Source organism: Pleurodeles waltl, chromosome 2_1 (assembly GCF_031143425.1).
Source record: "Pleurodeles waltl isolate 20211129_DDA chromosome 2_1, aPleWal1.hap1.20221129, whole genome shotgun sequence".
Taxonomy (NCBI): Eukaryota; Metazoa; Chordata; class Amphibia; order Caudata; family Salamandridae; genus Pleurodeles; species Pleurodeles waltl.
In genome coordinates, this window is record NC_090438.1 from 16,854,880 (window position 1) to 16,926,968 (window position 72,089).

General features: G+C 45.5%; 1 protein-coding gene across 1 annotated transcript; it reads right to left on the reverse strand.

Moving 5' to 3' along the window:
* Positions 1 to 19,957: 19,957 nt before the first annotated feature.
* LOC138258011 (diacylglycerol O-acyltransferase 1-like) lies at positions 19,958 to 38,820 on the reverse strand. Its single transcript, XM_069205911.1, has 2 exons — positions 38,499 to 38,820; positions 19,958 to 21,530 (listed from the first exon to the last, which is right to left on the reverse strand). The coding sequence occupies exons 1-2, from the start codon at positions 38,574 to 38,576 to the stop codon at positions 20,139 to 20,141; spliced, it is 1,470 nt and encodes a 489-aa protein (XP_069062012.1). The 5' UTR covers positions 38,577 to 38,820; the 3' UTR covers positions 19,958 to 20,138.
* Between the last annotated feature and the right edge of the window lie 33,269 nt (positions 38,821 to 72,089).

The window sequence follows — 72,089 nt, forward strand, 5'->3', positions numbered from 1 at the left end:
GGGCCGACCTCGAAGAGCAGGATGCTTGCACCACCAAGCTCTCTGGTGAAGGGTGTTTGGACAAAAACTCCGGGTCCCCAGGCGCAGATCGCCTGGCCACTGACCTACTAATAGCCGAAGAGGTGACTGGCTTCTTCCAAACCTCTTCGATCAGATCCATCAGGGCCTCATTAAATCCGCCATGGCTGTAGCAGGATGCAAAACCTCAGTCAAAAGGTTGGTCTTCACCTGTGCCGTCGGTAAGGGAAGATCCAGAAATGCTGCAGCCTTCCTAATTACAGAGTGGTAAGAGGCTGCCTCCTCTGTATATTCACCCGGGGAGGCCAGGTCATACTCTGGAGAGGTGTCAAGACCACTTGCTGTGTCCAACCCAGGGAAGTCACTCTGGGGATCAGTGATCTCCCCTTCTTCGAGGAACTGCTGCTGATATTCCCTCTCCTCTAAAAGTCTAAAGGCCTTTCGACGTGACCTCAACTTGGCCTCGAGGCCCGGCGTCGACATGGAGTGCAGCGACATCTGTGAATTGCGCCGGGAAGGCATCATGATAGGTTCTCCGGATCCACCCGACGCCGCAGATGGATCCATCGGCGCCATGGATAAGGCACCCGCATCTGACGCCGACATCCGACCTCTCGGCTCCATCACCTCCGACATCGGCGTCGAAGGTCTCTCCCTCGACATTGAGGGCTGCGCTATCAGCATAGGGGCCTGACCTGGGTCTCCAACTGAACAAAATGGCATAAACGGCATCGGCTTATATGGAGCTGAAACGCTGAGATTGAAAGCCAGGGGACCAGTGGGGCCAGCCGGCGCACCACCTCCCGGAGCCATATGGCATTAAGGAAAGTCGCCGGATAGGTACCCAGAGCCCGGAACGAAGGATAACTCTGTGGAGCCAGCGCCGGGCTGGACTCTTCAGGTCCTGGATGCACCGGCGAAGCCAGATGACTTTGAGGCTCCACGACTTCAAAGACTGACGGCGCCGGGGACGTCTGCGGTGTCGCAGGTTGAGGGGACACCGTCAGGCTCACTTCCCAAGACTTGCAGCGCCGAGACGATGGAGACCTCGACGCCGACCGACTTCTGGACTGACGTCGGGAGTCACGATGACGTCGCTTCTTATGGGACGATTTTCCATAAGAGGACCGATGGTGCCGCTTCCTCTCCTTCTTGGACCTCACCAAGAATAGCTTTGCCTCGTGTTCCTTCAATGCCTTCGGATTCATCTTCAGGCAGGATCCGCATTCTTGGACGTCGTGATCGGAACTGAGGCACCAAAGACAATCGTTGTGTGGATCAGTCACAGACATGCGACCTCCACATTCCCTGCAGGGCTTGAAACCCAACTTCTTTGGAGCTGACAACATGGAAATACACAAAGTATCCCTTCCGAAGAGCTAACGATACAGGTAACAGAAAAGTAACTGTTATCGAAGGCACGGAAAAAAGGGAACTGACGTCAGCACGGCGGCGAGGACCTCTTATTGCCATGATGACGTCACACAGAGCCACGTGGAGTCGGGCAATTGTGATGTCCTCGCCGACGTGCAGCGCTAGAGAGAGAAGTTTCCGTCGAATGCTACGCATGGGGGAGAATTCATTAGGGGAGGAATCCACAGGTAGTTGTATCCATCAGAAATGACAGTTCATCCTACTCTAAACAGATCAGGTGGACCACAGCCAGTGCTCTACAGGCTACTCCAACACATTTGTGCATGAACAGTCTGTCAACTGAAGTGAAGGACCGACCGCTAAATTCAGTAGTGTTGATTATCAACTTTGCACGAGGGGCAGCCCTGCTGTCTCCAAGGGTACAAGCCTAACATCCACATGCCAACAGATTTAGACCCATCAGTGTAAGAACATCAGGCCATCTACCCCATTGGAATGGACGGTCTGATGTATTTTTTAACTTTAAATGACTGTTGGAAAAAACAGCTGGTCAATTATAAGATAACATATATACATTAGTCCCATACCCAGGTTGAAAATTCTCAGGGAGTCAGGCTTATTAGATATTTGGAAAACAAATGCAGATGGCCATGTGCCAACCATCCATCCATCAGGGTGGTGGGGGACAATGTTATGTTTGGGAACCAAGCTAGTTCAGTCTGCAATTTCCTTATGCGTGAACCTGGGGTATGTGGAGAGTAAGTGAAGAGATCACAGCTGGATACCAATACTGATGGCACTTGGTCAAATGTGTCAGTTTTTTATCTGTTTGGTGTGGTGTCTTAGGCTCTACCAACCCCACTCTAATCGCAGCTATCCATATACATAAATGAGTCTAAATTTTCATGGGCCTTTAGCCTGCACTGGTAACAACAATTGGCATGGAGATAAAATGCTGACAGTAACTGCAGTAAGGGGATATATGCCAAATTCCCATTTATTATCAAGATCATCTCACTGGTGAACCTTGTGGATGTATCGATGTAAGGAGGAAGAAGGACAGTCATCTTAGGAGAGGTTGCTGCACAGTAACGCTTCCTCAGTGAACTACAATCCTCTACAGAGGGCAAAACAAAAACAAGCAAAGCAGGAATCAACTGTGAGACTACAGGTCTTATAAGTTAACAATCAGGATGGTGGAGGACAACTGGGCAGACAATGCTGGCTGCAACAGGACATCTTCGCTCAAGTTTATAATTTAACCTGTAGGTGATTAAGAGCACCAACGCTCATGTGGAAGATTCCAGGATCTTGTGAGCAGCTTTAGGTGTCTCATGGTATTAGCAGGAAGATGCCTAGAGGCTAAGTTTCAGACCTCCTTGCTAATGTCTTTGATAGTGACTATTGTCCTAAATTTCATGTGCATCATGAATGAAGATTTACTAGATTTACATGCAGCACACTGTGAAGCTTTCTTTTCTATTCGTTTTGTGTTGCTTGACTCTTCAAAGAGTCTTTGAAGGACTGTCAATAAGCCTATAAAGTTTTTCTCAGGGTCATCTCTGTCACTCTTCAGTTCAGCAGCATCTAGTCCATATTTTGCAAAAGCTGGTAACTTGGACATGCCACCACGAGACTGCTTTTGGATTGCGTTGGAACTGCATTTATGTGTCACGTGTGGGCCACTGCAATGAGCCACCGCCAAGTCACTTGAAAGACACTTTGGGGCAAGTGGATCATGATGAGGACATGTAGAAAACTGCACCAATATGATGGTGAGGTGACTTAACGCTGATTATCGATTGTTAATTCAGAGTACCAAGGATGCGTGCTGGAGGAAGCATTGATGTATTTGTCAAGGAATTAGAAGGATAGTGTTACCGGTTGGGCCACTCTGAAACAATATGATGTTGTTCTTTGCAGCTGATGTCAGCAGGACCAGTATGCTGCAAGACATGGTGATTTAGATGACATATGCTTAACATAAAGCTCTGTTAATGGGTGTAACTTCTATTTGCTTGTCAGTGGTTTGCTCTGGGTTTGTAAAGGTTGGCATACTGAGTATGAGGGTAACTGGATAGACTTCGTATGCCAGTAGTTCTATGAGTTACTGGTGCTCAATGTCTTGATTCTATGTAATTTATGCAAGGACCCTTCAGTATGGCTGCCATAGTTTGCACGGCAGCTGGTGTTAGTGTCTGGACAGTTGCATTGGGAAGCAAGTGGTTAAGATTTTGTCAATGGCCTGCCTGTTATGGTTCAATAGGTGTAATCACAGCAAGCAGTATGAATCAGTTGTGGTGGTCGCCTTTAGGTGTAATCCAACCTGATCAGAGGAAGTAGCTCGTACTTCTTTTCTTCTCTTGCGCAGAAGCAGTCTTCAGGTTCACCAGAGGGGATTTGGTAGCTCACTCCTTACTCTGTTTTTTTCTTGGCCCATGTGTGCGCACCTTGTTCTGAAATAGGACAACAGGACTATTGGGGTGGTCAAGTGTCTTAGTGGTTAGCCATCGGGTACTCAATGCATTAGACTCAGTCTTGGTAGCAAGCAGGGGTAACCTGGGGCATGCTTCATTCTTCTTCTCCTTCAGCTGTATGTAATTGTCCACAGCAATAGTGCCAAATGGGCTTTGGACTATAGTATCCTAAAGGCTTCAGTCCACATTTTTAAGCCTTTGCGTTGGTCTTGCATCAGGCAAAGTGTTGCAAGGGCTTCAGTAGTATTTACAAAGAGTATGTAATTGTTAGAAATGGGGTCTTTGGTTGACAGTCAGGTTACCCCCTGTTCAAGCAAGGACCCTCACTCTAGTCAGGGTAAAAGAGAATCACTCTCAGCTAACCCCTGCTTAGCCCCCTTGGTAGCTTGGCAGAGCAGTAGGCTTAACTTCAGAGCGCTAGGTGTAAAGTATTTGTACCAACACACAAAGTAACTTAATGGAAACACTACAAAATGCCACTACAGCGGTTTAGAAAAATAGGAAATATTTATCTAAACAAAACAAGACCAAAACGACAAAAATCTGACATACACAAGTCAAGTTATGAATTTTTAGAGATTAAACTCAAAAATAGCGCTTAGAAACAAAAATGCTTTGATGAGATGTTAACACGGCGTCGTGATGGAGTCGTTCCCAACAAGCCGACACCAGCGGTGCCGGACACGGTGTCGCGTAGACCCCCAAGTACAGTACCTTTGGTGAAGAGTGAAAACAAGCCGATGCACGAAGTCGGGAATCGCGGCGTCTGTGTGAAACGTTGAATCCGTGCACTTCGAGCGGCGTCGGTCATGACGTGGTGCAGCAACTTCCACGGAGTCGCGGACTTCAGCGGGGCTGCTGCGGCGTCGGGCCTGCGAAGAGCGTCGTGTTCCAGCGAAGGTCACGGCGTCAGGTGCAGGCGGCGTTACCGGATTCAGCAGCGGCGTCGGTCTGAAGTCGTCCGAAGTCGATTTCCTTGGATTCCACCAGCTTTCCTTTCAAGGGCCCAGGGACTGGATAGGGCACCACTTGTCAGAGCAGGAGTCTCTCCAGAGAATCCAGGTGCTGGCAGAGAGAAGTCTTTGCTGTCCCTGAGACTTCAAACAACAGGAGGCAAGCTCTAAATCAAGCCCTTGGAGATTTCTTCACAAGATGGAAGGCACACAAAGTCCAGTCTTTGCCCTCTTACTCTGGCAGAAGCAGCACTGCAGGAAAGCTCCACAAAGCACAGTCACAGGCAGGGCAGCACTTCTTCCTCAGCTATCAGCTCTTCTCCAGGCAGAGGTTCCTCTTGGTTCCAGAAGTGTTTCTAAAGTCTGTAGATTTGGGTGCCCTTCTTATACCCATTTTAGTCTTTGAAATCACCTTTCTTCAAAGGGGATTCACACCTACTTGTAAAATCCTGCCTTGCCCAGGCAAGGCATCAGACACACAGCAGGGGGTTAGAGCCGGCATTGTCAGAGGCAGGCACAGTCCTTTCAGATGAGAGTGACCACTCCACCCCTCCCTCCTAGCAGAGATGGCTAATCAGGAAATGCAGGTTACACCCCAGCCCCCTTTGTGTCACTGTCTAGTGTGAGGTGAAAAACAACCCAACTGTCAAACTGACACAGACAGGGAATCCACATACACGGCAGAGTCACAGAATGGTTTAAGCAAGAAAATGCTCACTTTCTAAAAGTGGCATTTTCAAACGCACAATCTTAAAATCAACTTTACGAAAAGATGTATTTTTGAATTGTGAGTTCAGGGACCCCAAACTCCACATGTCCATCTACTCTCTAGGGGAATCTACACTTTAATCATATTTAAAGGTAGCCCCCATATTATCCTATGAGAGAGACAGGCCTTGCAACAGTGAAAAACGAAGTTGGCAGTATTTCACTGTCAGAACATATAAATCACATTACTATGTGCCCTACCTTATCCATTAACTGCACTCTGCCCTTGGGCCTACCTAGGGCCTACCTTAGGAGTGCCTTACATGTAAGAAAAGGGAAGGTTTAGGCCTGGCAACTGGGTACACTTGCCAAGTCGAATTTACAGTGTAAAAGAACGAGTTACTTACCTTCGGTAACGACTTTTCTGGTGGATACATAAGCTACCTGTGGATTCCTCACCTAATGAATACTCCCATGGCGCCGGCATTCGACGGAAATCTTCTTCCTAGTCTCTGCACGTCGACGAGGACGTCACTCTAGCCCACGCGACGCCATCTGACGTCATACAGGCAATAAGAGGTCCTCGACGACGTGCCGACGTCAGTACCAACAATTTTTTACGTGCATGAGAACAACAACCCAATGCAATGAAAGAGCAAGGTAAAATACCATAACATTGTAAAATACACAACATTGCAATGAATAGCTGTAAATTTAATATAACTTATTATATAAAAAAAATTAAAACAACAAATATATGCAAATCATGTATATACACAAAGATATATACATATATATATATATATACAGATAAATATACACAAATATCCATATATACAACATTTACTGCAACCTTGAAGACCAAGAGGAGCGCACTCAAGGATTACTTGGTAAGACCAGAAAGGCAACGGGGAGGAGGGTGGGACTGTGAGGAATCCACAGGTAGCTTATGTATCCACCAGAAAAGTCGTTACCGAAGGTAAGTAACTCGTTCTTCTGATGGATACAACTACCTGTGGATTCCTCACCTAATGAATAGAGTCCCAAAGCAGTACCACGCCCGGTGGCGGGTGCCTAAATGGTCAAACCAAGAAATCCTGCAGCACTGACCGTGCAAAATGGCCGTCCCTTCTAACCTCAGAATCCAAACAGTAATGTTTCGCAAAAGTGTGAAGGGACGACCAAGTTGCGGCCTTGCAGATGTCGACCACAGGAACACCTCTGGCCAAGGCCGAAGTGGCCGACTTAGCTCTCGTGGAATGAGCTCTAATGCCCTCAGGAGGATCCTTCTTTGCCAAAGAGTAACAGATTTTAATGCAAAGAACAACCCACCTGGATAGTGTTCTCTTGTGGACTGCCTTTCCTCTCCTCTTGCCCACGTATCCAATGAACAGCTGATCCTCCAGCCTGAAATCCTTCGTTCTATCAATAAAGAAGCTAAACGCTCTCTTTGGGTCCAGCCGGTGTAGTCTTTCTTCCTCTTTAGAAGGATGAGGCGGAGGATAGAACGTGGACAAAGTAATTGTCTGTGCCAAATGGAAAGGTGAAACAACCTTCGGGAGGAAAGCAGCCTTGGTCCTCAACACCACCTTATCCCCATAAAAAGTTGTATAAGGGGGCTTTACCGATAAGGCCTGCAACTCACTCACTCTCCTTGCAGATGTTATAGCAACCAGGAAGACTGTTTTTATAACCAAATACCTTAAGGGGCAAGAATGCATAGGTTCAAAAGGGGACCCCATAAGGAAAGTCAAGACCAAGGACAAATCCTATTGCGGCATAACGAATGGTTTTGGAGGATATTTATTTAGAAGACCTTTCAAAAATCTGACAACAATAGGGGATTTAAATAACGATGGTTGGTCTGGAAGACATATGAAGGCTGACAAGGCCGATAAATAACCCTTAATGGTAGCCACTGCACAGCCTTTCTGCGCTAGATACAGAGCAAAAGACAAAACATCCGATAGATGAGCTTGTAAGGGATTAATCTGCCTCTCTCCACACCACGCCACAAATTTAGACCACCTATTAGCGTAAATAGATTTAGTGGAGTGTCGCCTGGCCGCTAATATAACATCCACTACATCAGGCGGGAGAGAGAAGGAACTCAGGTTGCCCTGTTCAATCTCCAGGCATGTAGGTGCAGACTCTGGAGGTTGGGGTGTAAAACCTGCCCCTGCGACTGCGAGAGGAGGTCTGCCCTGATAGGGAGACGGAGCGGAGGGCACATTGAGAGTTGGAGAAGGTCGGAGTACCACACCCTCCTTGGCCAATCCGGAGCTATTAAGATTACTAGAGCCCGGTCTTGGCGAATCTTCCTCAATACTCGAGGAATCAAGGGTATGGGAGGAAACGCATAAAGCAACTGGCCGCACCAGGTTATTTGAAACGCGTCCCCTAACGCTCCCTGCATCGGATACTGGAGGCTGCAGAATAACGGACAATGCGCGTTCTCCAGAGTGGCAAACAGATCTACCCGAGGAAACCCCCACCTTTGGAAGATTAAACGGACTTGATCTGGATGGAGACGCCACTCGTGGTCTGCCGAGAATTGGCGACTGAGACTGTCTGCACGTACATTCAAGACCCCGGCCAGATGATTTGCTACCAAGCAAATCTGATGGTCCTTTGCCCAGGACCATAGTCGAAGAGCTTCTTTGCAGAGAAGGTACGACCCTACTCCTCCCTGTTTGTTTATGTACCACATCGTGGTAGTATTGTCCGTTAGGACCTGTACCGACTGACCACGAAGGGAAGGGAGGAAGGCCTTGAGAGCCAGACGTACAGCCCGTAACTCCAACAGATTGATATTAAACATCTGTTCCTCTGGAGACCAAAGGCCTTTGATCTCCAGATCCCCCAGATGAGCTCCCCACCCTAGAGTGGAAGCATCCGTTATGACCGTGGCCACTGGTGGCGACTGTTCGAACGGCTTTCCTTGTGAAAGATTGTTGCTCGCAATCCACCACTTCAAGTCCACCGCAGCATCTCTGGAGATCTTGACAGCACCTTCTAGATCCCCTTTGTGTTGAGACCACTGCCTTCGGAGGCACCACTGAAGAGCCCTCATGTGCCAGCGAGCATGCGTGACCAACAGAATGCAGGAGGCAAACAGACCGAGCAGACGAAGGACCTTGAGGACTGGAACTACGCTCCATTTCGAAACATTGGAACCAATTCCTGAATATCTTGAATCCGCTGAGGCGGAGGAAAGGCTCGACCCAATGTTGTATCCAGTACTGCCCCTATGAACAGGAGGCGCTGAGAGGGCTCCAGGTGAGATTTGGGCTCGTTCACCGAAAAACCCAGGTCGAACAACAACTGAGTCGTTGACTGCAGATGATGCGACACAAGCTCCGGAGACTTGGCTTTGGTCAACCAGTCGTCCAAGTAAGGGAATACTGCTATCCCCTTCCTTCTGAGCTCTGCCGCAACCACCAACATCACCTTCGTGAAGACTCGAGGTGCTGAAGTAAGACCAAACGGAAGGACCGCAAACTGATAGTGCTGCGATCCCACCATAAACCGGAGATACTTCCTGTGTGACTTGAGTATCGGGATATGAAAGTAAGCATCCTGCAAGTCGACAGACACCATCCAATCTTCCTTGTTCAACGCCAAAAGCACCTGAGCAAGGGTCAGCATCTTGAACTTTTCCTGTTTGAGGAACCAATTCAAGATCCTCAGGTCCGGGATTGGTCTCAATCGACCATCCTTCTTGGGAATCAGGAAATACCTTGAGTAACAACCTCGACCCCTTTCCTGCTCTGGGACCAACTCTACCGCGCCCTTTGAAAGGAGGACTTGTACCTCCTGTTCTAGCAACAGGAGGTGTTCTTCTGAACAATAAGATGGGCGGGATGAGGGGCGGGAACTCCCGAAAGGGAAGGGTGTAGCCTTTTCCCACAATACTGAGAACCCAAGTGTCCGTTGTAATAGTCTTCCACTTGCGGAGAAAATGCTGTAATCTTCCCCCTAGAGGAGAGGAGTGAGTGGGAAATGGTGGAAGCCTAAGGCTGCTTTCCCTGCTGCACCCCTCCAGAGGACGAGGAAGAGGCAGAGTGCTGCTGAGAGGCTCCTCTGGTGCGGGCCCTCCCTCTCCCTCTAAAAGATCTATAGGGATGGGAAGAGGCAGGTTGCTGGAATCTCTCCCGAAAGGAGGAGGAGGAAGAGCCACGCCCAAATCCCCAAAACCTCCTGAAAATCCTGGAAGAGGCAGAGGAAGAAGGAGCTTGGAGTCCTAACGATTTGGCTGTGGCCCTGCTCTCCTTAAAACGTTCCACGGCCGAATCTGCCTTGGCGCCAAACAGCTTGTCCCCATCAAAAGGGAGATCCAATAGGGTTGACTGCACATCCGCAGAAAACCCCGAATTACGGAGCCAGGCCTGTCTCCTTGCCACCACAGTCGTGCCCATTGCTCTGGCCACCGAGTCGGTCGTGTCCAGCCCAGACTGAATAATCTGGGTCGCGGCAGCCTGGGCATCTGAAACAACATCCAAAAGACCCTGGGGAAGCTCCGTAAATGATGAGGAAATGTCATCCATAAGAGCATGAATATATCTCCCCAGGATACAAGTTGCGTTGGTGGCCTTCAACGCCAGACTGCAGGACGAAAAAAAATTCTTGGACTGCGCATCCAGTTTCTTCGAGTCCCTGTCCCCAGGCACCGTCGGGAAAGAACCAGGCGCTGATTTGGATGAACAGGAGGCCTGCACCATCAAGCTCTCCGGTGTAGGGTGCCTAGAAAGAAAGCCAGGGTCAGTTGGTGCAGCTCAATACCTCCTGGCTACGGCTCTATGAACCGCTGGGGAAGATACTGGCCTCTTCCACACCTCTAGCACCGGATCCAGCAAAGCGTCATTAAACGGCAATAGAGGATCTGCCGCAGCTGAGGCCGGATGTAGCACCTCTGTCAGAAGGTTCTGTTTTGTCTCTGCCACCGGCAAAGGCAGGTCCAGAAAACTAGCTGCCTTCCGTACCACTGCGTGAAAGGAAGCAGCCTCCTCTGTGTATTCCCCTGGAGACGAAAGATCCCACTCAGGGGAAGTGTCCAGCCCACTGGCTGTATCTAGACCATGCAGTCCATCACCCGAGTCCCCTAGTTCTCCTTCTTCCAGGACTCGTGGGTACTCCTGCTCCTCTAATAAACGGAGAGCACGTCTCCTCGAATGAAGCCTCTGCTCGATACGCGGAGTCGACAATGCCTCCGCCAAAGCTGAAGATCGGCGCCGATCTTCAGAAGCCACCGACGCCGCGTCCGGCGCCACAGGTAACTTCGGCGCCGATGAAAGAGCACTCGGAGCGGATGGACCCACCGGAGTCACAGGACGAAATCCCAACGACGGAACGGAAATCTCCGGGACCAATCCCTCCGAAGCCACCGGAGTGGCCACCGGCGCCGACACCGGCGCCGAGCCCACGTTCCCAAAAGGGAGAAAGGGCATAAAGGGTGCCGGCCGTAGAGGCGCAGGATCACCCAATGAAAAGGCCAAAGGGCCAGCCGGAGCACCCCCTGGAGCCATCTGTTGGAAGATGGTATACATCGCATTTAGGAATGCGGTACTATCGGCTCCAGGGGTGGGAAAAGCCGGATACTGGGGTGCCTGTATCGAAGGCGACCCCGATGCCGGCCTCGACGTCTGCGACGCCGGAGACAACACCAGAGGCTGCACCACTTCAATCACCGACGCCTGTCCAGGTGAAATCGGTGACGCCGGAGAGGGCAACGGCGTCGATGGATGCGGCGTGACCGTGGGACTGACCTCCCAAGTCCTCCGGCGCCGATCCGAAGACCTGGAACGAGTCTCCTTGCTTGAATGGCGCCGTGATTCTCTACGGCGCCGGGAGTCTCGATGACGGCGATGCCTTGGCGAAGAAGACTTCTTATGATGTTTTTCTTTCTTCGACTTCGCCATAAACAACTTCGCCTCACGTTCCTTGAGGGCCTTTGGATTCATGTGCTGGCATGAATCACAAGTCGAGACGTCGTGGTCGGAGCTCAAACACCAAAGGCAGTCGGAGTGAGGATCCGTAACTGACATCTTGCCCCCACACTCACGACAAGGCATAAAACCCGACTTTCTCTGCGACATTATTACTGCAGCGAAGGACTACGCAGCAAAAAATACACTGTAACCACGAAAGTAACAGTTGCTCCCTCGAAGATAACCGTTTCGAATGCACGGAAAAAAGGGAACTGACGTTGGCACGTCGTCGAGGACCTCTTATTGCCTGTCAGACGGCGTCGCGTGGGCTAGAGTGACGTCCTCGTGCAGACTAGGAAGAAGATTTCCGTCGAATGCTGGCGCCATGGGAGTATTCATTAGGTGAGGAATCCACAGGTAGTTGTATCCATCAGAAATACACACACAGACACTGCAGTGGCAGGTCTGAGACATGATTACAGAGCTACTTATGTGGGTGGCACAACCAGTGCTGCAGGCCCACTAGTAGCATTTGATTTACAGGCCCTGGCACCTCTAGTGCACCTTACTAGGGACTTACTAGTAAATCAAATAGGCCAATCATGGATAAACCAATTACATACAATTTACACGGAGAGCATATGCACTTTAGCACTGGTTAGCAGTGGGAAAGTGCTCAGAGTTCAAAAGCCAACAGCGACAGGTCAGAAAAAAATAGGAGGCAAAAAGATTCAGGATGACCCTGCATAAGCAAAAGTCCAACAGTAATGGTTCACAGCCAAAGTGCCAAAAGGGCTTTGGGCTACAGTACGTGCTAAAGGCTTTGGCCCACATTTACTAAGCATATGCGTTGGTCTTGTATCAGGCAAGACGATGTAAGGGATTCAGTAGTACTTACAAAGTCACACAAAGAGTGATTTTTTTCTTCTGAACTTTATTTTCAGTTTTTGCAAATTAACAATACAGCATCAGAAAATCACAAATACCTCATAGGTTAGATACATATAATGCATAGGTGTTGACATCAATAACTGGTGGGCATAAGGGGACCATCCGAAGAGTGTACCTGGAGGCCCAATTGAAAAGCAGTACATTTCCAATCACTATTGCCACTGAATATATTGAAATTTGAGTTTCTCCTTGAAATTAATCAGGTACAGCAAGCAAGCAGGCCAGCCCACGGCACCCACAACACACATTACCACACAGTCCCATATCCCCCACCCCCAACAGAAGCTTGCAACTGTCCCCCAGTATTATGGTGTCTATATATTGCCTTCCTCATCCTCAACACCTTGGTTCTTACCCAGCAAATATTCCTGGAATGGACCCCATATATTCTGGGGGCGTCTACTGGGCGGCATGAGGTCATGGTAGTTGTCTCATTAGGTGTTGCAATATGCCATGTCGGCATGCCAATCCGATTTTGTCGGTAATTGTCAGGAGATTACCCATTAAATCAAACTTCCACAGGAGCAGATGCCTTTTACCCAACACCCTCAAACAGATGTGTGCTCAAACTTCACTGATTATCTGAACCCTGCATCTGCTAGGGGAAAAGGGGAATGGGAATAGAAAAAGAGAGACCGCCTCCAGATCCAGTTCCAGCCTGTGTTTCCCACTTGAAGATAGGAAATTCAGTGTGTACTTCTGTAACCTGCACCTTTCTTCTTATTGGGATTTCTTTAAAGGAAGGGCCTGCAGTCAGGTGATAAGAGCATAGTTAAGTACATTCCTACTGCGCATTCAACTGTTCAGCCATTCACATTCACCTGATTCCATCGTTCTCCTAACCTGGATCTTTTGAGAGACTAGCCTTTCTCTAAGAGAACAATGTTAACTTAATATCTTCTTTTCTCCAGGCGTCAGAGGTATCCAAGGTTCTCTGGAGAACAGTTCAAAGGTTCACTAGTATACAATCTACTAATGTCTTTTACAGGAAACAAAAACTCCTTCTCAAGGTTCATTTTTCTCAATTTCAGTCTCTAGGAATTAATCTGAACACTGAGGTGTCTCTAAGACTGGCATGTCTGCAAGGCGAAGAGTTTTTGAATATATATGTACATATATATATTGGCAACTATGGAAATCATACAAAAGGATTCCTTACTGCAGATGCCTGAAGTTCTGTTAAGCCAAAACAAATTCTCCTCAGAAAGCCGATAGCCAGTTGTTGGAAAAAGGAAGAAATTCAGCTTCTCCAGAAGGGAAAAAGTAGCTGGTGTGCACACCGTAACAAGAAAAAGAATTACTCAAAACTGGAAAAATTCTTAATGAAACGAGGTGCCTCAGGAACACTGCTCATTCTCCTCAGGATGACAGCTGAAGTGCAGGGCTCCCAGAAAGAAACAACTGGAGGGAAGCTTCAGCACAAGACTAAGGTAGAAACACTAGAGTGCTGACCTCACAAAGATTTGCGGCCACCATCTTGAGTGGCAGTTAAACCTGAAGAAGCTAGTTCTAAGAACAGCCTCCGCAAGAGCCACCGGAGTGAGGACGCCGCTGCAACCAACGTGGGTACAAGGAAAAGGGAAATCGTTTTTGCTGAGGGAAGAACTTTACAACACTGGCAATAGTTTTCCTGACAGTAATGGTCCCTTCATCCAACACATTGGGACCATACATTTAGCGAACACATGATCCACATCTATGAGCTGCGGTCACCCATCTGGTATGTCTCGGTCATGACCCAGTTGTGCCAAAAAAGGAGCAGAAGACAGTGCCTCTTCCATGATTTATTCCAAGGCGCAGAACACTGACAGCCAAAAGTTGTATACATCTGGGCAGGACCATGCTGTATGTACAAAACCAGAGTCCTCTGCACCACAGCGGGAGCAGCAAGAACTCTCCCTCAAACCATATCTAAAGAGGTGTATAATATACCCTATTAAGATATTTTAAATATACCAGCCGGTGGCAGCCATTCAGAGATAGAGGACCTGATTATGACTTTGGTGGAGGGGATTACTCTGTCTCAAAAGTGACAGACAACCCGTCCACCATTTTACACGTTCCATAGAATACAATGGAACTTGTAATACAGCGTAATCCCCTCTGCCAAGGTCACTGAACAGCAATAGGCCCACTGCCTGTCAGTGATATCAAGGCCTAGGTCTACTGCCTCTCCTGGTGTGCCTTAGAGATATCGTGCTTACTGACATTGTGTGCATAAGAGTATAAAACTGATACTGCCCACTGGGAGATGCCATTTGCAACAAATATGTAAGAAAAGTAACCTCTGAGGGTTCAGACAGATCGGCGTCCAACAAGGCCGTCCATGTGTGACGTGCCATATAGTATTGAAATTGTACCAGTACATTAGGATCGGTTGCCTGCGGCTTAACCTGCGCCCAACCTTTTCTTCGCAAAAGTCACCCATGTGCTGCATGCCTAGTCGATTTAGTGACTTCACACAAAAGGGTGATTTATGCCATCTTTCATGGTTTTGTATAGAAATCTAATGCTATGCAGCGGGTTGGGATGTGTTACGTTACATTTCAAGCTGAGGCACTGTATGGGTGGAACATGAGTGCTTCTGTGCATCCACCAATGGATCTGACGCAATCCTAAATTTACAAAGGTTTGTAAACCAGGGATTGTGTCAAATCGGTACGTCTCCCAGAAGATGGAATAACAAGGGGTAAAATCTTTTTTTCTTCTCGTTATTTCCGTTTTGGATTGTTTTTGTGCAGGAAGGTGTGCCTTCCTGTGCAAAAGGAATCTTGCCTGAATTGCAAGCCCCCTTGCACTATGGTGCATGGGTGCCTAAGTTGACGCAAGGCAGCACACAGTGGCCCTCATTCTGACCTTGGCGGGCGGCGGTGGCCGCCCGCCAAAGTCCCGCCGTCAGGTTACCGTTCCGCGGTCGAAAGACCGCGGCGGTAATTCTGACTTTCCCGCTGGGCTGGCGGGCGGTCGCCTTCAGGCCGCCCGCCAGCCCAGCGGGAAAGAGGCTTCCACGATGAAGCCGGCTCGGAATCGAGCCGGCGGAGTGGAAGCTGTGCGACGGGTGCAGTTGCACCCGTCGCGTATTTCACTGTATGCCAAGCAGACAGTGAAATACTTGTAGGGGCCCTCTTACGGGGGCCCCTGCAATGCCCATGCCAGTGGCATGGGCACTGCAGGGGCCCCCAGGGGCCCCGCGACCCCCCCCTACCGCCATCCGGTTCCCGGCGGTCGGACCGCCGGGATCTGGATGGCGGTAGGGGGGGTCGGAATCCCCTCGGCGGCGCAGCAAGCTGCGCCGCCTTGGAGGATTCAATGGGGCGGCGGGACACTGGCGGGAGACCGCCAGTGCTGCCGGTCCGACCGCGGCTTTACCGCCGCGGTCGGAATCCCCATTGGAGCACCGCCGGCCTGTCGGCGGTGCTCCCGCGGTCCTACGCCCTGGCGGTCTTTGACCGCCAGGGTCAGAATGACCGCCAGTGTGTCAGGAGAGAGTCGAAATGCTTCATATCTTTGTAAATATGGAGCATTTCGCTCTCTATGTTTCCCGCAATGCATCAAAGCAAGGTCACTTGCTGAGCCACGTTGCACAAAATAATAGTAAATGCCCCTTTAGCTCCTTCTCTTAAGCCTCTTTTTACATTAGGGGTCAGAGTGAGACTCTAGTGTACTTTGATGGATGGAGTGTATTTAGGTGGGTTCAATGCTAATGTCAGCCTCTAAGCAGGGCCTCCTATGGCTTGCCTTGCACAGGGTGATGCTTCTACTTCTGATCAGATTTCTGGCATGCATCAAGTCTGGGAAGAAAACAGCATGTTGATGGGGGGGCAGAAAAGGAGCAATGCCTATTGTCAGCCTCTGACCATCTCAATGTTCTTTTGTTTGTCTGGGTTCCACCTGCACTTCATGCAAAGGGAAAACAGAGGCAGTATGGTGTGTTACCATGCTGAGATTGGGCCTTTAAGCAATAAATTACCTGCAGTGGTCCCCTTTCTCCTCTTTTTTTCTTTTGGGGACACCTATTTTAGTTGCCAGTACCTCAGCATCGTGAAGCTGTTCCTCAGAACCGGCTGAGTGGGGGCTGAGAGTCAGCATCCCCAAGGTGCTTATACAAAAAGCCAGTTCTTCAGCTTCTTGTGGAACTCAAAAAGTGAAGAGGCAGCTCTGATCTGTTGAGGGAGGTTGTTCTATGTCTTGGGGGTGATGTAGGAGAATGAGCAACAGCCAATTCTGCTTTTTTGGATGCGAGTGAGAGTGAGGCAGAGCATAGGTGCCTGGTGGGTTGGTCAATGTGGCTGTTCAGGTATTTTGGTCCTGTGTTATGTAGGGCTTTCTATTTGTGCATGAGAAGTTTGAATTGAATGTGCTTATGAATGGGGAGCCAGTGAAGCTTCTTGAGGTGCAGTGTGATGTAGTTGCAGGTCAAGTATGATTCTTGCAGCGGTGTTCTGGCTGGTCTGGAATCTGTGTAGGAGCTGTTTGAAAATTCCAGTGTATAGTGTAGCCGTAGTTCAGCCTGCTGATAATGAGTACTTGTGTGAGGGTCCGTCTGGTGTTCTGAGGCAACCATGTGCATATCCTGCATAGCATGCACAGGATATGGAAGCAGGTGGTGCATACTGCTTTGACTTGAGCTGTCATGTCATGAATTTAATTCACTTGAGCCATCATGTATAGGATGATCCCCAGATTTCTTGTGTGGTCTGTGGGTGTTAGTCCTAGCTCCAATGGCCACAAGGTGGAGTCCCATAAGGACAGCTTGTTGCCAAAGACCAGTACTTCCCTCTTGTTGGTGTTGAGCTCCAGGCTGTTGGTTGCATCCAGTCTGCTCCCATGGTCATGCAGTTGGTGGTAGTGGTTGTCATGTCCATCAGGGAGAAAATGGGTTGGGTGTCATTGGCGTAGGAGATGTCGGTGATGTCCTGTGGTCAGATGATTATGGCGAGCAATGTCATGTACATGTTGAAAAGGGTGGGGCTGAGGAACAATCCCTGTAGGACACAGCATAACAGTCTCTCATTCTCTGATGTTAAGGGTGGCAGCCTGGCCCTTTGAGTCCGGTGAGAAATAAGCAGATCCATCGGAGAGCAGATCCTTGTATGCCACTCTCGTGGAGTCTTCTGATCAAGGTGTTATGGGAGATAGTGTTGAAGGTTAGGAGAGGTGGAGCAGGATGAGGGCTGCTGCTTCTCCTTGGTCCAGGATGATTTGAACGTCATCAGTGGCTGAGATGACTGCTGTTTCGTAGCTGTGGTTCTTTCTGAATCCTGATTTAGTGTTGTCTAGAAGATGGTGAAGTCTGGAGAGGGGAGCAGGGAGGTGGGTCGGAAATTACTCCGTTGATTCGGGTCAGTTATGGACTTCTTGAAAATAGCATCGGCTTCTGTAAATTTCTGACAAGGCCAGAAACACTCAACTGAAATCCAGGTTCAACACGAGTGAAGCTTGGTCGCCCACACCACTGTGGACTGATGCTCCACACCTGGAGAACTCAGGATGTGAGCGATTAGTCCCACAGGGGGGAAGGGATGAGAGAGTAAGAGAAGGAGGAGCGAAGAAAATATACTGGTCAGTAGTTTTCTGTGATTGGTGACTTGATGGGCTGAACGTGCAGGATCGTTGAATAAACAAAGCACAATTAGTCCACTTATTGTCAAACAATTGCTGCAACAACAATTGAGAACTGCTATTGTAATAGTGGTTTCACAGCACTCACCAATGTAATTTCCTTAAGGAACAGAAAATTATGAATAAACTGTCACACAAACCCACCGCTGCATATTACCTAAAGGAAAAACGTACTATAAACATGCAGCACAAAGGTATCTGTACCCAACAGAACTTGGCAGAATGGTACTCTTTTATGAGGATCCTATTTTTAAAGTCAATGCAAAGTCACTGCGGCCTATTATAAGGATAGGCAGTTCAATATTGTCTGATGAAGTTCCCCAGAAAGTAATTGAATTGCAGCAAAATAGGTTACCAAAAGTCGATATGTCAAAAAACAAGTTTTAGGCATTTGGGAGTTCTACCACAAGTTCTACCAAAACCTTTAATCTCCTAGATGCACAATCAATAAGGCTTACAGTCTTCTGTTTGTTCTTGTCTTGCAGGAATCCTGATGCTGTTGTGGAAGCCAGTGACCCAGAAGTGTTGCAGAGTCGGAGACTTGAAGCCCCCGGAACTTGAGGATGTCAGGAGTCGTCAGGAAGGAGGAAGATGGTGATGGGAGCCAAGCGGGAAAGTAAGAATCTCAAAGCCAAGCGTTGTGAGCAACCGTGGGTGTGGTTTAAATAGGAAGGCTCACATGTTGACTCACCTGGGCTGGGATGAGCCAAATGTCAAACCCCTTACATGTTTATGCCTATGTGCGAGGCCATGCCAAATGTCAAACACCACATGCTAGAGACGTACAAGTCACTGGGAGCAAAGCTCTGTAAGAAGTTCAAGATAGCATGAACATACATAACCAGTTAAACAGAAAAAATACAAACCCAAAACATACCAAAAGAAAATGTTGTTGAATAATATGTACAGAAAATGGGAGAGAGGGGGGCTATGGGTAATAGGTGCGATCATCCTTACATCACCTTAAGAGTGTGGACAGTCAGCTGAATGGGGGGGTACCTGAATGGAGGGTGCAGACAGCACATGAAGCGCACATTGTAACAATTTCCATTCATCCGGAAAAGTGGCAGACAGAATAGAGGTGTTCATGGTGTGGGTCACGGTGGTGCTGATTAGTGATGATCCCTAGTTGCAGATGTACTGGGGGCATGGGTCAGTTGGGGCCCAAGTGGAGGATCCACATGACTGCTGCTGTGTCCTTTCTGGTGAGGGTTGTCCATTTGGTCAGTGGCCGTCTTGTTTGGTGGTGGGTAGGTTAGGAACGAGTTCTCTGGGTTCAGGTTGGTGTGCAAAGTTGCTGTAAATGTTGGTGATTCTGCCATGGAAGAAGTTGGATAGGTTGTTGCAAAGTTGCTGGGAGGCAGCAATGTTGTTGACAGTGGTTAAGGACAGGGTGAAATCCTTAATAATCGAGAAAATCTCCTTGCAGCTGTTGTAGCCTCCTTTGATGCGGTCTGTTAGTGCTTTTTTTCTTGGCATCTCTTATTTGCTGGTGACAGCATCTGTGGGGAGGATACTCTGCTAAAATATATTGCTTAATTTAATACACAGTTCAGTGTGTTACTTGTAGTTTTAACTGCTAGTCACTGATGCAGTGTGACAATAGTAATAATTTCTACACAAGCAATGTAACATTTATTTGCTAACTGTCAATAGACTACCGATTTGGCTGTAAATAACTATTAAAAACATTGGCCTTCCATTTTAAAGAGAGTTTCAAGAGCGAGCACATAGGGAAACTAATATGAGATATCACCTAACAAGTATAACAAGGCATCTACAGATATTAATCGAATGAGGATGATATGTGTATATGCCAAAAGAGAAACATGCTCCACACATCACAAAACAAAAACATAATTAATAAATACTCTCCTATTAATGGTATTATGAGTCAAAATGTTCAGGGGTGTATGGTTATAACGTGAAAGCTAATTAAACACATCTGAGGCATTATTTTGTGTTAACAACTGTTTGTTTACTGTATTGTATTACATTCTGCAAGTGTGTAGTACATTTCTTACAAGTAGTAAAACACAAACAGGGCTCTTGATTATAATCATAAATACACGTTAACACTGTACATAGACTATATGGACTTGGGTGAATTAGTAAAGCAGCCCCCAGCTGGAAACTGTAGGTCGATAGTGAACATAGTAATCATGAAAATAATAAAGCAAAACTAGTGGGATACCAAAAAATACGTTTAGCCACATAATGAAGTTGCCAAAGTTATCACCAAAGACTTTTTCCAGGATCCACGCTATTAGGAACTGGGCAAACATAGCCCTAAAAATCAAGAAATGGTACATTTGAAGTGGAATAGCAATTAAGCAATCAAAAACAATAGCTGAAATCAGGAAAACTGCTCCCTGAAGATATAGTTTCTCATACCCCTTCTGTTTTAAAGGTATGTAGACATGTCGGACAAGCCAATTGTGAGCTGGTCTATTCCACTTTGTCCAGAATTCTAGAATTGACTTTGTTTCCCACCAATCTTGATAAAATTCACGATCAGCAAAGTAGAGTAACTCTGCAACAGCATTGAGCAAAGAATGGAAGAACCAGTAAAAGAAGACCAACCAAACAAAGTTAGTGGCTACTGCAAGTTTCAGAATATACTCGAAGAACACTGAGGATTCAACTTGACACATGGGCTTCATTGATTTCTGTATGACTGGAAGAATGAGTTGCTGAACAAGTGTGACCATGAGCTGGAACAATATAATTATTTCCACAAGTCTTGCAACGAAAAAGGTTTTTCGAAATTTACTGGTCTTGGGGTAGTTTAGCTGGTAACAGAGTGTAGGGGCAGCCACAAAGTAGTAAATATCCTGCAGATTCAAATTTAATGGGTAGAAAACATCTTTAAAATTTTCTCTTTCATTCTTTCTGCTCTGGCGATTATCAGGAATTAGTTTTTTTAGAGTTCCTTTAGCATTCTTTGGATGCCTTGCCCTGTAGATGTCATTCACAAATTTGTAGGACAGTAGTTTGAAAAACAGAATGGCATATACCAACAACGTAACTATTCCTCCAACTGGAGTGATGGTTTTCTTTGTATAAATGACCACTGTTGGATAAATGATCAGCGCCAAGAGGTTCACAGATTGAAGCAGCATACCAAGCATTTCACAATTCCTGCTCCGGGTCATGAACTTCTCCAAGGTAACAGCGATTATAATAAAAATATTTGAACTAAGTATGACATATAGGGCAGGCCAATCATAAGGGTCCTTTAAAAATAGGGATACACACCCAAAAATATCTGTAAATTGTCCGAAAATTCCATTCTTGGCAAAATTTTCCAAATTCATGTGGATGTGAGTAATCATCAGCAGTATTGCAGCCCAGTTAAAAAAGCCACCAAAGTTAGCAAATCCTGTTCCTGATGTTAGAAGGGATTCTATTGTGACATGGCAGTTCAGTGGATCTCCATCATCAAGTATTAATTCAGGTTCACTGACGTCTCCACTGCTGGACATCATGCGCATTGGTACCTGTAATAAACACAAACATAACGCATGCTCATTACAGTTTACTAAGAGCTGGAAAAAGCACTGCTATTTTTCATCACGTTTTCTACCAGCATTATTTATTTACCATGTTTCTTTATAGCTCTACTTCACCAGATGGTATTAGGGTGCTTTACAATGAAACAATTAAATATTACTGGAGCATGAGTACAAGTCACATAGAGATTATCTGTATATAGAAATTTAAACCGAGGGGCATGGGAAAGGGAGATAGGTTTTAGTGATGAAGAGCAAGAGTACCATTAAATTCTGCAGAGAGAGAAGGGGGATTAGAGCATAGGTCCAAATTGTTTTTTGATGTACATATGTTCTGAATAGAAACGTTTTAGGTTGTTTTCTGAAGGCAAGGACATCAGGTGCCATTCTCATTTTGCTGGGTAAGGAGCTCCAAAATGAGGAGCCGACACCGGAGAAAGAGACAATGGTGATTTCAATAACAGAAGTTCTAATAATGTTGAGGATTTGCTGTGAGTTTGTCTGATTTCACCTGATATTTTCAGTAGGTCAGAGAGGTAACTGGGCTGGCCAGTCTGAAGTGTTTTGAAGGAGATGCAGCCAATTTTGAATCTGATTCAGGCCTCAACTGGAAGCCAGTGAAGGTCTTTTAGAATGGGCAAGATGTCATCAAACTTCTGCTTGTCTGGGATTATGCACACTGTGGAATGGAAGGTCATTATCAGAGGGTGGAGAGTTGCAGATGGCAGACCATATAGTAAAGCATATCCCTGTCAATTCTGGAGATCACTAAGGTTCGGGTAGCCATTCTGAGTGGGTCATTGGTGAGATGTTTTATTCCTTTTAGTTATCTTAGGTGGAAATTTGCTGTTTGGGCTAGGGTATGTACGTGTGGTTTCAGTGTCTATGAAGAAACCCAGGGACTTGATCATGGGGGCTGGTTAGAGCCGACACCTATAGTTCCTAAGTTTGAGGATTAGAGATGAATCAATTATTTTGGCTGCTTTCTCTGACAGGAGCAGGAACTCATTTTTTGTGGGTTTAATTTCAGTGAGTTCCTAGAGGTCTAGTTGAATCCTGAATCTAGGCCATGCTTGAGAGCAAGGAGATCTTTGTGCAATGAGACTTTAACGTAAATTTGGCTATCAGCTGCATAATAGTGAAGTTTGATGTTGAATTGTTGGCTCAGTAGTTCTACATAAAAGTTAAATAGGATGGGCGAGAGAACCGAACCTTGGGAATGCTACAAGTCATCTTTTCCAGTCTGGAAATGTCGGTGCCAACTTTGACTAGATGAAAGCGGTCCATGAGAAATTATTTCAACCAACTTATAACTGAGGCCTGATTTAGATATGGGCGGACAGGTTATTCCGTCACAACGGTGGCGGATATCCTGACTACCAAAATCTAAATCCCATTATATCCAATGCAAATTAGATTTTGGCAGATGGGATATCCATCACCATTATGATGGAGAAATCCATCTGCCATTATCTAAATACAGCTGAGTCTTTATGCATATTCTGAATTTCACACTTTTTAGTAGTATTTTGTGGCGCACTGTTTTGAAGGCTGCGGAAAAGTCTAGAAGAATTTAAAGGCAACAATCACTGCTATTCATAATTTTCTGAAGATTATGTACAACCTTTAAAGTAGCTGTGTCTATGCTGTGACCTTTCCTGAATCTTAATTGGCATGGTGCTAGGAGTTGTTTTGTTACTATGGAATAGTTTAGTTTTGCAGCAACACGTTTCTCAACTGTCTTGCCAAGATGCAGATTTGTTATTGGCCTGTAGTTATCTGGGATTGTTTGATCTGAATTAGGTTTGTTTGGGGATACTTGGCTGATTTTCAGGTTATTGGGAAAGGTGCCTTGCTGTATGGAGGCGTTGATCAGTAGCAGTTACTCGGGGGGAAAATTAGAGTTAGGTTTGAAGATATTCACCACAAGGCTTCCTTGAAATGGGGAGCAGGTTGCTTAAGCTTGATGACCTTATTGATGCCATCCAGTTGGAGCAATTCAAATGATCTCCAGGATTTATTTGACTTTGGAGTGTAGTGGAGTTTATGTGCAGAAGAGGTAGGAAGTTGCATTTTAATTTTGCTTATTTTGTCGGTAAAGAATTAGGCAAATATGTTAGTCAATCTCTGATCGGGTTGGGTAGAGTTAGGCATTGTGTGAATGGTTTTGTATATACACATCTGAACAGAGATTTTGTAGGATTTAAAGAATGGGCGATTTGAGATTAGATGTAGGAGGCCTTGGCTAGTTGAATTACTTCTTTGCAGATTTTCCTCAAAGCTTTTAGTTTGGACTTGTTTTTAGATTTATCTTTTGACCAAGATTTTTCTAGGTTTTTGTGTTATTTCTCAGATTGTGCACCTCACTGATAAACTAGGGTATGTGAGGTAATTTTCCAGGCTGCTTTTGTCTTATGGGGGCTGTGATGTCAATTAAATTTTCGGTGATCTTGGTATAGGTATGCGATTAGACAGTGGGGTCATGTAGCATCTTTACTGATTAAAGTTTGGGGACTGAGAGACACAGTGCTTCCTCAATTATTTTTCTGTATTGACTCATTTGAATTGTATTGGTCAATCTAGTGGTAGTTGTGTAGACTTCAGAGGAATTGTAGCATGGTTAGGGAAGTGGTCAGACCAATCAAATTCCTTGTTTCAATTAATGAGGCAATTTGAGTATAGTGGGTGTAGGCTGATCTCACATTATGTAGGGTGCATTTTAGGATGTTTATATTGGCTGAGTGGGAATTCAGCTTTTGAGTGTGTATGGCCATCAGGCTGTCATAGTTAACATGGTTTGCTTACTTTTTTACTTCTATAGGTAAGACTATGTTTCTGTGTAGAACAGAAACATGTTGGATTGCTTCTTGTTTGCCCATAATTGGGAGCTTTGATGGAGGTGGAGGCAAAGAAGGAAACCTTTACAGGCTATGTCGGATTTTCATATGCAAAAACCACAAAACAAAATCTAAAAATGTACTGAAGGCTAGAGCTCTTGGGAATTAGCAGCATTAGTGTTTGTGGTAGGAGAGATAGAAGGCTAATGCTTTGATTAAGTGTTAGTGGAGGTAGTGGATTGTGCAGGAAATTAGGAAAGTATGCTTACACTGAGGGTTAGATCCCTAGGGCCATATCACCATAATGAGGGCTCTATAATTAAGGCTAGATCCATCTGCAGTTAGCAGCGTTTGACCTTGGGGTGGAAGCGGTAGAAAGATAATGCTTTAAGTGAGTTATAGTGGAGGTAAGAGATAATATGCTAAAATAAAGCAGTGCTGGGGAGAGAAATCTTAGTTCTGTTTATCACAAACAGTCCACTTTTCAGTTTCATAGTCTATGAAGTATCACTTTTGTAGTTTGTTACCAATTTTGGTTAATCGTGGGGGGCTTGCAGGGGGCGGGGGGATTGGTGAGGGAGGATGTCCTGCATGAGTCAGAGACTGGCTGTTAGAATCTTCAGTTTGAATTGCATGCATTTCACCAGCAGGTGTTCTTGTGTTCCAGTAGACGAGCTCAACGTCCCAATCCTGTGTCAATGCTGTTTTCCCTGGTTGAGGAGTTGCTGGGCACGGACTGTGACAGGAGGTGGGTCTTCCATGCAGCACTGTCTGCTGTCACACCCCTTGGCCGCTGCCCAAACTGCTGTCACCTCAAGGCCACACAGTCAAAATGCATGACCTGTTTTCTGCTCCCGTAACCTGTTGGGCAGCCCAGAGCCTTGGCCTCTAAATAGCAGTGCATCTAGTCGAAGTCACAATCAGAGCTGAAATACCCTTGCTCTGCTCCATTTTTCACTGAGTACATGGCCCATCTGATCCCTGCGCTAATAAGCCCCACCTGCTAACGAGCACCAGATAGCAGACTTAGTTGGGTCTGCAGGTGAGCAGAGCCACAATCAGAGAGACCACTGGTTTGTAGCGAAAACGGGCACACTCCTGTCCAAACGTGGTGGGTAATAGTGGCCCCAGCTGCCAACAGGACCATCTCCAATTATACCTATACTTTGCTCTCATGCATTTAAGCTCATGCAACACAAACATCATCCTACAACGTGGATTATGGTCTAGACACAGATGCTAAATACACTACACACTCATATACCAATGCCACAACCCTGTAACATTTACCCAAATGAACAGAATAAATGGATGAACTGTATATTTAACCCACAATACAAGCAAGGAATCTCTTCTGCATATCAGTATTTCCTTAACCTTTCCAGCTAGTCTGAATGTCCGTGCCAATTCACTTCTACTCCTCCAACCTCTGGTCCTAACAAACACGTCCACTTCCAGGTACTATGCCCAAAACTATGCACGTTTCCTATTGAACTTTCTTAGGTAATCATTTTGGGTGGGCCAGAAAATGGCATAATGCACAAACAGTTTTTGCGTCTGATCCTGGCATTCCAACTTCTGCAGCAATCTTAAACATGCATTTTCTATATGTACATTTAGCAAAAGAAAAACTCTTCGAAGAGAGATAAAATGTGCAGGATTTGGAACTGATAACTGATTCGAGGTCACCCCCCTTCCAAGAAGGAAAAGTACTGTGTGGTCACATAAGGGAAAACTTCAAGGTGCAGTAACAGATTTGCCCTGAGGAAAAATCACTGGATGTTTAACTATCCCAATCAAAATAATGGTGTGAAATCCAACATGTCGCGAGTACGGCACATTACCGCCCTTGACTTATTTCATAAATTCCTATTCCTATTCGGCTCGGGCATTTAACGCGGGGAGCGGGCCTTTAATAGCCGGTAGAGCCCGCTACGGCGGGTTCTAAGGCTATATTCTACACTGTCACCAGCTGGACACAACTTAGGTATTTCACAAATGTCTCCTTGAAGGGTCACAGATTGGAGAGAAAATAGTCATACAGCATCAAAAACAGTGACGAGGGCAGGATATCCAAAGTAGAGAACTGGCACTCGCAAAACCTGGACCAGAGTGGATAAGTATTGGATCCAGCAGGAGCAGGATTCTATGAGATGGAGCAAGGTTCCAGGAGATGAAGCAGTATTCAAGGAGGTGACGCTTGGGTTGAAGAAAAAAACATAGCAAACTAGGATCAAATGTCCAGGAGGTAAACCACCACCACAATTACTGAAGTACTTTCCACACACTGTACTCAGAGTACCGTCTCCTTTTACAGAGTGAAACTGCACGTAGGTGAAAGAAGAAGCAGGATATGACATTCAATAAGTAGTGTCTCCATGATAGGTTGTGAGGTGAGAACATTACAGACTAGGGATGGGACCATGAAGGGCTGGGAGGAACCGAACGTGTTGCTTCTTGTTTCAAAATGTAACGTTTGAATAGGAACCATCTTGTGAAGGAAGGATTTTACAGAATTGGCTATAAAAAAAATCAGATAAAGTGTTGGAAACTAGATTAAAGGTAAGTGAAAAATTTATAAACCCCACATTAGCTGTGCATTAACTGCGGGGTTTAGCACCCTCAGAGATGTAAGACTGTACAGAGAGCATCAAGATTACCTTCCAGAGAAAGAAGCATGCACATGCTGGGAGAAACTTAGGAGTCTGTGTGATGACACATGCCTAGTGGATGGGGACTGCTGCAAATTACAGTTGAAATGAGCTCTGCATTGACTGTGAGCATATCAGTATTATACCCTCTCATCCAAGATTTCAGGTTTATCAGGAAAGACGCTATAGAACTTATGGATTAAGGCATGTGCATGAACAGAAGAAGCTGCAATCCAATAACATTCACAAGTAGGATATCCTTTCAAATTAATCAAAACTGAAGGTTACCTCTAAATATTAAAGAGTCACACATTACTTAGGGTGCATATTTCAGATGACCAAAAACCATCACATGTGGAGGAGCGGGAACTTTGAAAAACATGGAACACTGGACGAATTCTCAAATTTGCAGGTAAATGGATGGTCACAGGATTGATTTAGCTGACAGTGTAGAGTGTTTCAAAACATTGTGCCCTAAGTCTGAAAGGAAGAGATTAGGTAAGAATTAGGAGCATAGCCATAGCCAGACACAATCTCTAAGAGCATGCTGGTGCAGGTTGAAGCAGGCTGTAAGTCGACTGGAACTCTTGGTTAAACATTTGACCTTGCAAAGATTCTCAGCAACCTTGTGCATAGTTCTTTTAACTGAGTTTGATAATCCTTAGGAGCCAGAACCATGAGGTTGATCTGAGAAGATTCAGGAAATGCTTGAGTGGTGCTGTGTTTGGCACCGGTGTATGAACATCTACCCAATAGCAGAGAATCAGGCCAATTATTTTGGTTAAGATTACAGAACCACTGTTTATATTGTTCTAAGCACTGATTCATCCTTTCCATTTGACCACAGGAATGGGGATGATAACCAGATGAAAGGACTTGTTGGATTCCGATGCTCAGCAAAGAGCCTATCAGAAGCAAGAAATGTACTGGTACCCTTGATTGGAAATTATGACTGTTGGAAAGCCAAGTAGATGGAAGGCACCAGGAACTCAACTTTGAGCCATAGAAGGAACTGATAGAGCTTTGTTGAATGAGGCAAAATGGAAAAATGACAACTATAATAATCACTGTTCGGAAACCGTTGAAAGCTGAAAGATCAACAATGAGATCTGTGGAAACTGTATGCCACGATTCGGGTAGTAGAGGAACTAGATAACCAATGGCCCAGTGTATTGAGACTTCCCTTAACCAGAGACTGGACACCATGTAACATTCTTGAACATCTTATGTCACAATGGCCACCGGGAGAACCTCAATTCTAATTCTAATGTTGACATCACAATGTCCAGAAATGGCCAACTCATGATCTCTAGCTGAAGTCCCTTAGTAGGAATTAATAAAGCCTATTGTTGAACTATAGGCCACTGTGTTGTATTAAAGGTGTCCTAACTAACAACTCTTCTGAATCTGAAGGAGAAAGTGAGGTCTGCATTTTTTAACCTTATTGAAAATCATCTGTACCACTCCAATAATTTGGTTTGGAGGAAGATTTTGTTTGAACATCATCGGATACTCACAATATCATCGAGACAGAGCATTTGCTAACACAATCTTGGATACCAGTATGGAAGTAATGAAAAAAGAAAATCTGAGTGGTATCGCTAATTGACCTGAATCCTGTTAGGGCACTACATGTTCAAAAGACAGATGATTTTTGTGATCATTCCTAACCTCAACAGACTCAAGTGTTCCAATTAATAAATGTCACCACTCCTGAAAGGCATATTTAATGGCCAAGAAGCCTCTTTCAACAACAGAACAGGTACATTCACAGTGAGATAAAGGGGCTCATTATGAGTTTGGCCAGCAGTTTAAACTATCCGCCGAACTTCCGACGGTAGGTTGCCACCGTAGTGGCTACCTCCCCGCTGGCCCCATTACGAGTTTCCCGCTACGTCAGCAGGTGGAAACCTCAGTTTTCGCCTGCTGGCCTAGCGGGAAACAGCCTACAGCATAATCTGTCTCGTAATCGAGCTGGCGCCAATGCTGGAGAGCCATGGTGCACCAACACCCTCGCAATGTTCACTGTCTGCAGAGAAGACAGTGAACACTGAGATGGTGCTGGCCAGGGGGGGGCCCTGCACTGGGGCACCTTGCACCCGTTCTCCACCAGCATATCTGTGGCTGTGATACTGCCATGAAACCGGTGGCGGAGAAGGGGGTCGTAATCACCAGGCCAGTACTGCTTGCAGCGTTGCCCTGTCGGATAGGACAGCTGCAACCACCACCTAGCGGATTAGGACAGCCACAACCGCCACCTAGCGGAGCTGGCGGTTCCCTGGCGGCCCAAACACCAGGGTTGTAATATGGTGGTAGGACCCCGACCGTCATCCACGGATCTGGCATTCTAATAACTGCCAGACTCATAATGAGCGCCCAAGTGTGGGAGTGATAAATTGGATGCTCCACACTGTCATCCTCTTACGCTTGCAACAAAAGGGTCCCAACTGCTCTGTCAGAAACAGCCGCTTCCATAATAAATGTGTTTGTTACATCTGTCTGCCGTAATATAGGGGATTGGGTGAAGGCACTTTTGCAATTTTCCTACCCCAAATAAATGCATTTCTAAGTTTTAGTTCTTGAGAATTCTGGTAATGCTATTAGTACACCAAGCAGAGTCTGCAATAAATTCAGAAAAATGTTCAAACCCTAAAAATCCCTGAGTTTCTTTAATTGTGGTTAATGTTGGCCAGTCGATATTTGCAGAAATCTTTTTTGATCCAGAGATTCTATGTGATGTTAAAAGAAATCTGAGATATTCAATCTGATGCTTTTCTAACTCACACTTTTCAGGTTTACATACAAATAGATTTTGTCGAAACCTGGAGGGAACAGAAGCAACATGAAAACTATCGGTTAATTAGGACTTCAAGAAAAATATTACCATATCATCCAGGTATGCTAACCCATCTTGATTTACCAAAGAAATGTCATCTATGAATCTTTGAAACAATACTGGAGCATTATACAACCCAAACAGCAAGACTGAATATTCAAAATGGCCAAAACAATAATACTGAACATAACTTTCTACTCATCGCCAAATCTTTTTCTGAGCAGATGGTAAAAAGCCCATGGATCAAGCAAAGTGAAGTTGTTGGCAACTCAAACACTTTCCAAGATGTCCTTAATTAAGGGCAAAGGATATATATCCTTGATTGTTACCTTATTCCCACCCACAATTAAGCCACTAGCTGGGGGAGAAGATTTTAATATTAAGCCTGCTGCAAATTTTACTGGCACTACTTTTAGGTGTCTCTTTTCGGACAAAGGATATATTCCCCCGAATGTAATCTGAGCCTTGGTTTCAACAGCGCAATCAAATTCTTTGTTTGGCAATAAAAGAACTCAGCAGATTTTTCAACTATATTAGCATTATCTTGATGCTGTGCTAGAATCAGTATTACAGCAGCAATACTAAAATTCTTCATCTTGGGTTGGATTCCTTAAAGGCAACCCAATATTCTCCGGAAGAAATGCAACACTCATGGCAAAATTGAGAAGACACAGAAATATTTTGGTAGCCCATTTTATGTACAGTTGTGACCAAGTAGTCATGGTAACCAACAAATTACTGCAAAATTAGGTGACAAAATAAGGACAAAAAATGTTTCTTTATGACCTACAAAAGAAACCATCAAAGTAGCATTCTTTCCCTTAATTAGACCAGATGCTAAAGGTGTTCCATCAACTTTTAAAGTCAGCGCTACCTTGCAGTCTTCATTTAAATCTTAAATTATGTCAAAATTCAACTCTGAAATTAGGACATAATTTGGAATGTAAGGTACTTCTAAAGTCTAAAATGACCTTTTTATTACCTATAGGTCACCCCTAAGGTCTGCCCTAGAAGCCCCATCGGTAGGGTGCCTTGTCATTATTATTTTTTTTTTAAAGCGGGGACATTAGAAAATATGTTTTATATGCCCTGGTGAGGAAAAAACTGCCAATTTCCTTTTCCCCAGTGTAGTGCGTGCTGCCAGCTACATGGGCTAACATGGGAAGGCTTTATTAAACTTTAATCAAGCCTAACTTTTGACAGGAAGCAGCTAAAGCGGCCATTTAAAGTATCAACATACTCTTTACAATAAATTCAACAACTTGCTAAGATTGGCTTTATTATAATTGTTGCACAAAAGTAGTTTTAGAACTTGCTTTCCTGAAGTTACCTAAGCCAGCCCTGTAGCAGCCTCTTCTTATTGGCCAGCCTTTGACAGGGCGAGCCAAGCTGCTCTGATGAGGTGTGAAGTGACCTAAGCAGAAACAAAGGGACCATATGATGGGAGTTGATCTGTTGCTGCAGATGCCAGGACATGAAGAGGGCTGGGCAGACAAGCTGGACTTCAAAGGGTGAAAGGCAGTGCTGAAATGAGGCCCACCCCAAAGGGGTATGCCCAGACGTGGGTCCCTTGTTCACTACGCCACTGGATTCAAGATAGCCTGGCTGACGAGGGGTGCTACTCTGAAATAGGTACCCAGGATGCTGGGTCCTAACTAGGGTGGCTTGGTGAGCAAACGAATGATGGATTAAACCCAGATCTATGACTGGGGGTTAGTGTTTGAAAGGTTTCAGCATTTTGTGGTGCTAAAGTCACCTTAAATGGCCAGGGTATGCCCAGAAGTGGGTCCCTTGCTCACTATGCCACTGGATTCTAGCCTAGCTGATCAGGGCTGATACACTGAAACCAGTCACAGGATGCTTGTTTCCAGTCATTGGAGGACATGGCCTGTCAGTTCGGGCTGGACTGTTCCCATGGGGAGCATGGTCGACTGATGTGCATATGGCTGGGTCCAAACTGGGATGGCATAGTGAGCAAAAGAACAATGGATTAAACCCAGATCTGTGACTTCGATTACTGTTTGAAAAGTTTCAGCACTCCATCCAACATCCTTTTGTGTTGCTAAGGTTTGGTTTGCCAGACCTGAACTCACAGGAGAGATTTTCTTTGTTTCGATTTTTGTGGAGATGTGCATTCTGGGACAAAAATAAGCCACACTTCCCAAGAAGTGGTCATCACAGAGGGTGGCAACTAAAACCCCATTGGTACCCCCTCCTGCCAAGCTGGAAAACTGTAATAAATATAGGGGGGCTGCACACCACCTTAGATCCCGGCTTGAAGAAATCTGAAGGATAAGGACTGCTCTGCTGAACCCCTGGTCTGCACCAAAAGAGTACTGCACTCACAATGACTGCATCTGCTGCACTCTGGGCTTCATAAAAGAGGACTCTGCCCTGCTTCCAAGGCTATGGATTGGATTCTATGAAAGCAAAAGTTAGAAAAAAGCCATCAGGAGCCACCTGCATCAACTCCTGCAAGGACAGACCCAGCTGACAATGCTCACCTGGACTTCAAAGGATTTGCTCAGGTGCATTGTGGATTTGTAGTCCAAAACTTCCAAGACGCAACTCTGAGCTTCTGGACCCTTGACTGGTATTGTAGAACGTTGAAGACCTAAATTAGATCATCTGGATGAAGATCCTGAAGTCTAAGAATAGTTGGACAAATTCTGTCAAAAGCTCAATAAGTTCATCAACCTTGATGATGAGTCAGCTGGACAAGTCGAACTACGACTCAGCCTGACTTCTAGCACTGCCCTGCTGAAAGCTCCAGAGCTCTTTGACTACAAACACAAAGACCTTCAGGACTCACCAAGGCATCACGGTGAAGCAAGCCGCCATTGTAGAACCGAAAGCCGGATTGCCGAGGACGATCCTTCTATGTCAAGAAAAAAAGCTCCAAAAAAGTGACTACACTGGCCCCAGCCACTCGTTGTATCAGACCCACACACTCCATCACAGTCAGCATAAAACTTTGTTTTGGTGATATTAAATGGTTAAGTTAAGCCTGCGTGATTGTCAGCCAAACTACCAAGGGCTGAGCAAGGAATAATTTATTGAGACTTGACTGGACCTTATTTGTGATTGCGGTGTTATTCCTAGTTGTTAGTACCTATCTACTCCTACTAATAAACCACCTTTCAACAGACGGCTGAAAGGTCCTGCACAGGATCTATATCATTATTAAAGTCTAGCAGTCATGAGCATATCAGTCAGTCAATAGCTGGAAGCAAGAGTCACCCTTTCTGCTGCTCAAATTCTCAAGAGTAAATTCTGCTGCTAAAACTGTGAAGAGTAAACAAGACTCTTTCCTGTAGGCACTGTGGTGTTTACAACTCAGGAATATCAGTTGGAATCATTAGGTATCTCCTTGAAGGAACACGGATTTAAGTAAGGAGACACTGGCATCAAAAACGTCTAGAAAGACGGAACAAACAAAGTAGGAAATTAATGAGGAACCTTGCACTCGCAAAACCCAGACTGGAGCAGATGAGGACAGATTCCAATATTCCAGAAGATGAAGCAGGAAAACAGGAAATTAGGAGCATGTAACCAGAAGGGAAATCCACCACCAGAGTTACCCGAGCCTTTCCAATGCATGGAACTGAAAGCATTTGCAATCCATGGTGCATATTTTATAGGGTAAAACAAGAAGTACCTCTAAGAGGAAGAAGAAGATACAGACAGGAAGCTGTGCTACCATAACAGTTTGGAATGTGAAAAAATTACAGACTATGGTGGCAACCGCAATGGCTTCTGAGGAATCAAACCTATCACTTTCTGTTTCTTTATGGAAAGTTGGAAAAGGAGCCATCTTGAGACAGCAGTGTCTGCAGGCAGGGACAAACACAAAAACACAGAAGGCTGTCTCCTAAACAATGCCAAGGATAGAGAGCCTACTTTAATTTGCAGACCACCTCTGGAGTAAGATCACTGCACTGCATAAAAACAACCAGAATCACAACACAAAAGAGAGCTTAACTATCTGACTGTCTCAGCACATATTTACACAAGCATTTTTTCAGCTGGCTTCTTTGCTGTAACATGTTGAACAAATGCATCCAATTGACAGAGTGCAAATCTGCCTCTTAACATTATAAAATGGGTTTTCTGATGCCATTCTGAGCCACGTGAATAGGCTCTTTCATTTTTAACTGACTCTTTTACGAATGTTCCCGTAAGGCTTGCAATTGTTGTTCTCACACTTGTATGCAACTTTCTTGCTGTCACCATTTTCCTCTGCTGTCACATGTGCATGGATTATCAGGCAGGTGAGATTTTGATTATAATGTGCAATGAAAAATATGGCTATGCTTCATATACAAACTCTTATACAAACTCTTCAAACTAGAATAACCACTCCTCTTTAAGTAGCACAGTCCAATATTAGAGCTCTTTATCAGTGAAGCATGACAATTTCCACTGCAGCCACGTGTCTAACTTTACCAAGGACATTTCACATGTGAGGTCTGCTCAATTTGGAAAGACATAACTGTCTAAGATGTCTCCTTTAGAGAGTCACAGCTAGGATAAACAACCTATGAAGGGAAAAAAACCTCCTTTGTAATCTGTGTAGAACTGATAATGTGGCTGGTGTTGTGAATATCAGCAGGATACCAAACTTCCCTGGACAAGAGAAGGGCGAAAAGAGACACTGCAGGGTAAAGGGCGCAGTCAAATGATCATACAAGAAAGTTGATCTAAACTTGTTTAAAGGAAAATAACAATAAAATACCATACTCTCCACTAGGAGAAAGATCACAAGATCCAAATCTGCTAATATCAATCAGGGACAGCATTGTGTAGCAAAGTGGCACTGAGTGTTAAAAGAAAAAACAGGGGATGCAGTTGATGCCTAAAAACACGATTGACTGCAGAGAAAAAGACTGCTAGATTTTGGACTGGGAAGTTTACATGTTTTCCAATGGAGGGGCCTCCAACTTGAATTGCATTTTACTGTTGAGCTCTGCCTTCCTCTGGGAATTTGTGTCATCCATGATCTCATGAATTCATCAATGTTTAACCTTCTGTTTGCCAATCAACTGGAGGTCCATCACCACATGCACATTGCACCATCCCCTACTCATGAAAAATCCCTCTAGGATCCGATGGACATTGAGGCCTTGCTATAAATATGACGAGGCAAACAGCGTAGTAATGAACAGGAGCATGACCATGACCGATTCTCCGGCACTAGTTCTTTTTCTCTGGGCATGAACATGAGGGAATGAACTTTTGAAACATGGCTATATAGACAGTGTCATTACAAAAGAGACAGACTGGCTTTTGCCTTTGCTGGATTGTGATAAAAGAAACGGGTGATAGACACTATTACCTATACCAGGAGTAACTATATTGTCTGCATGCTGTCATTTGTAAACTTCTATTAGAATACTGAAATGTTGAGCGTACCACTGAAGATAATGGAGCAGACGAGGCCTAACAAACCTGCTCTCAATGTTAAAATGCCCTAGTACACAGCCTCTGCCCTCTTTCCCCTTCCTCTCTAAAATATATGGCTTGGACAGGGGAAAGCGAAAGGCAGAGCCTGTACAGTAGGGAACAAAGGTTTTCACTAGAGCCTCAGGAGGCCGGGGGAATTCTACTCAGCTCCTGAGTCTCCCTAGCTCATTTGAACTTGGCTGAAAACAGTAGACAGACCCCCAATGACGACGCCTGTGGCTCGCAACCAGAATGCAATAAACTTCGCCCTGAATGGCAAACTGTGCATCGCCAACCTAGACCACGCAGCTATACATATATCTCCTGAGGAAACGGCAGATATCATCTCACACTTGTGAAACACGAAGAATGACTCCCCATGACACTTCCACCCTCCACAAGATGAGTCTCACTTAATGATAATCACCCAGTATCAAAAAACTAACTCCAATGGGGTTTCATATTAGGCCAAGAGTAGCAGTAAGAAACAAGTTACCAAGAGTATAGTAAGAAGCAGGATATTACTTATAATTGCTTCTACGTCAGTGTTGATCTTTCAATGTGACTATACTTTGGCGCCACCCTTCCCTACTCTAATTATTAGGATCACCATCCTGTGAGGGTCACATCGCTTTCTGGGACTCTTGGGATAGGCTCTTATGTACTATAGATGGATAGACTGGGGGGGGGGGGGGGGGGGGTTATCATGCCCAGTTGGTTGATTTTGATTGTTAATTTGGTTTTTTGTTGCTTAGATATCTGAGGAGGGCATGTGATGTTTGGAGGTGATGATTTGCCGACTCCTACAGCTTTCTCAGCAATTGTCACAAGTCATATTCACATGCTATATTGGGTGCTACCTATTCACTCATAATTATTTTGTTAAATAATGGTGATTAATTCCCCTAATAACTGCTATCGGATTTGAAGATACCTCCTGCAGCAAGACTCCGATATCGTTATTCCTACAGGAGACCAATTTACTCGATAATGACCACAGCCGCATATGTCACTGAAAACACCCACACCTGCGTGGCATGATAGGCTCTTACAAAACCAAGGCCCTCCATGTTGGCGGCTGAAACCGCACATTCTAAGGGACAGTTAATGGGGCAACTATAATGTCCCCTACTCAGGATTACTTTGCACCCAACTTAGTCTTCATTACAATCAAAATGGGAGGGCCAAGGAAGCACACCTCCTTGAACACACTAATGAATTAAATCACGGCACTGGAACAGTTAGTGAACACTCCACTTCTAAACAGATTTAAAGTAAACTGGCTATGCTGAAGGGCCAACCTAAATCCCACAGGACTAACTGAGCAGAGAGATCTGAAGGGTGGACCAAGGTCAACTTGCCCCAGTAACAAAAGAACATTACAAAAGACCTCAGGAAGTGGCAAACTGCACACTTTCCCTAGCTAGCTAGCTAAATGTGATCAAAACAAACGCCCTCCTTCAAATTCCACAACGGTTTCAGCCACTTCCTTGATACAGCAGATATCAAGATCCTTCAGAACAAGCTATACACATTTATATGGGAATATGGAAAGCATTATATAAGTAATAAATGTCTTGTGCTTCCTAAGGAGCGGGGAGGCCTCTCTTGTCTCAGTATAGTTGAATATTATTGGACAGTACACTTACACTATGTCTAAGTGGATTATGTGAACGAAAAGTCCTGCTCATGCATGTAAGCCACTCTGGGACATGGTCAGGCTCTCCCATAAGCGTAGGCCTGAGAAGCACCTATATCGCTGTCAACACCACAATTGTACTAGTCATTTGGAACCAACTAGCTAGAAGAAAGCATTTTACCAAGTTCCCTTCTTTTAACACTCTTCTAGGAGGAAATCTTGATTTAATTACACTGAATCCCTGAACAATAAATAAGGAATGATTGTAGGACCTAAGCGATCTTTTTCGGGGCTCTAATATAAAATCATTTGATCTATCCAAAAGAGCGTTCCAAATTTCTGAACACTCCTACCTTCAATACTGCCAACTTCGCCACTAGGCTCTACACCTACTAAACGCTCCTGCAGCAATCACACTTTTCGTTCCATTTGGAAAACTAGTTCGCTCCTTTGAGGGTACAAAGTGGCTTTCTGTAGGACCCACTGTGCTCTAACCAGGCAACTGGCAACTTACACACATCCGGTGCCTGTGTGGTCATTAATTTTGGAAGAAGACAAGGGACACATTAAAGGTACACTGTTCCAACAGACCCTAGCACACTAATCCTGAGAATGATTCAGCTTGAGATGGAGGGCATAACTGTTACAGACTGGGTGGTAAATATATGCCATGAGCAGTCAAGCAACTTATTGTTCTCTTTTTTAAAAAAAAACACTGCCCTCCCCCCCACCATATCATCATTGTTAACTATGGAAGATACCTTAAAACGTTCCCATTCAGAAAAATAAATTTTCAGTCTAGTGGCCACCACTAATTGACTATTTTTCTAAGGTGGATTTCCTATGCTTTACTCCTCTAGATTGAGAGTGCCCCATCTCTCTGACCAGTGAGGGAACTTTGCAACATTAACACAGGTGCTTCTCTCATTTCTAACTTCCTCACAACCTCTAGTTGTATACTACTGGTAGGCTGAACTCATAAAGTGGTTTCATACGCATTAACAAAGGGGAAAAAATGTTTCAAGTGAAATAAAATATTTGCATAAAATCACCTAAGGGGGAGCTGGGATCTACCCAGGTTTTCTGGTTTCATTTTAACAAATCACCCTCTAACCTAATATGTATTTGTCTACCCTGTGGTAAAGGATGTGGTTTTTTAACTTATAGTGCATTTCCCGGAGCTGCTGAAGTGTAGGGGGCGAGGATCACCGGTTACTTTACAGAATGTGACCGCGTTGTTCGTAGGGAAGGGGGATGAAGGGATTTGCCCATAACCACAGGGCGTTGAGACCCGAACCTGTTCCCCAGCTCTGGCGGTACAGCCACATCCTGCAGCCGGAAGCCACGGGTAAAGCTGGCTCCTTATGGGCTCCAGGTTCCGGCAGGGCCTCGAGCCAAGCTCGAGCCCGGCTCCGGCTTTCAGTGGCTCCCAGCCTCTCCCCTACAAGACAGTCAGCGCTCGGCCCTCGGGCCCTGCAGCGGACTCAGGGCCCCGTGGACCCCCGAGGCCCGCGCACCCGCCCGCCCAGGGTCAGAGAGAGGGCCGCGTACCCTGGGATAGCAGACCGGAACCCGCCTGCTCTCCCTCTTCAGGGGAGAGGGCGCCCGCCGCCGCTCCCGGTCACTCATCTCCGCTGGCGCCCGTGTCTGAGGCGGGTTAACCGACGGAGCGCGGGCGCAGGCGGGAGGAAGGCCGTGTGAGGGACGGAGCCTGACCCGCGCGGGCGGCACTGACGTAACAAACCGCGAATGACGCAACTTCACCCGCGCGGAATTTAACTCGCGCGCGGGGAAGGGCGGGCACCAACCACGAAACAAGCCTCGCCACGCGCGGACACGCGAGTGACACAACTCGCGCACGGGACTGACTGGGCACCAATCACGAAACAACCCCCGCGCAGGCGGCAGTGACGTGTTAATGAAACTTGAGCTACGCGCGAATGTGCCTCCACGTGCGCGTGGACCCGCCTCGGTCACCGCGCGCGTGTTGAGCGGGAGAAGGAATCGGCGCGTGCGGGCGAAACGGAAGGACGCCCTTCCTAACCGTCACGGTTCTGACAAGAGCTCTCGTCAGCACGAGGGGCGCACATCCGCTCCGACCCCTTCTCCGTCTCTGGACGACGACGGCCGTGAGCCTGGCCACCCGGCAGCCCGAAAGCAGCGCGGTTCAGGCCTGGCAGGGAGTGGGGCTGGTGAAGGCGCGCTGTGTGAGGATCCGCATCCAGGAGTGATTGAGGGGCCACAGGCCCAAATGTGGACAAATGAGGGGACACTGGAATTATACGGCGGGAGAGTGCCAAATTATGGGGCTGCGTTGAGTCAACTTTGCGGCAAAAACAGGCAAATTATGCAGCATATTTTCTAACAATATTTCTGCATTATTTCGTCATTTTTAAATTTAACACTATCCGGGCTTTGGTTGAACCGTATTACTACCAAGTTTTTTTTTATATATCTGTTTATTAAACAAGGTATAGAAACTGACAGTGCAATACAATTGTTTCAGAGGAGTGTGCTGCTTCTTAGCTCATGTGGCTTCACCCACATCTTCGAGCTTTAAGCCGCATAGTTAACAAAAGCCTTTACTGGTATGCATCGAATAGAAAGAAAGAACAGAAGAGAAAAAGAAAAACTATATAATATATAACTATGGTCACTAGTAGTTTTTATGCATATATACGTAAAGGTGTTTCAAACATGGAGAATGTCGTTTGGGTGCATGGAGGGAGGAGGCGCACTTCTAATGTAGGTCCGGACTTTAAACGAAGAAGCAAGTTTTAAGTGGGTCTGGCATATGCTTGTTAGTTTAGAGGAGTGTACGACAATTCTGTCTTGGGGCATGTTAATAATTGCTTGGCTTATGTGCTAATTGGGTGTTCTAGTGTCAGCGCTCTTGGTGAGGGGAATGTAAGGAGTCATGTGGGGAATATATCATCTCTGGTTTCTATTTTAACCACAAAGCTATCCCATATTTCAACTCCTTTATGTGGCTGGCCCGTCTGTTTTGATTGTTTTAATGTGTGGGCTTCTGCTTGTGTACGGATGTGTAGGTCGCGCAGCCAGGCTGAGTAAGGGGGGGGTTGGGCGCCTTCCAGTGTATATCGATCAAGCGCTTGTACACCACAAATGCCAGATCTATGAATTTCTGTTGATGTTTGTCTCCTTTGGAACGGTGGCGGATTCCTAGGAGACACGATGCTGGGGAGGGGGTGAGTGCGTAGTCAACGACTTCTGAAGTAGTTTCTGTGATTCTCTGCCAGCTTGCATTTATTGAGGGGCATTCCCAGACCATGTGGTAAAAATTGGCTGTGGCACATCTAGGGCACTCCGACTTAGCACTAGGTTAGATTCTGTTAATGCGGGCAGGGGATAAGTAGGTCTGATGAATATAGTTAAACTGAGTGTATCTCAGTGTTACGTGACACCGTTTTGATCGTGGCAAGGGTCACTTCCCAGGTTTTTTGGGAGATTGGAGCAGCTAAGGCGGTGTCCCAGCGAGATTTAGCTGGGGATAGGTCTGTGCGGGCATTTGCTGACAGTGCTTTGTATATCATTGAGATAGTGCCCTTAGTGTTACCTATTGTTTGGAGTATTGTAAGCAACCCGGATTCGTTAGGCTCGTTATTATTGTTGCCCCATAGATTGCGTATCAATTTGGTGGTGGCCCCATACATTGAAAATGCTCCGGTGTGCATTATTCCCGCAGTCACCTGTTCCGTGAAAGTTGTTATGTGGGAATTAGAGTATAGGTCCCCCACATTTAAAGTTGTAGCTTCACGTATATCGTGGTGAAGTGATAAGTTCTGTATTTTCGGAATTTGGGATAGGGGTATTGTAGGTGAGTATGGGGGAAGGTTGGTTCTGCCCTGGACATATCTTTTCCAGCAGAATTTAGCAGCTTTTAATATTGGAGATCTATTTGATGGGGAGGGGGAGTCCGTTAGTAATGTTGTTAATATTGTTTGTGATGCTGTAAATTCATTCAGTGCTACGCATTCTAGGGAGGTTGAATTATTGAACCATGAGGCTATTCATTGCAGTTGGGCCGCTGCATAGTATAATTCCAGGTTTGGCATACCCAGACCGCCTTCTACTTGTGGGTGTTGTGTAATAGCTAGCGATACGTCTGTCTCTGCCCCATAGTAATTCCGTTAGGAGGGAGTGTAGTTTATGAAAGAATGTGCCTGGTAATGTCAGCGGGAGGGCTGTAAAATAGTACAGAAAACGCAGTAGGATTAGCATTTTAGCTATGGCGGTTCGACCCATGGGGGATAGTGGAAACGATGTCCAGAATAACAGGGAGCTCTGGGTGGATCTGAGCATACGATCCAGATTGCCCTCCTTTAGGTCTGTCATAGAATGGTAAATCTGCATGCCTAAGTACTTGAAAGTTGAGGTAGCCCAGGGTAGCTGATATTGAGGTAGACTACTGTGTTGTTCATTTGGTGTGGGAGCAAGGGGGAAGATGCATGGTTTGGACCAATTTATATGCAATCCGGAGACCAGTGCAAAGCTATCTAGTATTAGCATTATTTCTGTGATAGATTTTGAATGCTTACGTAGATAGATTAGGGCATCATCCGCGTATAGTGACACAATGTGATATAAGTCAGCTTCCTGTATGCCCCATTTATGAGTGTCGCTGCAAAGTCTAATTGCTAAAGGTTCCATTGCAATAGCAAATAATAGGGGAGAAAGCGGACAGCCCTGCCAGGTGCCTCTGCCTATTGGAAGTTCCTCGGATATAATTTGTCCAGTTTTGACTCGTGCTATGGGCTTGTGATATAGCGTCCTAATCCAATTTATGAAGCCGCGTTGGAACCTGAATGCTTCTAATGTTCGGTAAAGGTAGTCCCAGCTGAGTGTATCAAAAGCTTTTTCTATGTCCAGGGACATAGCCACTGCTTCCTCCCCAATGGTGCTGTGCATTAAGCGAATTAGTCTTCTAATGTTTAAAAAAGTATTTCTGCCTGGTATAAACCCAGATTGATCTGGGTGTATTAGGTTTGGTAGGTAAGGGAGTAGTCTGTTTGCTAGGATCTTCCCTAGAAGTTTACAATCATTGTTAATGAGCGCGAGGGTTCTGTATGACCTGACGTCTAAGGGGTCACAGCCTAGTTTCCGCATTGCTACCATGTTATCACCAAAATTAGCAAGAAGCCTCAGAAATGTGACAGGTCCTGCGTTGCAAAGGGCCTTCCGCCTTGCGGCAACATGCGCTGCTGCATAGTTATTAACTTTTGGACCATGTGCGCTAGAAACAATTTTTAGTTGAAATCTGCAGATTATGCAGCAGATGATAGATTTTGTGGCAAATGCGGCAACTCCATAGTTATGCGAAAATCGCAGTGGACACAAAATCACATAATTCCAGTGGCCCTAGATATAGGTGATGTAAAGCCTTTTTCATCATGTGGTTATAAAGGAGACAAGTGGGGGTGGATGTTAGGGCAGAAGGCCCCCTGAACCAGCTAAACAGTAGAGGTGAGTGAGCCATCAAATTAACTGGGAGTGTACAGCCAGAGTAAGCTGAGCCCTGGACACGTTTGCTGTGTAAATCTTACAACAAACATCATGTACAATATAACATTTCTTCAAAATTCTAAAAATTATAGCAACCCACAGAGAAGTACTTATTAAAGTGATAGATTTTAAACATGAATCGTTGGTGATCTAAGGGGCAAAACTATTGTCATGTAACCATGAACTGGTCCAGATTATTATAGAGCAACATTATAGTCAAATAAATAAAAACAAAATAGGTATTTGTTCACTGGTATTTTGAACTCTCATAGTTGAAAGTGTTTTTATACACAATAACAAAGAAAAAAGAGTTTTGGTGAACTAAAATATTTGCCTAAGATCACACAAAATAAGCAGTGTAGCCGCAATTCATCCATGTTTTTGATTTTCACTTTTTACAAATCAGCTAGTAGATCGGTATTTATTTCACTTTCTTCATGCTAAGGCTTTGTTTTTGCCTCTTTTTGCATTTCCACCAGTCTTGATACAGCACAAATTCGGCCCAAATGTTATGTAGCACATTAGGTGACTACCAGTTATATTACTCAAGCCCACCATTCATTGTTTACAAGAATGGGGAGATTAGGTGATTTGCTCAGAATCATGGGATTTTGAGCAGACGCTGAGACTTGAACCAGGATCCCCAGTTTTAAAGTCTCCAGCTCTGTCTGTAAAGCCACATCTAGGGTACAGGAAAGGAAACTGGCAGAAACACATGAAAACTACTCATTGTAGGCTTGAAGTTCCAATATTCACGATGACCTCCTGCAATTCCTGTTTTGTTTTTCTTTGCATTCTGAGTCATTAATTTGTCAGTGGAATAGAAAGAAATAGGAAGGCTAGAATACTGTTTACTCTCAAATAACAAACCCCGAGATTGGTCTTACATGACGGTTTTTCTCTCGGAAGCGTACCGTGGAAATGATCCGGGTCGGGTGTGAAATCTGTTCCCACAGAGTCCAATACAGTTGAAGAACTTTTGTGTATCAGAAATGGGCATTGGAGGTCAGGGTTGCTAGCTGGCTTATGTCATGCAGAGCACCTTCAGCCAATCTGGTGTTTTTAATTCCAGTGTCAAGCTACTACTTTTACGGCATTCCTCTAATAGCAAAAAAAAAACTGCAGATCCCAGAATCCAGTGAGTGTGAACTAAAAGACAGAGTTGATGTTGCTGGTGGTGTCAATTTGCATCCGTATTTACAGTTGAAACCGAAAGTTGCTAGTAACCTAGTTACGTGCAAACTACAAAGACCATTATGGCGTATGAATTCATGACGTAATTTGCACAAACTGTGCAGGCGAGTTAGCAAGCCTGGGACTGATGTTTCGTATTACAACTTCTGTTGATTACAACAGTACAACTTTTTATGGTCAGCCATTACCTGGTACGTGCGTGAATGCCTGCGGCAGTTGAGTAATTTTCATGCATGACATCGCAGGCCTGTGTCGAACCATTTGTGTGGTTAGCTGACAACCTAGAAGAAAGTCTTTCAAGTGAGCCCAGTAATTAGAAGTGCCTTGAAGCCAAGCTATTGAACGCCAAGCCCACCGTGAGTGGAACCGGGTCAGGCTGACACGCAGGAAGCTAGAATTCATTCAGCACCTGCTTTTTATTCTGAGAATACATTTCCCTTTTCAGTGCTGTCAATTCAGACGCTTTGTTAAGCATCGCTAACTCCCAACAATAATGAACACTTCCTGCTACACATGCGAAAAAATAGTTTTAATTCTACACTCTTAATTATTTTCAGGTCACCATCTAACATGATGCTGCAGTTGTCATGTCTGCTTCTACCACAGCCTCTGTATTTAGTTGTGTTTCGTCACATGGCATTTGATGGTAGCAGCTGCTGTAAGAGCAGGCTGAAGTAGCGTCTTGGTGTGTTTTTTTACGTACCTTGGCAACATCAAATCGAAGCGCTCATGTTTCATGGGTAACGTTGCCTGCTGCGCAAAACTATAATAGGGAAAGCAGTGCACGTGGAAATTGTGTAGTATGTTTTGGGTGGATATGTAGAAGTAATTCGCTGTAGCAATCAGGTCACGGCATCTTGTGACTAGTGAGATTGCGCTGCGAATATAGAGAAAAAGTAGTCCATGAACCGGATGGAAAACAGCGAGCCTCGTATGTTTTCTGTACTTGGTCGATGCGCTTGAGGAGGGCTAACCACCAGAAAAGGCATGACATATGCATGCCTTCAACTAATGAAATCGAGCAGATTCTAACAGGTAAGCCCACGAACCAATGAAAGACACTGACATGACGTGGACGGGGCTCCGAGCCCTTTTTATTTCCTAAAGCATCTCGCTAGCGAAGCGCAAGCGCATGACACGCAGGCTCAACCCTAAAAATGAATGTAAGCACTTTAATATGAATCACTGGCACCAGTTGACTGGGTGTTCTGCTGTCTGCATTACCTTAATGTGGACAACTCCTTACACCCCTGTGAAGTTCGTCCTGTTGTAATTGATGAAAGCTTGTGTGACGTGGAGGCATATGTTTGTTCCCAAATTTGTATTTGCTGGGTCGGAGGAGTGGTGTGTAGAATGAGAATATTTACTAAGCTGAAAACCTGGACATGCTACTGTCAAAGCAGAGGTCGAAGTGGGTGGGAACAGAGGGGGCTTGATATGCCCATAAATTTTTAACTTATGAAAAACCCTTCCCTTACTTTTTGAGAAAAGATAACTGCCTTTGGATGGTTAATTCCGCTAGTTTAAATGCTTCAGCTCAATTATCATTCAGGGAGTCTCTTATGCTCTGGAACTGAAGCCGGGCAGACAGCTAAACAAGCCTTCCTGCAAGGGTATCTGCTTACCTGAAAGAAATGTGAATGTGAGCAATGAGTTAATGTGCAAATGCAAAGGGCAAATTGTAAATGCAAAGGATGCTTGGGAGCCGGTACTGCCTTTAATTGATCGAAACACTAAGCTTTGTGATGACAAAGATTTACTCTTTTTAAGTGGTAGTGTAGGGGAGTTACCAGCTGAGTGGTCAAGTGCTTGCTTTTAAGTGACATCTATATTAAAAAAGCATTATGTACAGTGTTACTACAATCTATATTTTGGAAGCACCGTTTTATCTTCGTTCTTTTTGCACATTTTGTAGCAGTCTATCTTAGACTGAGTGTAATGAAAGTTTAAAATAATGATTTACATATTTACAGTGCTTTTCTTCACAGGCTGGGACCTTGTATCTCTAAAAATACACCAGTCACTGTTCTCCATAGCACCAAGAAAGATTTTATTCTGTGACTTTCTGTTTACGCCCAGACCTCTGCAGTGCATTAACTAACCATAGTGCATTTGTCAGTGATTAAAACATTTAACCACTTTAAATTGCTTTTATTTAAGCACATCTTATTGTGTATGCAGCTACCTGAAAGTGAAAGACCAAAAACATTTTATTTGTTTTTCTAAGCCACACCTTTGACTCCGCCCCCATGCTCTCTGACTCCACCCCCACTGCATGCAACATCACATTTCCCATAAATCTTTTTAACACACTTTGACCGTTGTATCAAAGAGAAAGTACTATGATTTGGTCACTGACATAGACTACATCTCAGCATCTGTGCCACTTTCAGTCTCTAAAGTATTTTACCCACTCCTATACAGCACACTTCCTACCCCCCAAATGCTGTGTTCCTCACAGCTCAGAGCCTGGACTCTCGTGCCTGTCACTCTCAATCCCTGGTTTGCTACCTTCAATCTTACATCTTATTCTGTATAGAGGAGGCAGGTTTATTGTAATCTATCTTACCTTTCAACCTACTGAGTCTCCAAAGGGCACAGTCAAGTGCGTGATAAACAAAATCAGTAGATTTACGTGGTTCTTGGTTCTTTTGGAGAGCATGGGAAGGCTACAGGGCAGGGGACCCTGTTTTAAGTTTATGAGAAACTTTTTGGGTAGAGTAAAAGGGATCTAGCACTATGCTGCCATGTGTTGTGTGTTGTGACATATGTGTTCTGACTGAGCTTTAACCTTGCTTACCTTATGACTTGAGTGCCTCTCAGGCAAGTATCAAGGCCGAGGTGCAGATTACCATTAAGTTCAGTTCTTAGTGGTGAACCCCGTTATCATGTCTTGAGTTTTACAGTCTCATCACAGGGTTTGGATTTGGAATCCGATTCCGGTGGTGGCCAGCAGCACGCATCTTGCTTTACTCCTGCTTCCAGGAGAAACACATTGGTTGGAGGCTCGACCCGCGATCCTGGAGGATGACAGTGGGAACCAATGCCACTACTGGGGTCACAGGTGCAGTGCCATAGCATTCCTCAGTCGCAGTCAGTAAATGGCAGTGGCAAGGTCTGCCTCTCCACATACTTCTGGATGGCAGCACGCTCAGCCTTGGGCACAAACTTATTGGTAGAGGCATATGTTCTGCTTCAGACTGAGAGGAACGTAGTGAAAAGAATGCAAAGAATGCAGCACTCTTAATCTGAGTGATGAATTTATTAAGGCACTTCCCAAGTTTCATACATGGAAAGAATAACGTCCGCTTTTATTTGAAGTGTAGCAACACATGTGCAATTATAAACACAAACAGCAAACAGAAAATGCAATACTTCAACAATGACTATTTAATATATATAGCTCTCTCTCTCTCTCTCTCTCTATATATATATATATATATATATATATATATATATATATATATATATATATATATATATATATGTTTGATGGAATGTGTAGCTGCAGATACACATGCTGTGCACATCCCGCCATCTGGTGTTGGGCTCGGAGTGTTACAAGTTGTTTTTCTTCGAAGAAGTCTTTTCGAGTCACGAGACCGAGGGACTCCTCCCATTTCGACTCCATTGCGCATGGGCGTCGACTCCATCTTAGATTGTTTTTTTTCCGCCATCGGGTTCGGACGTGTTCCTTTTCGCTCCGTGTTTCGGGTCGGAAAGTTAGTCAGAATCTCGGAAAAATCGTCGGTATTGTTTGCGTTCGGTATCGGGTTAGTTACAACAGATCGACACCGAATTAAGAAGAGCTCCGGTGGCCCTTCGTGGTTTTTTTTTCTCGATCCCCGTCGGGGCCTGGTCGGCCCAGCCACGTGTCTCTTCAAGGCTGATGGAACGGACCCCATTCCGCTTCTGTCCAAAATGCCATAACAAGTATCCATATACAGATCAACACCTGGTCTGTAACTTGTGTTTGTCACCAGAACACAAGGAGGATACTTGTGAGGCCTGTCGAGCGTTTCGGTCCAGGAAGACACTTGGGGACCGAAGAGCAAGAAGACTGCAAATGGCGTCGGCGCCGACAGGACAAGGGCGTTTCGAGGAGGAGGAAGAAACATTCTCCACCCAGGATTCAAACTCGGAGGAGATCAATCCCGAAGAAACGCCGAAAACCATGAATAAGACGTCGAAACAAAGAACTCACGAGAAGACCGCTAAAGCCCAGGGGACGCCACCCCCAACAGGCCATGGCTTAACCCGAAAAATAGGTGACCGTCCATCGGCACCGAAAAAGGGCGAGCTGTTGTCGAAGTCATCCAACTCCGGTCGAGATACCGGCACACAGCAATCTCGGGCCCGAGAAAGTGGCTCAGAGAAGATTCGGCATCGAGACAGCAGCACCGAAATGGGTCGGCACCGAGAGGGCACGATGCCGAAAGTAAAGAAGGTTTCGTCCGAGCCGAAAAAAGCAGCCGAAAAGGTTTCGGTACCGAAACATCCGGCCTCGGAACCGAAAATAAGTTCCTATTCAGAGGAACAAGGACTGTCCTCACAAATGAAGACACACAGATTTGAACAAGAATTAGAGACAATAGAGCCAGATCACACACAAAGGCGGCTCTTTATTCAAAAAGATACGGGGAAGATCAGCACTCTTCCTCCAATCAAAATGAAACGTAAACTTGCCTTCCAAGACAAGGACAAACAGCCACACGCAAAGGTGGCTAGACAAGTAACACCACCACCATCCCCACATCACTCTCCGCAACCATCACCTGTAGCCACTCCACCAATGATGCAATCCCCAACTCATACGGGAATAAGTCAAGATGACCCTGACGCATGGGACCTTTATGACGCACCAGTGTCAGATAATAGCCCTGAATGCTATCCAGCAAGACCATCGCCACCAGAGGATAGTACAGGCTACGCTCAAGTGGTATCGAGAGCTGCGGCATTTCACAATGTCAGCCTTCATTCAGAAACCACTGAAGACGACTTTCTTTTTAATACACTGTCGTCTACACACAGTCAATATCAGAGTCTTCCAATGTTACCCGGAATGCTCAAACACTCCAAACAAGTGTTTGAGGAGCCTGTCAAAGGAAAAGCCATTACTCCAAGAGTAGATAAAAAATATAAACCGCCAATAACAGACCCAGTGTACATCAGACAACAGCTAACACCAGACTCTGTTGTAGTGGGAGCAGCGCGCAAAAGACCCAACTCACATACTTCAGGAGATGCACCACCTCCAGATAAAGTAAGTAGAAAATTCGATGCTGCAGGCAAAAGGGTGGCGGCACAGGCAGCAAACCAGTGGCGCATTGCTAATTCGCAAGCTTTGTTAGCCAGATATGATAGAGCCCATTGGGATGAGATGCAACACTTTATTGAACATCTACCAAAAGAGTTCCAAAAAAGAGCGCAGCAAGTGGTAGAAGAGGGACAGAGTATCTCTAATAATCAGATACAGTCAGCAATGGATGCTGCAGACACAGCTGCTAGAACTGTCAACACAGCAGTAACAATAAGGAGACATGCATGGCTGCGTACATCAGGATTTAAACCAGAGATACAGCAAGCTGTGCTCAATATGCCATTCAACGGACAGCAGTTGTTTGGGCCGGAAGTGGACACTGCAATAGAAAAACTTAAAAAAGACACTGAGACGGCCAAAGCCATGGGCGCACTCTACTCCCCGCAGAGCAGAGGCACATTTCGAAAGACACAATTTCGAGGGGGGTTTCGAGGGCAGACCACAGAAGCCACAACCTCACAAACAAAGCCCACTTACCAGAGCCAGTATCAGCAGGGAGGTTTTCGGGGACAATATAGAGGAGGACAAAAATTAAAAAAAATAGAGGAAAGTTCCAAAGTCCCAAAACTCCTCCAAACAAACAGTGACTTCAAGGTCACAAATCCCCAACACATAACACCTGTGGGGGGGAGACTAACCAAGTTTTACACACATTGGGAGGAAATAACAACAGACAGTTGGGCCTTAGCAATTATCCAGCATGGTTATTGTATAGATTTTCTCAAATTCCCTCCAAAGTCCCACCGAAAACACACAGTATGTCAAAACAACATATAGATCTTCTAGGACTAGAAGTTCAAGCATTGCTACAGAAAGAAGCAATAGAATTAGTACCAAGACAACAATTAAACACAGGAGTTTACTCACTGTACTTTCTGATACCCAAAAAAGACAAGAGTCTGAGACCTATACTAGATCTCGGAACATTAAATACCTACATCAAATCAGACCACTTTCACATGGTTACTTTACAAGACGTAATCCCACTGCTCAAACAACAAGACTACATGACAACACTAGACTTAAAGGATGCATATTTCCATATACCAATACATCCTTCACACAGAAAGTACCTAAGGTTTGTATTCCAAGGGATACATTACCAATTCAAAGTGTTGCCATTCGGAATAACAACTGCGCCAAGAGTTTTTACAACATGCCTGGCAGTAGTAGCTGCACATATCAGAAGGCAGCAAATACATGTGTTCCCGTACCTGGACGATTGGTTAATCAAAACCAACACACTAAGACGGTGTTCACAACACACAAAATATGTCATAGAAATCCTACACAAACTAGGTTTCTCAATCAACTACTGTAGATATGCTCTCTCAGGATCAAGTTATACAGGCTGTCATAATCAGTAACCTTACTGCCATGTAACCACCCCTCCAAGGCCTTCACTGAATGGTCAATGAAATCAACCCAGTCTTGTGAAGACTCCTTTTTGGTCTCTCTGAACTTTATCCTGTATTGTTCAGTGGTTAAGCCATAACCATCCAGGAGTGCATTCTTAAGAACTTGGAAATTATTAGCATCATTTTCTTTCACAGTAAGGAGCCTATCCCTACCTTTTCCACTAAATGATAGCCATAGGATAGCAGCCCACTGCCTTTGAGGGACATCCTGTACAACACAGGCCCTCTCAAGTGCAGCAAACCACTTGTTAATGTCATCCCCCTCCTTGTAAGGGGGAACTATCTTGTGCAAAGTCCTGGAATCATGCTCTTTTGCAGGATCACTATGGGGAATACTGCTGCTGCCACCATGGGTTTCTAAACCCAACTTCTGTCTTTCCTTCTCTAGTTCAAAAGACTGTCTATCCAAATCCAGCTGTTGCTTTTTAAGCTTCAGTCTGGTTTGTTCCACCCTCAACTTATTGAGTTCCCTCTCTAACATTCTGTCATCAGGGTTGGTGGGAGGGACATTCCTAGATACAGAGGTATGATGGGAATGAACAGAAGGAGACCTGTCCCTTACAGAAGCCACCCTAACAGCTTGGCCAACAGAAACATCACTACCAGTATGGTGAGAATAAATGCTTTTGCTATGATGTGAGACAACACTATTTGTATGGTGTGGCTCATCATCATTACCAACTATGCTAGACTGTCTAGTAATGGGCAGGATAAGAAGTTTCTTTCCTGAACCTTTTCCTGGGGGAGTCCCTGGATCAGATTGAGAAGCATTAGCTACTTTTTCAACAGATGGGGCATTTTTAGCCTTATCTTGTTCTCTAAGCATATTAATTAACAGTTCCAAGGAAGGATCCTTCCCTACACTCAAACCTCTCTCTATGCAGAGACTCCTTGCTCCTTTCCAGCTAAGGTGATCATATGCAAGTTTGGACAGATCAACATTTTGGCCTGTGCCAGACATTTTCAGAGAGAGTTAAAGTGATAGAAAAAGAGAAAAAAGTTTTCAGAACTTTTTGGAAAGACAGAAAAAAACTTTAAGAACTTTTTGAAAGTTTAGAAGTACTTTTCAGCACTTAGAAAAGAGTGAAAAAGAGGAAATGCAAAACTTTTTGGCTATGTGTATATACACTGACCTTGTTTTGTATATTTTTCTCTTATGAAAAGTACAATGACAAGAGTGGTAAGTAGTCTCAAAGCACTTATCCCACCACTGCACAACCAATGTAGGAGGCTGCACTGGCTTGTAGTGAGTACCAAGGGGTACTTGCACCTTGCACCAGGCCCAGTTATCCCTTATTAGTGTATAGGGTGTCTAGCAGCTTAGGCTGATAGATAATGGTAGCTTAGCAGAGCAGCTTAGGCTGAACTAGGAGACGGGTGAAGCTACTACAGAACCACTTAGTGTCATATGCACAATATCATAAGAAAACACAATACACAGTTATACTAAAAATAAAGGTACTTTATTTTTATGACAATATGCCAAAGTATCTTAGAGTGTACCCTCAGTGAGAGGATAGGAAATATACACAAGATATATATACACAATAGCAAAAATATGCAGTATAGTCTTAGAAAACAGTGCAAACAATGTATAGTTACAATAGGATGCAATGGGGAAACATAGGGATAGGGGCAACACAAACCATATACTCCAAATGTGGAATGCGAACCATGAATGGACCCCAAACCTATGTGACCTTGTAGAGGGTCGCTGGAACTATTAGAAAATAGTGAGAGTTAGAAAAATAACCCTCCCCAAGACCCTGAAAAGTGAGTGCAAAGTGCACTAAAGTTCCCCTAAGGACAAAGAAGTCGTGTTAGAGGAATAATGCAGGAAAGACACAAACCAACAATGCAACAACTGTGGATTTCCAATCTAGGGTACCTGTGGAACAAGGGGACCAAGTCCAAAAGTCACAAGCAAGTCGGAGATGGGCATATGCCCAGGAAATGCCAGCTGTGGATGCAAAGAAGCTTCTACTGGACAGAAGAAGCTGAGGTTTCTGCAGGAACGAAAAGGGCTAGAGACTTCTGTGAGAAGGTAGCCTCTTTCTAGCCTTGTTACCCCCACTTTTGGCCTGTTTGTGAGTGTATATCAGGGTGTTTGTCACTGTTTTCACTGTCTCACTGGGATCCTGATAGCCAGGCCTCAGTGCTCATAGTGAAAACACTCATAGGTTTGTGGCCTATATGTATGTGTCACTGGGACCCTGTCACACAGGGCCCCAGTGCTCATAGGTGTGCATGTATATGTTCCCTGTGTGGTGCCTAACTGTCTCACTGAGGCTCTGCTAACCAGAACCTCAGTGGTTATGCTCTCTCATTACTTTCAAATTGTCACTAACAGGCTAGTGACCAATTTTACCAATTTACATTGGCTTACTGGAACACCCTTATAATTCCCTAGTATATGGTACTGAGGTACCCAGGGTATTGGGGTTCCAGGAGATCCCTATGGGCTGCAGCATTTCTTTTGCCACCCATAGGGAGCTCTGACAATTCTTACACAGGCCTGCCACTGCAGCCTGAGTGAAATAACGTCCACGTTATTTCACAGCCATTTTACACTGCACTTAAGTAACTTATAAGTCACCTATATGTCTAACCTTTACCTGGTAAAGGTTAGGTGCAAAGTTACTTAGTGTGAGGGCACCCTGGCACTAGCCAAGGTGCCCCCACATTGTTCAGAGCCAATTCACTGAACTTTGTGAGTGCGGGGACACCATTACACGCGTGCACTACATATAGGTCACTACCTATATGTAGCTTCACCATGGTAACTCCGAATATGGCCATGTAACATGTCTATGATCATGGAATTGCCCCCTCTATGCCATCCTGGCATTGTTGGTACAATTCCATGATCCCAGTGGTCTGTAGCACAGACCCTGGTACTGCCAGACTGCCCTTCCTGGGGTTTCACTGCAGCTGCTGCTGCTGCCAACCCCTCAGACAGGCAGCTGCCCTCCTGGGGTCCAGCCAGGCCTGGCCCAGGATGGCAGAACAAAGAACTTCCTCTGAGAGAGGGTGTGACACCCTCTCCCTTTGGAAAATGGTGTGAAGGCAGGGGAGGAGTAGCCTCCCCCAGCCTCTGGAAATGCTTTGTTGGGCACAGATGTGCCCAATTCTGCATAAGCCAGTCTACACCGGTTCAGGGACCCCTTAGCCCCTGCTCTGGCGCGAAACTGGACAAAGGAAAGGGGAGTGACCACTCCCCTGACCTGCACCTCCCCTGGGAGGTGTCCAGAGCTCCTCCAGTGTGCTCCAGACCTCTGCCATCTTGGAAACAGAGGTGCTGCTGGCACACTGGACTGCTCTGAGTGGCCAGTGCCACCAGGTGACGTCAGAGACTCCTGCTGATAGGCTCCTTCAGGTGTTAGTAGCCTTTCCTCTCTCCTAGGTAGCCAAACCCTCTTTTCTGGCTATTTAGGGTCTCTGTCTCTGGGGAAACTTTAGATAACGAATGCATGTGCTCAGCCGAGTTCCTCTGCATCTCTCTCTTCACCTTCTGATAAGGAAACGACCGCTGACCGCGCTGGAAGCCTGCAAACCTGCAACATAGTAGCAAAGACGACTACTGCAACTCTGTAACGCTGATCCTGCCGCCTTCTCGACTGTTTTCCTGCTTGTGCATGCTGTGGGGGTAGCCTGCCTCCTCTCTGCACCAGAAGCTCCGAAGAAATCTCCCGTGGGTCGACGGAATCTTCCCCCTGCACCCGCAGGCACCAAAAAGCTGCATTACCGGTCCCTTGGGTCTCCTCTCAGCACGACGAGCGAGGTCCCTCGAATCCAGCGACGCTGTCCAAGTGACCCCCACAGTCCAGTGACTCTTCAGCCCAAGTTTGGTGGAGGTAAGTCCTTGCCTCACCTCGCTGGGCTGCATTGCTGGGAACCGCAACTTTGCAGCTACTCCGGCCCCTGTGCACTTCCGGCGGAAATCCTTCGTGCACAGCCAAGCCTGGGTCCACGGCACTCTAACCTGCATTGCACGACTTTCTAAGTTGGTCTCCGGCGACGTGGGACTCCTTTGTGCAACTTCGGCGAGCACCGTTTCACGCATCCTCGTAGTGCCTGTTTCTGGCACTTCTCCGGGTGCTACCTGCTTCAGTGAGGGCTCCTTGTCTTGCTCGACGTCCCCTCTCTCTTCAGGTCCAATTTGCGACCTCCTGGTCCCTCCTGGGCCCCAGCAGCGTCCAAAAACGGCAAACGCACGATTTGCGTGTAGCAAGGCTTGTTGGCGTCCTTTCGGCGGGAAAACACTTCTGCACGACTCTCCAAGGCGAGAGGGATCCGTCCACCAAAGGGGAAGTCTCTAGCCCTTTTCGTTCCTGCAGAAACCTCAGCTTCTTCTGCCCAGTCGAAGCTTCTTTGCACCCGCAGCTGGCATTTCCTGGGCATCTGCCCATCTCCGACTTGCTTGTGACTTTTGGACTTGGTCCCCTTGTTCCACAGGTACCCTAGATTGGAAATCCACAGTTGTTGCATTGCTGGTTTGTGTCTTTCCTGCATTATTCCTCTAACACGACTCTTTTGTCCTTAGGGGAACTTTAGTGCACTTTGCACTCACTTTTCAGGGTCTTGGGGAGGGTTATTTTTCCAACTCTCACTATTTTCTAATAGTCCCAGCGACCCTCTACAAGGTCACATAGGTTTGGGGTGCATTCGTGGTTCGCATTCCACTTCTGGAGTATATGGTTTGTGTTGCCCCTATCCCTATGTTTCCCCATTGCATCCTATTGTAACTATACATTGTTTGCACTGTTTTCTAAGACTATACTGCATATTTTTGCTATTGTGTATATATATCTTGTGTATATTTCCTATCCTCTCACTGAGGGTACACTCTAAGATACTTTGGCATATTGTCATAAAAATAAAGTACCTTTATTTTTAGTATAACTGTGTATTGTGTTTTCTTATGATATTGTGCATATGACACTAAGTGGTACTGTAGTAGCTTCACACGTCTCCTAGTTCAGCCTAAGCTGCTCTGCTAAGCTACCATTATCTATCAGCCTAAGCTGCTAGACACCCTATACACTAATAAGGGATAACTGGGCCTGGTGCAAGGTGCAAGTACCCCTTGGTACTCACTACAAGCCAGTCCAGCCTCCTACATTGGTTGTGCAGTGGTGGGATAAGTGCTTTGAGACTACTTACCACTCTTGTCATTGTACTTTTCATAAGAGAAAAATATACAAAACAAGGTCAGTGTATATACACATAGCCAAAAAGTTTTGCATTTCCTCTTTTCACTCTTTTCTAAGTGCTGAAAAGTACTTCTAAACTTTCAAAAAGTTCTTAAAAGTTTAAAAAGGTTTTTCTGTCTTTCCAAAAAGTTCTGAAAACTTTTTTTTCTTTTTTTTCTATCACTTTAACTCTCTCTAAAAATGTCTGGTACAGGCCAAAATGTTGAACTGTCCAAAATTGCATATGATCACCTTAGCTGGAAAGGAGCAAGGAGTCTCTGCATAGAGAGAGGTTTGAGTGTAGGGAAGAATCCTTCCTTAGAACTGTTAATTAATATGCTTAGAGTACAGGATAAGGCCATAAGTGCCCAATCTGGTGAAAAAGTAGCTAATGGTTCTCAATCTGATCCAGGGACTCCCCCAGGAAAAGGTTCAGGAAAGAAACTTCTCAGCCTGCCCATTACTAGACAGTCTAGCATAGTTGGTACAGAGGTTGAATCACACCATACTGATGGTGTGCTCTCACATTATGCTGGTAGCCAAGCTGTTAGGGTGCCCTCTGTAAGGGACAGGTCTCCTTCTGTTCATTCCCATCATACCTCTGTATCTAGAAATGTCCCTCCCACCCACCCTGATGACAGATTGTTAGAAAGGGAGCTCAATAGATTGAGAGTGGAACAAACCAGACTGAAGCTCAAGAAGCAACAGCTGGATTTGGATAGACAGTCTTTAGAATTAGAGAAGGAAAGACAGAAGTTGGGTTTAGATACCCATGGTGGCAGCAGCAGTATTCCCCATAGTCATCCTGCAAAAGAGCATGATTCCAGGAATCTGCACAAGATAGTTCCCCCTTATAAGGAGGGGGATGACATTAACAAGTGGTTTGCTGCACTTGAGAGGGCCTGTGCTGTACAGGATGTCCCTCAAAAGCAGTGGGCTGCTATCCTATGGCTATCATTTAGTGGAAAGGGTAGGGATAGGCTCCTTACAGTGAAAGAAAATGATGCCAATAATTTCCAAGTTCTTAAGAATGCACTCCTGGATGGTTATGGCTTAACCACTGAACAGTACAGGATAAAGTTCAGAGAGACCAAAAAGGAGTCTTCACAAGACTGGGTTGATTTCATTGACCATTCAGTGAAGGCCTTGGAGGGGTGGTTACATGGCAGTAAAGTTACTGATTATGACAGCCTGTATAACTTAATCCTGAGAGAGCATATTCTTAATAATTGTGTGTCTGATTTGTTGCACCAGTACCTGGTAGACTCTGATCTGACCTCTCCCCAAGAATTGGGAAAGAAGGCAGACAAATGGGTCAGAACAAGGGTGAACAGAAAAGTTCATACAGGGGGTGACAAAGATGGCAATAAGAAGAAAGATGGTGAAAAATCTCAAGATAAGCATGGGGATAAGGGTAAAACCAAAGATCCCACTTCAAATCTTAAACACTCTTCAGAGGGTGGGGATAAAACAAATTCTTCCTCTTCTTCCCAACCTGCACACATTAAAAAGCCTTGGTGCTTTGTGTGTAAAAATAGAGGCCATAGGCCAGGGGATAAGTCCTGTCCAGGTAAACCCCCTGAGCCTACCACCACTAATACATCAAGCTCTAGTGCCCCTAGCAGTAGTGGTACTAGTGGTGGGACTGCTGGCAACAGTCAAGCAAAGGGTGTAGTTGGGTTCACTTATGGGTCCATAGTGGAAACTGATGTAATCAGTCCCAAGACAGTTTCTGTCACACCTAGTGGCATTGGCCTTGCCACACTGGCTGCTTGTCCCCTTACAATGGATAAGTAAAGGCAGACAGTTTCAATAAATGGTGTTGAGGCCTTGGCCTACAGGGACACAGGTGCCAGTTTCACTTTGGTGACTGAAAACCTAGTGCCTCCTGAACAACACATCATTGGACAACAGTATAAGATTATTGATGTCCATAACTCCACTAAGTTTCTTCCCTTAGCTATAATTCAGTTTAGTTGGGGTGGAGTTACTGGCCCTAAGCAGGTGGTGGTATCACCTAGCTTACCTGTAGACTGTCTCTTAGGTAATGACCTAGAGGCCTCAGGTTGGGCTGATGTAGAGTTTTATGCCCATGCAGCCATGCTGGGCATCCCTGAGGAATTGTTCCCTCTCATTTCAAGTGAAATGAAAAAGCAAAGGAGAAAAGGCCTGAAAACTCAGGATCCCTCTCCATCAACAGGTAAAAAGGGTATCACAGTATCCCCTAACCACCCTACCATTCAGGATACCATTCCTGTGGTGGGAGAAACCTCTCCTGGGGTGGCACCTGTTCCAAGGGAATCATCAGTTGGCAAAACTGTACTCCCTGAGGTGGAAGTACCTCTCTGTGGGATAACTAACATTGGTGAGAAAAAGAGCACCATTTTAGTTAACATGGAGCATCCCTCCAACCCTCCCAGAGAAACTTTAGTGCAGAAACTCTGCACTGCCTCACAACACTTAGGACAGCATCCCTGCCCTAGTGTGGAGCTGATAGGACAGCATCCCTGCCCTGCTCCAACTCAAGAGAAACAGCATCCCTGTTCTCTCTTCCAGCCAAATGGACAAAGTTTTTGTCCAGCTATGGCTTTACTGAGACAGCATCCCTGTCTCGCATTTCCATCATTACAAATAGGTTCAGTGGATAATTCCCACTGCTCTAAACTAAAACTTACTGATAGAAACTCTGAAAATACATCTTCACATTGTTGGTTAGCTAAAAAACTTCAAACAGGGTGGTTTACATCCCCACAGGGAAGTAACCATATAGTGGATGATAAAGGGAGTAACCAGTCTATTGCAGAGCTACTCTCTACTTATCACCACTTAGACAATAAAGTCTCAACTGGCCAAGGTTAGCCTTATTGTCCTTCGTTTGGGGGGGGGTTGTGTGAGAAGGTAGCCTCTTTCTAGCCTTGTTACCCCCACTTTTGGCCTGTTTGTGAGTGTATGTCAGGGTGTTTGTCACTGTTTTCACTGTCTCACTGGGATCCTGATAGCCAGGCCTCAGTGCTCATAGTGAAAACACTATGTTTTCAGTATGGTTGTTATGTGTCACTGGGATCCTGCTGGTCAGGACCCCAGTGCTCATAGGTTTGTGGCCTATATGTATGTGTCACTGGGACCCTGTCACACAGGGCCCCAGTGCTCATAGGTGTGCATGTATATGTTCCCTGTGTGGTGCCTAACTGTCTCACTGAGGCTCTGCTAACCAGAACCTCAGTGGTTATGCTCTCTCATTACTTTCAAATTGTCACTAACAGGCTAGTGACCAATTTTACCAATTTACATTGGCTTACTGGAACACCCTTATAATTCCCTAGTATATGGTACTGAGGTACCCAGGGTATTGGGGTTCCAGGAGATCCCTATGGGCTGCAGCATTTCTTTTGCCACCCATAGGGAGCTCTGACAATTCTTACACAGGCCTGCCACTGCAGCCTGAGTGAAATAACGTCCACGTTATTTCACAGCCATTTTACACTGCAGTTAAGTAACTTATAAGTCACCTATATGTCTAACCTTTACCTGGTAAAGGTTAGGTGCAAAGTTACTTAGTGTGAGGGCACCCTGGCACTAGCCAAGGTGCCCCCACATTGTTCAGAGCCAATTCACTGAACTTTGTGAGTGCGGGGACACCATTACACGCGTGCACTACATATAGGTCACTACCTATATGTAGCTTCACCATGGTAACTCCGAATATGGCCATGTAACATGTCTATGATCATGGAATTGCCCCCTCTATGCCATCCTGGCATTGTTGGTACAATTCCATGATCCCAGTGGTCTGTAGCACAGACCCTGGTACTGCCAGACTGCCCTTCCTGGGGTTTCACTGCAGCTGCTGCTGCTGCCAACCCCTCAGACAGGCAGCTGCCCTCCTGGGGTCCAGCCAGGCCTGGCCCAGGATGGCAGAACAAAGAACTTCCTCTGAGAGAGGGTGTGACACCCTCTCCCTTTGGAAAATGGTGTGAAGGCAGGGGAGGAGTAGCCTCCCCCAGCCTCTGGAAATGCTTTGTTGGGCACAGATGTGCCCAATTCTGCATAAGCCAGTCTACACCGGTTCAGGGACCCCTTAGCCCCTGCTCTGGCGCGAAACTGGACAAAGGAAAGGGGAGTGACCACTCCCCTGACCTGCACCTCCCCTGGGAGGTGTCCAGAGCTCCTCCAGTGTGCTCCAGACCTCTGCCATCTTGGAAACAGAGGTGCTGCTGGCCCACTGGACTGCTCTGAGTGGCCAGTGCCACCAGGTGACGTCAGAGACTCCTGCTGATAGGCTCCTTCAGGTGTTAGTAGCCTTTCCTCTCTCCTAGGTAGCCAAACCCTCTTTTCTGGCTATTTAGGGTCTCTGTCTCTGGGGAAACTTTAGATAACGAATGCATGAGCTCAGCCGAGTTCCTCTGCATCTCTCTCTTCACCTTCTGATAAGGAAACGACCGCTGACCGCGCTGGAAGCCTGCAAACCTGCAACATAGTAGCAAAGACGACTACTGCAACTCTGTAACGCTGATCCTGCCGCCTTCTCGACTGTTTTCCTGCTTGTGCATGCTGTGGGGGTAGCCTGCCTCCTCTCTGCACCAGAAGCTCCGAAGAAATCTCCCGTGGGTCGACGGAATCTTCCCCCTGCAACCGCAGGCACCAAAAAGCTGCATTACCGGTCCCTTGGGTCTCCTCTCAGCACGACGAGCGAGGTCCCTCGAATCCAGCGACGCTGTCCAAGTGACCCCCACAGTCCAGTGACTCTTCAGCCCAAGTTTGGTGGAGGTAAGTCCTTGCCTCACCTCGCTGGGCTGCATTGCTGGGAACCGCGACTTTGCAGCTACTCCGGCCCCTGTGCACTTCCGGCGGAAATCCTTCGTGCACAGCCAAGCCTGGGTCCACGGCACTCTAACCTGCATTGCACGACTTTCTAAGTTGGTCTCCGGCGACGTGGGACTCCTTTGTGCAACTTCGGCGAGCACCGTTTCACGCATCCTCGTAGTGCCTGTTTCTGGCACTTCTCCGGGTGCTACCTGCTTCAGTGAGGGCTCCTTGTCTTGCTCGACGTCCCCTCTCTCTTCAGGTCCAATTTGCGACCTCCTGGTCCCTCCTGGGCCCCAGCAGCGTCCAAAAACGCCAAACGCACGATTTGCGTGTAGCAAGGCTTGTTGGCGTCCTTTCGGCGGGAAAACACTTCTGCACGACTCTTCAAGGCGAGAGGGATCCGTCCACCAAAGGGGAAGTCTCTAGCCCTTTTCGTTCCTGCAGAAACCTCAGCTTCTTCTGCCCAGTCGAAGCTTCTTTGCACCCGCAGCTGGCATTTCCTGGGCATCTGCCCATCTCCGACTTGCTTGTGACTTTTGGACTTGGTCCCCTTGTTCCACAGGTACCCTAGATTGGAAATCCACAGTTGTTGCATTGCTGGTTTGTGTCTTTCCTGCATTATTCCTCTAACACGACTCTTTTGTCCTTAGGGGAACTTTAGTGCACTTTGCACTCACTTTTCAGGGTCTTGGGGAGGGTTATTTTTCCAACTCTCACTATTTTCTAATAGTCCCAGCGACCCTCTACAAGGTCACATAGGTTTGGGGTCCATTCGTGGTTCGCATTCCACTTCTGGAGTATATGGTTTGTGTTGCCCCTATCCCTATGTTTCCCCATTGCATCCTATTGTAACTATACATTGTTTGCACTGTTTTCTAAGACTATACTGCATATTTTTGCTATTGTGTATATATATCTTGTGTATATTTCCTATCCTCTCACTGAGGGTACACTCTAAGATACTTTGGCATATTGTCATAAAAATAAAGTACCTTTATTTTTAGTATAACTGTGTATTGTGTTTTCTTATGATATTGTGCATATGACACTAAGTGGTACTGTAGTAGCTTCACACGTCTCCTAGTTCAGCCTAAGCTGCTCTGCTAAGCTACCATTATCTATCAGCCTAAGCTGCTAGACACCCTATACACTAATAAGGGATAACTGGGCCTGTGCAAGGTGCAAGTACCCCTTGGTACTCACTACAAGCCAGTCCAGCCTCCTACAACTTCCCCTTTGGTGGACGGATCCCTCTCGCCGTGGAGAGTCGTGCAGAAGTGTTTTCCCGCCGAAAGAACGCCAACAAGCCTTGCTAGCTGCAAATCGTGCGGTTAGCGTTTTTGAACGCTGCTGTGGCCCAGGAGGGACCAGGAGGTCGCAAATTGGACCAGGAGAGAGAGGGGACGTCGAGCAAGACAAGGAGCCCTCTCAGCAGCAGGTAGCACCCGGAGAAGTGCCAGAAACAGGCACTACGAAGATGCGTGAAACGGTGCTCACCCGAAGTTGCACAAAGGAGTCCCACGTCGCCGGAGACCAACGTAGAAAGTCGTGCAATGCAGGTTAGAGTGCCGTGGACCCAGGCTGGACTGTGCACAAAGGATTTCCGCCGGAAGTGCACGGAGGCCGGAGTAGCTGCAAAAGTCGCGGTTCCCAGCAATGCAGTCTAGCGAGGTGAGGCAAGGACTTACCTCCACCAAACTTGGACTGAAGAGTCACTGGACTGTGGGGGTCACTTGGACAGAGTTGCTGGATTCGAGGGACCTCGCTCGTCGTGCTGAGAGGAGACCCAAGGGACCGGTAATGCAGCTTTTTGGTGCCTGCGGTTGCAGGGGGAAGATTCCGTCGACCCACGGGAGATTTCTTCGGAGCTTCTAGTGCAGAGAGGAGGCAGACTACCCCCACAGCATGCACCACCAGGAAAACAGTCGAGAAGGCGGCAGGATCAGCATTACAGAGTTGCAGTAGTCGTCTTAGCTACTATGTTGCAGTTTTGCAGGCTTCCAGCGCGGTCAGCAGTCGATTCCTTGGCAGAAGGTGAAGAGAGAGATGCAGAGGAACTCGGCTGAGCTCTTGCATTCGTTATCTAAAGTTTCCCCAGAGACAGAGACCCTAAATAGCCAGAAAAGAGGGTTTGGCTACTTAGGAGAGAGGATAGGCTAGCAACACCTGAAGGAGCCTATCACAAGGAGTCTCTGACGTCACCTGGTGGCACTGGCCACTCAGAGCAGTCCAGTGTGCCAGCAGCACCTCTGTTTCCAAGATGGCAGAGGTCTGGAGCACACTGGAGGAGCTCTGGACACCTCCCAGGGGAGGTGCAGGTCAGGGGAGTGGTCACTCCCCTTTCCTTTGTCCAGTTTCGCGCCAGAGCAGGGCTAAGGGGTCCCCTGAACCGGTGTAGACTGGCTTATGCAGAATTGGGCACATCTGTGCCCAAGAAAGCATTTCCAGAGGCTGGGGGAGGCTACTCCTCCCCTGCCTTCACACCATTTTCCAAAGGGAGAGGGTGTCACACCCTCTCTCAGAGGAAGTTCTTTGTTCTGCCATCCTGGGCCAGGCCTGGCTGGACCCCAGGAGGGCAGATGCCTGTCTGAGGGGTTGGCAGCAGCAGCAGCTGCAGTGAAACCCCAGGAAGGGCAGTTTGGCAGTACCAGGGTCTGTGCTACAGACCACTGGGATCATGGGATTGTGCCAACTATGCCAGGATGGCATAGAGGGGGCAATTCCATGATCATAGACATGTTACATGGCCATATTCGGAGTTACCATTGTGAAGCTACATATAAGTAGTGACCTATATGTAGTGCACGCGTGTAAGGGTGTCCCCGTACTCACAAAGTTCAGGGAATTGGCTCTGAACAATGTGGGGGCACCTTGGCTAGTGCCAGGGTGCCCTCACACTAAGTAACTTTGCACCTAACCTTTACCAGGAAAACGTTAGACATATAGGTGACTTATAAGTTACTTAAGTGCAGTGTAAAATGGCTGTGAAATAACGTGGACGTTATTTCACTCAGGCTGCAGTGGCAGGCCTGTGTTAGAATTGTCAAAGCTCCCTATGGGTGGCAAAAGAAATGCTGCAGCCCATAGGGATCTCCTGGAACCCCAATACCCTGGGTACCTCAGTACCATATACTAGGGAATTATAAGGGTGTTCCAGTAAGCCAATGTAAATTGGTAAAAATGGTCACTAGCCTGTTAGTGACAATTTGGAAAGAAATGAGAGAGCATAACCACTGAGGTTCTGATTAGCAGAGCCTCAGTGAGACAGTTAGTCACTACACAGGTAACACATTCAGGCACACTTATAAGCACTGGGGCCCTGGGTTACCAGGGTCCCAGTGACACATACAACTAAAACAACATATATACAGTGAAAAATGGGGGTAACATGCCAGGCAAGATGGTACTTTACTACAACTACGCAAAGTTACACCTTCTGCCGTGTCAAACACAGCAATACTTAGGAGCGACAATCAACACAGCAAAAGGAATTGCCACTCCAAGTCCACAAAGAGTTCAAACATTTCACAATGTAATACAGGCCATGTATCCAAAACAAAGGATACAAGTCAAAATGGTAATGAAACTACTAGGCATGATGTCTTTATGCATAGCCATTGTCCCAAATGCAAGGTTGCACATGCGGCCCTTACAGCAGTGCCTAGCATCACAATGGTCACAAGCACAGGGTCAGCTTCTAGATCTGGTGTTGATAGACCGCCAAACATACATCTCGCTTCAATGGTGGAACAGTATAAATTTAAACCAAGGGCGGCCTTTCCAAGACCCAGTGCCGCAATACGTGATAACGACAGATGATTCCATGACAGGGTGGGGAGCACACCTCAATCAACACAGCATCCAAGGACAATGGGACATACAGCAAAGACAGTTTCACATAAATCACGTAGAACTGTTAGCGGTATTTCTAGCGCTGAAAGCATTTCAACCCATAATAACCCACAAATACATTCTTGTCAAAACAGACAACATGACAACAATGTATTACCTAAACAAACAGGGAGGGACACACTCGACACAGTTGTGTCTCCTGACACAAAAAATATGGCATTGGGCGATTCACATTATGCATAGCCATTGTCCCAAATGCAAGGTTGCACATGCGGCCCTTACAGCAGTGCCTAGCATCACAATGGTCACAAGCACAGGGTCAGCTTCTAGATCTGGTGTTGATAGACCGCCAAACATACATCTCGCTTCAATGGTGGAACAGTATAAATTTAAACCAAGGGCGGCCTTTCCAAGACCCAGTGCCGCAATACGTGATAACGACAGATGATTCCATGACAGGGTGGGGAGCACACCTCAATCAACACAGCATCCAAGGACAATGGGACATACAGCAAAGACAGTTTCACATAAATCACGTAGAACTGTTAGCGGTATTTCTAGCGCTGAAAGCATTTCAACCCATAATAACCCACAAATACATTCTTGTCAAAACAGACAACATGACAACAATGTATTACCTAAACAAACAGGGAGGGACACACTCGACACAGTTGTGTCTCCTGACACAAAAAATATGGCATTGGGCGATTCACAACCACATTCGCCTAATAGCACAATTTATTCCAGGAATTCAGAATCAGTTAGCAGACAATCTCTCTCGGGATCACCAACAGATCCACGAATGGGAGATTCAGCCCCAAATACTGAACACTTACTTCCAAATTTGGGGAACACCACAAATAGATCTATTTGCAACAAAGGAAAACTCAAAATGCCAAAACTTCGCATCCAGGTACCCACAACATCAGTCTCAGGGCAATGCGCTATGGATGAACTGGTCAGGGATATTTGCGTACGCTTTTCCCCCTCTCCCACTCCTTCCATATCTAGTAAACAAGTTGAGTCAAAACAAACTCAAACTCATACTAATAGCACCAACATGGGCAAGACAACCTTGGTACACAACACTACTAGACCTTTCAGTAGTACCTCATGTCAAACTACCAAACAGACCAGATCTGTTAACACAACACAAACAACAGATCAGACATCCAAATCCAGCATCGCTGAATCTAGCAATTTGGCTCCTGAAATCCTAGAGTTCAGACACTTAGACCTCACACAAGAATGTATGGAGGTCATAAAACAAGCTAGGAAGCATACCACTAGACACTGCTATGCAAATAAGTGGAAAAGATTTGTTTATTACTGCCATAATAATCAAATTCAACCCTTATACGCATCTGCAAAAGATATAGTAGGATACTTACTACATTTGCAAAAGTCAAAACTAGCTTTCTCTTCCATCAAGATACATCTTACTGCAATTTCAGCTTACCTGCAAATTACGCACTCAACTTCATTATTTAGGATACCAGTCATAAAAGCATTTATGGAAGGCCTAAGAGAATTATACCACCAAGAACACCACCAGTTCCTTCATGGAACCTCAACATTGTCTTAACACGACTCATGGGTCCGCCTTTCGAACCCATGCACTCTTGTGAAATACAATACTTAACGTGGAAAGTTGCATTTTTTATTGCCATCACATCTCTAAGAAGGGTGAGTGAAATTCAAGCATTTACCATACAACAACCATTTATTCAAATACACAAGAATAAAGTAGTTCTACGGACAAATCCCAAATTTTTACCAAAAGTTATCTCATCGTTCCACTTGAATCAAACGGTAGAATTACCAGTGTTCTTCCCACAGCCAGATTCTGTAGCTGAAAGAGCACTACATACATTAGACATCAAAAGAGCGCTAATGTACTACATTGACAGAACAAAACTAATTCGAAAAACTAAACAACTATTTATTGCCTTTCAAAAGCCTCATACAGGAAATCCAATTTCAAAACAAGGCATTGCTAAATGGATAGTTAAGTGTATTCAAACCTGCTATCTTAAAGCAAAGAGAGAGCTGCCTATTACACCAAAGGCACACTCAACCAGAAAGAAAGGTGCTACCATGGCCTTTCTAGGAAATATTCCAATGAACGAAATATGTAAGGCAGCAACATGGTCTACACCTCATACATTTACCAAACACTACTGTGTAGATGTGTTAACTTCACAACAAGCCACAGTAGGTCAAGCTGTACTACGAACATTGTTTCAAACAACTTCAACTCCTACAAGCTGAACCACCGCTTTTGGGGAGATAACTGCTTACTAGTCTATGCACAGCATGTGTATCTGCAGCTACACATGCCATCAAACGGAAAATGTCACTTACCCAGTGTACATCTGTTCGTGGCATTAGTCGCTGCAGATTCACATGCGCCCACCCGCCTCCCCGGGAGCCTGTAGCCGTTTAGAAGTTGATCTTGAACATTTGTAAATTTGTAAATATATTACTTTAAACTTCAGTATGTACATACATATTCACTCCATTGCATGGGCACTATTACTAGCATACACAACTCCTACCTCACCCACTGCGGGGAAAACAATCTAAGATGGAGTCGATGCCCATGCGCAATGGAGTTGAAATGGGAGGAGTCCCTCGGTCTCGTGACTCGAAAAGACTTCTTCGAAGAAAAACAACTTGTAACACTCCGAGCCCAACACCAGATGGCGGGATGTGCACAGCATGTAAATCTGCAGCGACTAATGCCACGAACAGATGTACACTGGGTAAGTGACATTTTCCATATATATATATATATATATATATATATATATATATATATATAGACTAATCATGCATGCACAACACAAAGCTAAAAATAAGAATTACAAATGCATCACCATGGGGCTTGACACCAACATCATCCCTTTACCTGCCAAAACTTCAGGTTATGGATCCCGGACAACCGAAATGAGGGAGAATACCTGAAATGGGATTATTTTCTGAGCAAGGCGTCCCTTCTCAGATGAGTTCCTTTCTCCCATCCGTCGAGCTTTCACCACCTTATATACTTTAAACAAACTTAAGAGGAAGGTTCTAGAAACTACCCTCCCATTGGGTAAGTTGTTGTTCAAATGCTAGCTGTACCAGGTCAGTCTTGAAAGAACACACTAGAGACTGGCCAGATCCCAAGGTGCACTTCCAAGACCGAGCTGAACCCTGCTTAACCATAAACATTCTCAACCTGGTACATCCTTATCGCCCTTACTCCCACATGTTATCTTCCCATCCTTGATGAGAAAGAGCAAAAACACATTCACAAGCTGTGTGAGGAAAAATACCTGCGCCGCTAATGTGACGGCGTTTGCAGCTAAGCTAAGCGCAAAGTGGAGTCATTGCTCAAGATGGAGCCAGTGGTCAAATAAAGATAGCATTACACGCCACCCTTTGACCAGTGACTCTCAAAACATACTGGTCTAAAACACTGTCTGGAATAACAGCACTCAGTTCCCCCAGTCGCATTGTGGTAAATGAGGTGCATGACAGCACTCACTTTAGTTGAATGTCTTATTTTATTGTAATAAGCATCACTCAGCAGAGTAGTTATTGCAACCTCATAAAATTCATAATAGGGTAAAACTGTATACATACATTGAATGTGAAAAAGCAGTCACTGCGGTTAGAAATCTAAAAGTCCACTAGGCACGAGTCACAGGACTAAGATCATATAAACGCTGACTACAGAACACTAATAAGGGATAACTGGATCAGGTATAAGGTGTAAGTACCATAGGTACTCACCACACACCAGGCCAGCCTCCTACAACGATGTACGCATTGCTTTGGCCATGTGCAGCAGGAGTTGGCTGCGGCTTCTCTGGGTGTGAGAATAGGCGTTACAGGGTTATCTGGGGGTGAGAGTGGCTGTCAGATTGTCTGTCTGGGTGTTAGAGTGCGTAAATCTGTGTTTTACTGGGTGCGTCAGTGTGTGCAGGTCTGTGAGAGGGTGCATCAAGGTGTCAGTGGGTCTGTGAGTGGATGTGTAACTGAGTGGGCGCGTGAGGGTCTGTGAGTGGGTTGTAAGAATCTGAGTGGGTGTGTGAGTGGAGAAATGATTGAGAGAACGAGAGAGCGAAAGACAGTGAGAGTTTTTTAGTGTTTGATGTCTGATATACTTAGAATTATTTGTTTCCAATTTAAACTCACAAATGTATTTTTTTTAAATATATAAATATTTTTTAATTAACAAAAATTAAAATGGGTCCGGCTGGACTCAAACCCTTAAACCCCTTTGTCCAGTTCCGCACCAGAGCAGGGACCGGGGGTCCATGAACCGATGTAGACTGATTTATGCAAGGAGGGCACCAAATGTGCCCTTCAAAACATTTCCAGTGGCTATGGGGAGGCTACCCCTCTGAAGCCTGTAACACCTATTTCCAGTGGGAGAGGGTGTAACACCCTCTCCAAAAGTAAATCATTTGTTCTGCCCTCCTGGGCTCGAGCTTCTCAAGCATCAGGAGGGCAGAAACTTGTCTGAGTGGTCGCAGCAGCTTTGGCTGCATGGAAAGAGGTCAGATCTGAGTCTACCAAGTACTGGTGCAACAAGTCAGACACAAAATTGTTCAATAATATGCTCTTTCAGTAACAGATTGTACAAGCCCTCATAGTCAGACACTTTGCTGCCATGTAAACAGCCTTCTAAAGCTTTAACAGAACAGTCCATAAAGTCAACCCAATCTTGTTAGGCCTCTTTTCTGGTCTCTCCAAACGTAATTCTATATTGCACAGTTGTGAGACCAAAACCATCTATGAGTGCTGTTTTGAGTATGTTGTATTTGTCTGCATCCTCCTCTCTGACAATGAGAAGGCTATCCCTCCCCTTGTCAGAGAAGGAGAACCAGAGAATAGTAGCCCACTACCTTTGAGGGACCCTCAGAACTTTACAGGCCCACTTAAGTACAGCAAACCACTTATAAATATATTCACCCACCTTGTATGGGGGAACAATCTTATGCAGTTTTCCGGAATGCATGGAGTCATCCCTGACTCTGTAATCCCAGAAACTTGAGCTGCTTCTGCCGCCATGGGGTGCTAACCCCAACCCCTGTTTTTCTCTCTCCACTGCCAAGGCGTCCCTGTCTAGGGCTGGCTGTTGGTGCTGCAGCCTCAACCTGGCCTCCTCCAGTCTGTTTCCTGAGCTCTCTATCTATAGAGTCATCCCCTGGAGTTGGGCAGTGGGATCCTTCAGATACTGACTTGATGTGAGAATGAGCAGAGGTGGGTCTATTCCTAGATTTAGTGACCCTTTCTACTTGTCCTCTAGGTGTGAAAGGAGTCCTACCAGTGTGACTTCCATTCCCACTACCAACTATGCTAGCCGGTCTACTAAGAATGTTATGATCCTTTGGGGAACCCTCCCCCAGGCCTGGAATGTCTTCCTCTACCTCAGTGGGGTCAGGGTCTTCTCTCTCCTCCTTCTGCCATCAGCTTGATCTTGGTTATCCTGAAGGAGGAGGACCAGGAGCAGACTCTTGTTAGGGTTCCTCCCCATATCTAACTTTCTCTCAATTCCTTAAAGGTCAGGTTCTTATAAGGAGTCTCCACGTCCTCAGAGCTATGTCCAGCTGTAGACATGGTGTTTGTTAGGATAGTGTAGGGTGTACCTAACCTACCTAACTCCTAGTCTCTCAAAAATAAGTCTAGAGACTAGTTTTCTGCACTAGATACTATGTATATCTCTAGGTATGGAATGGTATTTCCTGTGGAAAGCTCCAGGTGACAGAGTAATAAGGCAATTGCAAGTACTTATCCCACCACTGCACCACCAATGTAGGAGGCTGGCCTGGTGTGTGGTGAGTACCTATGATACTTACACCTTATACCAGTTCTAGTTAGAGTTCTTTCAAATAACTATAACTCGTGCCCTAAGGTGACTGTAACTCACGCTCTGCAGTGTCTGAGATGTAACTCCTAAGTGCCTGCAAATGAGCTTGACAGGTGCCTGAAATTATACTGACTCTAGATGACTTGCCTTCAATCTCATAAAACAAAATCAGTTTTGGGTTGACATAAACAGATAGATTTTTGTGACAGGACATTCATCTAATAGATGAAGACAGTAAAACGTGTCTGGCGTTTGAGATCTCCAGCATGTGGATCTGCGACGTGAAAGGGGGGTGTAGTAATCAGCCCACAAGAGTAAATAACTCTTCAGCCTTTTTTATTAGTTGAAGGGTTAAGTTATGACTTCATGCTCTTGTTACTTAATGAGCTGTCATAAACCTAATTAGGTGGGCCACAATAACATTTTCATTTTGTTTTCAAAAACCTACATTGCATATCAAAGACTATCATTAACAACAAAATGGAACCTTTAAATCGCATGTAAATAATTGCTTGTGCTATTGTATCTTCAAAGGATCATATTCAATTATTATCATTGCTGGAGCTTCTGTTAGAAAATTAACTACGGAGTCCACAATGTGTTGTTTTCTAAGTGTACAAAGGAGAAATCATCTCAGGTGTATAGATGATGCCATAGTGAAGAAGCAACTGGAAGACCAACATAGATTTGAACATGGTAATGTTCATGGGCAACCACATTTGTGAAATGGTTCACCTCTAATAAGCAAACACAGCTATCCATCATTATACAATAGTTCTTCAAGATAAAATAATCCATTACAAAATTAATTACTGGTACTGTGTATGTTTAAGACTTTATAAAGGGACTAAGAATATCATTTGTTGGACTTTTTTCCTTATGCAGGGACATCCCTAATCTTTTGGCCTCCTGCCTCCTATTTTTTCTGACCTGTTTTTGTTGGCTTTAAAACTCTGAGCACTTTACCACTGCTAAAGTGCATATGCTCTCTGTGTAAATTGTATTGTTGATTGGATTTCCATGATTGGCATATTTGATTTACTGGTAAGTCCCTAGTACAGTACACTAGATGTGCCCAGGGCCTGTAGATCAAATGCTACTAGTGGGCCTGCATCACTGGTTGTGCCACCCACATTAGTAGCTCTGTAATCATGTCTCAGACCTGCCACTGTAGTGTCTGTGTGTGCAGTTTTTATCTCCCAATTCAACTTGACAAGTGTTCCCACTAGCTAGGCCTAAACCTTCCCTTTTCTTACATGTAAGACACCCCTAAAGTGTGCCCCATGGGCAGGGTGCAGTGTATGTTTAAGGTAGGACATATACTAATATGTTTTATATGTCCTAACAGTGAAATACTGCTAAATTTGTTTTTCACTGTTGCAAGGCCTATCCCTCTCGTAGGTTAACAAGGGGGCTGCCTTTAAATATGATTAAAGCGTAGATTCCCTTTGGGAGCGTATAGACATGAGGAGTTTGGGGTCTCTGAGCTCACAATTTAAAAATACATCTTTGAGTAAAGTTGATTTTAAGATCGTGTGTTTGAAAATGACACTTTTAGAAATTGAGCATTTTCTTGCTTAAACCAATCTGTGACTCTGTGTGTTTGTGGATTCCCTGTCTGGGTCAGTTTGACAGTTGGGCTGTTTGCACCTCTGTCTAGATAGTGACACAAAGGGAGCTGGGGTGTAGCCTGCATACCCTGATGAGCCATCTGTGCTAGGAGGGAGAGGAAGAGTGGTCACTCACACCTGAAAGGGCTGTGCCTGCCCTCACACAATGCAGTCTGCAACCCCCTGGTGTGAGTCTGGGGCCTGGCCTGGGCAAGGCAGGATTTCACAAACAAGAGAGACTTTCCTTTGAAGTAAGCCTGGAGAAGAGCTGAGAAGTGCTGCCCTGCCTGTGACTGTGCTTTGTGGAGCTATCCTGCAGTTGATGCTTCTGCCTGGTGAAAGGGGACAAAGACTGGACTTTGTT

Bases quoted from the DNA above. Each gene is read 5' to 3' on its own strand.
- LOC138258011 (XM_069205911.1), bottom strand. From the start codon at position 38,576: ATGAGTGACCGGGAGCGGCGGCGGGCGCCCTCTCCCCTGAAGAGGGAG. The intron at 21,531-38,498 runs GTACGCGGCCCT...TGTTTATTACAG, and splicing joins TTCCGGTCTGCTATCCCAGG to GTACCAATGCGCATGATGTC.